At 48.2% G+C, this 70,639-nt stretch overlaps 1 protein-coding gene and 2 long non-coding RNA genes across 4 annotated transcripts; all 3 read right to left on the reverse strand.

The window, feature by feature from the left end:
- Nucleotides 1–1,260: 1,260 nt before the first annotated feature.
- LOC140898122 (maestro heat-like repeat-containing protein family member 7) lies at nt 1,261–9,132 on the reverse strand. The gene is made up of 12 exons (XM_073311570.2): nt 8,863–9,132; nt 8,335–8,432; nt 7,857–7,979; nt 7,432–7,511; nt 6,888–6,993; nt 6,258–6,353; nt 5,406–5,510; nt 4,891–5,026; nt 4,564–4,658; nt 3,698–3,850; nt 2,231–2,377; nt 1,261–1,506 (listed from the first exon to the last, which is right to left on the reverse strand). The coding sequence occupies exons 3-11, from the start codon at nt 7,899–7,901 to the stop codon at nt 2,282–2,284; spliced, it is 912 nt and encodes a 303-aa protein (XP_073167671.2). The 5' UTR covers nt 7,902–7,979; nt 8,335–8,432; nt 8,863–9,132; the 3' UTR covers nt 1,261–1,506; nt 2,231–2,281.
- A 190-nt stretch (nt 9,133–9,322) lies between these two features.
- On the reverse strand, nt 9,323–39,951 carry LOC140898299 (uncharacterized). Of its 2 annotated transcripts, XR_012154949.2 has the most exons (4): nt 39,339–39,951; nt 25,461–25,673; nt 10,073–10,238; nt 9,323–9,371 (listed from the first exon to the last, which is right to left on the reverse strand). It is a non-coding gene; the product is annotated as an uncharacterized LOC140898299 (long non-coding RNA). The 2 variants fall into 2 exon arrangements; XR_013634560.1 differs by lacking the exons at nt 9,323–9,371; nt 10,073–10,238 and adding an exon at nt 23,116–23,605 and having other exon boundaries at nt 39,339–39,669.
- A 9,722-nt stretch (nt 39,952–49,673) lies between these two features.
- On the reverse strand, nt 49,674–52,701 carry LOC140897838 (uncharacterized). Its single transcript, XR_013634538.1, has 2 exons — nt 50,732–52,701; nt 49,674–50,216 (listed from the first exon to the last, which is right to left on the reverse strand). It is a non-coding gene; the product is annotated as an uncharacterized LOC140897838 (long non-coding RNA).
- Between the last annotated feature and the right edge of the window lie 17,938 nt (nt 52,702–70,639).

Below are 70,639 nucleotides of genomic sequence, written 5' to 3' on the forward strand. Positions count from 1 at the left end.
CAGGAGCCCCCTCTTTCTTGCAACAGCCCCAAGTGCCCAGAAGGGTGGACGGTTCTTACCTCCAGGAGATGCCTGGGATCTTCCATCTAAGCCTCAATGGGACCCTGTTGCTTGGTCCGACAGAAGGAGATCATCTGTCCCCACTGCTCCCTGCGCTGGGCTGGCTGCAGCACACATCTGTGTAAGAGGCTGGGCCAGAGAAATGTTACAATCAGGGTCCAGGCAGCCCAGAAGGAGAACAGAGGTTCTGAAACCAGAAGACGAAGCAATCAAATCAGCGGATTCGACAGAGAAGTTTTCTACCCTACAGGGACATCAAAGAAGGTCTGTTAGGAAAGCTGAGATGTTAGTCTGGAAACTGCTAAGGCAAAGATTGTGACTTGTTAAGATTCAGTTTTAGTCACTACAAAGTGTGTTGTGTTTTGTTTCTCTCTTTGAAATTTGTCTCTTTCTCTTGCTTAGTATCACTTAAATCTCTTCTTTGTTACTATACTTCCCAAACCACCTCAGTGTTGTGTGTTCGAGTGAAGTGTGATTCTCCAGCCTACCCAACAGGCTGAGCTGTGCCCTGTCTCTCTGAAGGTAGCGAATAATTTCTGAGCGGTGCTGGGCCCAGAGTCCAAGGGCAGTTTACCAGACATCTTGAGGGAAGCCCAAAGAGACCAAAGGAGCAGGAGAGATTCTGGCCCCACTGACCCATGGGAAATTCCCACAGAAGAGCTTACCCAGGGCTCTAGACACGGCCACTTTGGGTGTGTACCAGAGTTCACTCACCGCTAGATGCTGGCCAGGCCTCGTGTCATTGCTCTCTCGCTGGGCTAGCAACCCCGCTCATACTCACTCTTGCAGTTTGTTGGCTGGGAACTCAGCCCTCCAACCAGGTGACTGTCCTTTACTCCACTCCTTCCTGGGTCGTGCTCCTTGCAAACAAAGTCCCAAAATGTCTTGAACAGAAACAAGGCCTTCCACCCTCGTGGGGAGTTCTTCCTCAGCCTGATTTCGGTTCGGCCTGCCCTTCTTGGGTTTCTATGGTCTTCTATGTCCCCTTCCTTAGGGACGGTGAGAGAAGCCAGTCCTACCCTGGACTCCAGGGTTTGGCCCAAGGCTATCTCCTGAACAGCTCGCTCTGCTTCTGGACTTTTGCTGCTGTTTTCCCTTGTTTCCTCTCAGGTGGGGCTCACTTGATCATCAATTTGGCCTAGCCCCAGGCTAGGCAGCCATAGGCCAAGCCACCCTGTTAGATACCCTCCTCCTTCAAATCCGGTCCAGCCCGGCTGACAGGTTTGCTGAGGGGATGGTGAAACCCCATTGCTGATCAGAAGGAGGTCACAGTCTGTTCCCTACGAGCTGAAGGTCCGTTTGTCCTGCTGCGGCAAGTGGAGCTGGAGAGCGGAGATGTTAGGTGAAAGAGACTTCATGATGGAGTTGGAGACTGAGGGACAGGAGCCTCCTCCCAGAAACGCTCCCAGGAGAAGAGGTTTGAGGAGGAGTTCTCTGGGGAGCCTCCTGCTTGGAAAAAAACAAGGGTGGCACACTGATGAAGATGTCTCTGTCCCAGGGATGGGGGAAGCTCCCAGCCAGGCTATGCAGCAGGGATCCCATTTCTCCCCCAAGAAACCCATTTTGCCCAAAGAAGTCAATGACTCTTACCTCCAAGAGGGAGTGGGCTCTTCCCTCTAGGCCTCTTTGAGAACTACTACTGCTTGGCTTCCTAGGACAAGGGACCTGTCCCCACTGCTCCCTGAGGTGCTTCAGCTTCTGACTGCACCCATCTGGGAGGCTGTCACACACCCCAGGGCCTAGAAGACATGCGGGGAGGAGGCTCCTCTTCATGTCAGACTCTGAGAGCCCAGAGAAGGGCCAAAGGAAGAATAAAGGGCAGGAGATGAAGCTAGCCCTGAGCCTCTGTCCCATCCTCACCTCCTCAAAGGTGGAGCTTCCTGAGCTTCAGTTGGGCAGACAGTCTGTAGCCCTGACCCAAAGGTCCTTCTGCGCCATATGGGGCAGGAAGATCTCTGCCTGGGAGCACGGGAAATGGAATGGGGGTGAGATCAAGGAAAGAGGGGAGGGATATGGGTGTGAGGGAAAGAGCTCCTGCCCCAGATGAAGGTATCTGGGGGGCCGCGGGAAGGACACAGCTCCACAGAGAGGGGAGAGAGTTCCTGTGAGTGCCAGGGGCCTCCATTTCTGCTTCCACTAGTCCCCCATTTATAGTGAGACACAGCAGTACCTGCAGCAGGGAGCGGGACTTGCTGAAAAGGGAGGGGAACCTTGAAGAGCATCAGATGAGCCACAGCCCTTGCAGCGCCTCGGGCATCTGGCGCAAGTGCCGAATCATGTGAAGCTGGCCCATGACCTTGGCTGTGACATCCTCATGCTGCAGGGGAACGAGAACATGTCAGAGACTGAGACACTCCCCAGGAATCAGGGAGGATGAAGGGCACCTGGAACCAGCACCATCATTTCCACGCAGCAGCTGCTCATGTCTGAGTGGTAGATTCACCCTCCTGACCCCCAGGATGGAGGCTTGCTGTCCTCTCTAGTGACCTTCAGTGCCAACCCCCCTCCTTGTAGGGTGAGCTCCTGCCACTTCCCCATCAGTGCCCCTGACAGCTGTTCCACCTCCAACCCACCTGGGGACACCGCTCAAGTTCGGAGAACCCTCTCTTCCACCCCTACCTCCATCCCCACCCAGGTAGGGCAGGGAGGGGGCTCTAGAAGGGTGGCGGTGGGTGGGAGGGATTCTGGCAGCAGTGAAGTGGAATGGGGAGAGCTTGAGACCTTTCCCCAAGACACCCCAGTGACAAAACCTGAAACCACAGGATGGCAGCCCTGGTGAATGGAGCAGGTCAGCAGCCGCTGACGACTGAATCCTCCCAATCTCTCGAGAGCGGGTCCAGCCCTACCAGCAGCAAGACCAGCTTCCCACGCCCATGTGCCTCAGTCAGTCACCATCACCAGTCAGTCCTTGGCCTCCCAGGATGCCAGGGATGGGAGCAACTCTCGATGGTGGCTGGGGTGACATGGACACTAGGCCATGGGGAAATGGGTGCAGCTCTGTGGGGCAGGAAAGGTTCCCAGAGGGCACTTAGGGGACTCTCCTGTCCTTCCCAGGAGTGATAGCAGAGCACCACATCCTAAGAACAGAAGTCCATGAAGGCCAGAAGTCCCCATGAGGCTCCTTGCTACCAGGCCAGCAAATGGCGAGAGGATGGGAATCATAGAATCATAGAATCATAGAATATCAGGGTTGGAAGGGACCCCAGAAGGTCATCTAGTCCAACCCCCTGCTCAAAGCAGGACCAATTCCCAGTTAAATCATCCCAGCCAGGGCTTTGTCAAGCCTGACCTTAAAAACCTCTAAGGAAGGAGATTCTACCACCTCCCTAGGTAACGCATTCCAGTGTTTCACCACCCTCTTAGTGAAAAAGTTTTTCCTAATATCCAATCTAAACCTCCCCCACTGCAACTTGAGACCATTACTCCTCGTTCTGTCATCTGCTACCATTGAGAACAGTCTAGAGCCATCCTCTTTGGAACCCCCTTTCAGGTAGTTGAAAGCAGCTATCAAATCCCCCCTCATTCTTCTCTTCTGCAGGCTAAACAATCCCAGCTCCCTAAGCCTCTCCTCATAACTCAATGAGGAATGAGGCCCTGGGTCCCACCCCAAGCTTCTGAGTCGATTGCAGCTGCTTACCGTGTCCCCCATCAGTTGCTGGGCTTCCCCCAGGAGGGAGTAGACCAGCACCAGCCCAGCCTGGCTGACACGCAGCAGGGGGTCGTGGATGGCCAGCAATGCTGTCTGTACGAAGGATCTTCTCTGCCCGACGGAGAAGAATTTTTCAAAGACCTAAAACCAAGAGGACATGAGGCTCGAGTAGATTGCCCAGAGCCAGCCTCCAAGTCCTGGCGGTACAATGGCGTCTAGTGCCCCAAAGGGCGGGGAAGAGAGCTGCTGTGGCCAAGGCAGTTCATTCCCCAGGAGGCTTTCAGGGTCCCAGGGCTCACGGAAGCCCCTTTATTAAAAGGTCGCAGATGCTGAGGGACCAAAGCCTCCAGTGGCTCTTTCGGGAAGGCAATTTATGGCAGGGGCCAGGATGGGCTGGAAATGGATCTCTAATGTGGGTGAGCAGGCCCACTCTGCTGTGCAGGGCACAGAGACGACAGGGGACTCTGTCTTGCTTCCAGCAGAGAGATCTCCTGCACCTCAGCGGCTAGAGGAGTGTGCGTGTGTTGTTGAGGGGAGGAGGGGGTTGGAGCTGACAGACCAAAGGTCTCTTCCCCGCAGCTTAATGATTTCTCTCCTCGCTGGGAATGGCCTCTGCAGCTCCTTGGTTTCTTCAAGGGGAATCCAACCTGCAGCCTGACAAGAACAAGGAGACTCCTGGCCCAGTCCCAGTGTGGGACCTTTGGCACCAGCGTGTCCCACTGGTTGCTGGATGAGGAACTGTGAGCTGGAAATAAGGAGCAGGCTCTTTTCCTGTCTTCAGGAGGCCTCCACTGCAGGGAACCCAGCCAGCTACACTCCCTGAGCTGTGTCATGCCCTGGCACAGTGCCCTTACCTCCCCCACTCTGGCTGTATTCTTGTAGCCTAAGAGCCTTCTGTCCTGGTGCCAGTCATAGCACCAGAGATCCTCCACGTCATGTATGGTCAGACCTGGAAGAGAGAGAGAGAGAAAGAGAGCGACTTTTCTCCTCATTCTGGTTGCAGTTTCTGTGTCCTTCCAATCCCTTTGGTGGCTCCACAGTAGAGTGGAGAAGAACAGAGGCAGAGAGAGACTTGTCCTCCGGCTGGGGTCAGTCTGAGAGAAATGGTCTAGGGTCCCATTATCAACATATGGTCACTCTCAGTCCCCTATTGGGTTCCGTGTCCCAGCTGGGTTCCTTACCCTTCTGTTGGAGCAGCAGTTGGTAGAGCCGGTAAGTCCCCTCCCTGGCCTGCCGGCTGATGTCCTTGTCTGGATCGCTGACAAATAGAGCCAGCTGGGCCACATGGCGACCCATCTGAAGGAACTCGGCTGAGATCTAATGGAAGGGAGAGCAGAGGGGACTCCATCAGCATTTTCCTCTCAGCTCCCTGTCTGCCCTGGGCCAGAGGGCTCCTTCCCCTTAGCCCCTCTACGGGAGATGCTGGGGGAGAGGAGCTTGAGATCGAGCCTTCATTTGCTCTGCTGCCAAGGGAGCCCGGGATGCCAAGCAGGGGCTGGAGCATGGTCCCCTTAAAGGAACACTGAACCAGGACAAGAAGAACTTGACTCAAGCTAGCTCAGTCCTGCTCTGACTCTGCCTCCCCATGAAGAACCCTCCTAAGCCACAGCCCCGGCAGCAGCAGCAGATCCTGCAGCCCGCTGGAGCCAGCCCAACTCCGCCTGGAGCCAGCAAGCTGGGCTCGGAGCTCACTTACGTCAAACTCAGGGAGAGTGACTGTGTATCTCAGCAGGGCTGTGCTGCTCCTGATGGCCCTGGCTCGCTCCTGCGACACCCTGGACACGACCCAGAGGTTGACATGCTGTGGGGAAAGGAGGCAGGTCAGACTCAGTGGCCAGCTGCTCCTGCTTTACAAATGAGCTCCCCACGCCTCCAGCCCCAGGGGCCTGAGACATTCTGCGCAGGGGGGAATAGCTGAGTCCTTGATGGCAGAGCTTTAGAAGGGGATTCTTTCCCCCAGGATGCAGCTTGTACCCTTCAGGTCACAACTTCTCCGCATCTCTCTAGATTGGGACAATCTAGGGGCTGGTCCCATCCTCCCAGAATCCCTGATTCCTGAACAGTTCACCAGAAAGAAGACTGAACCCTCGGCCCTTCCTTGCTATGCAAATCCTTGGGGGGAAGTAGGGAGTGACTGAGAGCACAATCCCCCCAGGAATTTCAGAGCAGATCAGAGGGAAGGGCTGATTCCCTGGGGCCCTCCTGTTTCTCTAGGAAGGAGCATGTGCCTCTTCTCTGAGAAGTAGCTCCCTAATCTCATGGGCTCTGTGTGTTGGAGGGGAGGGGGAAGGGTGGATTTTCAGACTCTCTCTCCCCAAGACAGCCAGGAGCCCTGTGCTTAGTGCTCAGCAGAACCAGGCAGAGCTCTGGCTTGGAGTCCCAGCTCCTTCCTCTGTTCCTCAAGAAGGAAGGACCTGACACTACATTGCACTGACCCACCAACCAAGGACGGCCCACTGGGGACCCAGCTAGGAGGACAGAGTAGAAAATGGATCTTCCAGTTTCTCCTTACCAGTCCCCCAAAGAGTTACGGTGAAATGGGGCTCACCTCCAAGATGAAGTGGAGCCTGTCTGTGTCTGGGGACTCTGCCAGCAGGTTCCCCAGCATGGCATCCAGGACCTCTGGGATGACTTTCTGCAGAGTCTGCAAAGCATGGGTCAGAGTTAGGGAACCTGGGCCTACACCTGCCACAGGATGGGAAGAGGGGTCTCTGGGAAGCACTGGGGAGACTCCCAAACACATCTCCTGGCCTCTCTCCTTCACATCCCACTGCAGGCAATTTGCAAGAATTGATGACCCCTGGAGCTTTAATCCATGAGCTTAGCAGGTCTCTGCAGAAGGCCTTGTAGGCAGAAGAGTATGAAACAGCCAAGTTGCTATGGATGGAACCTGGGCTTCTGGGCCAAACACGGCTTAGGAAAGAAAGAAAGAAAGAAAGAAAGAAAGAAAGAAAGAAAGAAAGAAAGAAAGAAAGAAAGAAAGAAAGAAAGAAAGAAAGAAAGAAAGAAAGAAAAATCCCCCAGGGAGGGGTAATCTCTTCCCTGCTGGAGGGAAGGATCCAAGCCTGCAGCTTGTTCCATCTCCACTACCCCACCCCTAAAGATGGAGCTCCAGCGAATATAGGGAGTAGGGACCAAGGACTACTCTGGAAGAGGAGGAGGATGGAGGAGAAAGTACCTGGATGCCGGTGGTGTCCTTCTCTGTGCCTAGGGTGAAGACGGAGTGAAGGGCAGCTCGCAAGAGGTGGGTCTCTAGGGCTGGCTCCAGGGCAGGTTTCATGGTGCTGGCAAGAGAGAGGAGCTGCTATTAGACTGTGCAGTACTGGGTGGGACTGTCGCCAAGACAGACACCAAGCCACAGGGATAGAGGCACAGTCTGGCGAGAATGGAAACTGAGGCACTTCGCTAGGGAATGACAAGGCCAAGGTGTCCCAGACAGACAGTGGCAGGACAGGAATAGCTGCTGTTCCCTGGAGCCTGCTGCCCCTCCTGTATCGGAGCCCGGGAGTGAGCCCCTCCCCAAGGCCCCTGTCATGTTATGGGAGTGAAAAGAAGAGCCCTGCCAGGAGAGAGTGACCCTCCCCACCCCACCATCTCTGCCAGAGGCGCCACTCTTGGGAGGTGACTTGGGAGGGACAGTGACGGTGACTCCCAGCCTTGGGCCTGAGCAGCACTGGGGTGAGGGGAGCCGGCAGGGTGGGGGGGTGGGGCTGTCTCAGTACCAGAGGTAGCCCACTGCAGCCAGGGAGTGGGCGAGGACGGCGCTGGGTGACGAGTCATCGGGAAGCTCCTCGATGAGCTCCTGTGAGACGTGAAAGAGACAAAGGAGCGTGTGAGATTCAGGCCCGACTGATGCCTCCCAGTGAGGAGATGACACAGCCAGTGCCCCACATGGCCAGCAGGATCCCCCACCACCTCCCGCTCCTCCAATTCCTTCCTGCCCATCCGACTTGTCCCCCTTCTCGGATTCCTGCCCAGCTCACTCCAAATCCCCTTCTCTCCTCCTCCCTGTCAAAACTGCCCCCATTCAGCCCCATCCCGACGACTGAGCTGGGACCATGAGATTCCTTGTCCCCCACTCTCAGCTGCCCCCCAGCCCCACAATTCTCCCCCTCCCTCCAGCTGCCGTATGGCGTGTCTCACTCACCACGATCCTCTTCACCACAGCCGCCTTGCAGCAGCGCGGCTCCATCGTGTCCTCCCCTCTCTCCCGTGCAGCCAGACATGCGGGGTAGGTGGCCTGAAGGAACAGGAGCTGCTGCCCCTCATCCTGTACCCACCGGGAGTGGGGTATAGCGAGAGACAACCTGTTAATGAGGGACCTTCCTGCCCCACCCACACCAGCTCCAGGGCTCAGGCCTCAATGGGGGATTGTGGGGACCCACCTATTGTCCAAATCCCCCACCACTCCTACACAAGCAGGATCAGGAACTGGGACAGTGCCTGTGGGGGGAGATGACTTTGGCTGTTGTGGGACACCCCCATCTTGGGGGTCCCACATCATGGATGTAAAAGGGTCCCATTGGGGGTGGTGGATCAGGAGGCACAAGACCCTCGGCAGGGGGTGGGGATCCTGGGAAGGGACAGGACAATCTTGGTTCCAGCCCAGTGGGGAACATTTGTACCTTATCTCTGCACTGGAGCTGCTCTCGGATGACCTTGAGAGCAGCTTCATCTTTGGCCACGTCCACCCCTTCCTCGTGCTCCGAATCCAGGGGGGTCCCTGCACCAGGGAGGGAAGGACAGGGGCGTGGTGGGCAGAGCAGGATTCAAGACCCCCCTTCCCACCTCAGGCACTCAGAGCAGATGGGGCCCCAAACCTCCCTCTCAGGGATGCCTTCAGCCCCCAACAGCTGCAGAAGCCCAGAGAAGAACCCCCCCTCCACTGGCCAGGACTCCAGGGGAGGTGCCGATTCCCCCGGCCCTGGAGCAGCAAGGACCAAAGTGGCAGCAGCTCTTCATGCCCCCACCCCCAGGTCCCCGTGCGGAAGGGGCAGCTGTGTGATGGCTGCTGCTGTCCGTGGGGTTCGCGGGGCTCAGGCCAGACACCTGGGCTGGGACCCCCCCCCCCCCCGTATCCCTGGGAGAGCATCTGGGCCCAGGGTGTTCACATCCCGTCCTCAGCCCTCCCGGAGCCCAGCCCGGCTCCTCACCTGGAACAAAGCAGTGGCCTCCATTGGCCTGGCTGCTGCCAGATGCCCAGGTGCTGCCGCTGTCCCAGGCTGAGCTGCCCGTGCTGGGACAGGGACCTTCCCCCTCCTGGCCTGCAGGGGCTGGAAGGTCCTCAGAGACCGGGCAGGGCGATGCCTCCTGATGGGAAGGAGGTCTGGGCTCCTGGGGCCGCTGCTGCCCACACAACAAGCCCCAGAGCCACCCTGCCCGGCGCCCCTCCTGGGCTGGGTCCTGTCTGCCAAACCGCAGCCTGGGCCAGCTCCATTGGGGCCTAGTCGGGGCCTCTCCCAGCTCGGCGCCTGCGCCGGGAGCCGGGGTCCTTTTCCAGAAGGCCGGGCACTTCCGCCGTCTGGCCTGGACGGGAGCTGCTTCCCCGCCAGCAGGGATGCAGGGGTTGCTCTGCCCCTTGGGAAGACGGCAGCTGCTTCCCTCAGGCTCTGGGGCCACCTGCAGAGCCTTCCTCCGCAACATCCGCAGGAGCCTGGCCATCCTGGAACCGAGCGGGGAGCAGGGGTGAGACTGGGCTCAAGGCAGCCTTTCACTCCTGGGCCTTTTCCGTCCCTCCTCCTCCCTCCTCCAACCACAGCCGCCCCCTCTGCCCACACAGGAGTTCAGGGAATGCCATCTACACACACGGGCAGGAGTTCATTGCATGATCCGCTCCCAACGTTCCCCCTCCTAATCCCTGCTGCTGCAATAGCCAGGAAGTCTCATCCTTTTCCAGCAATGAGGTCAGTCCCAAAGACCATCGGTTACTCTGGAGAAGCAGTCCCCTCCTGTCGTCCCAGGCCACTCTCCCACCCAGGCTAGAGAAGGAACAGAAGCCAGGAGTCCGGACTTCTCCTGGGAAATCATTCCTCACATCAAAGTCACAAAGGCCCTCGGCACAGGAAGCACAGAGCCCTCCTCATTCCCCATTGATTTCCAGGCTCAGCAGCTCACAGGGTCTGGCTCACCTCAGAGACTCTCAGCCTGGGGAAGGGTTGGGAGGGAAGGGCTGGGAGGGGAAGGGCTGGGAAGCCCCATTGCTGGAACCTTTCCAAACACACTGGAGACGGCTCTGGAGAAGCCCCTGCCTGGCCTAAGAGTGAGGGGCTCTTGGGGGCTGTTTGCAAATGAAATCCCCCTTTGGAGATAGTCTCTCCCCCAGACAGAGAGGGGAAGACACCGAGGAACCCGAATGCCACTCACGTGCTCTCAGTGATGGTACAATGGATGGCGGATGTTCAGGGTCAGCAGACGTCCCTCACCCTCCTCCTCACTCTCCAAGCCCAAGGCAGGCTGGAGAGGGTGGTGACCTCAGGAGTTACCCTGCCCAGCCAGCAGGCAGGGTGATGACACGAGGGCGATCGACTGGCTGTGAAAACAAGAGTCTGTCTGATTGCCAAGGGACGGAGAAACTCAGCCAGCAGCAGGGGGTGCAGAACACGGCCCTAGGGCGGAGGTGACAGCGCCTCCGGGATCCTGACATCCCAGCACTTTACTCACCTTCCTGGAGCCTCCCAAACCCACTGGGCTGTAGCCATGGGACCCCAACCCTACTGACGGCAAACGGGCCTCAGCTGCGACCACAGGGTCACACCGAGTGTCAGAGCCATGGATGGACCCCTTCACTGACCACTGCCGCACACTCCCTCCCACAGCTGGCAATTGCAACCAGGCCCTAATGTCTGGTCCCCCTGCCTTTGAGAGAGAGTGTCACTCCTGCTTCCATTGCTGCCTCTTGATCTGTGGGACTTTGGGCAAGTTGCTCCCCCTCTCTATGGCTCTCTGGGACTCACATTCCTGAATGGGCTTTATAAAAGACAATGGTTAAAGTTTGGCCCCAACTAGTTCTTGTTTCTCGAGACTATCCATTTTAGCAAAGTTTAGAGTTCTTGACATTCAACACCTGGAAACATCCCTTTCTCCTTCGCAGATGGCCTTAACATCCCTTATCTCACCCAGGCTTCCTGCTGCCTGGAGTTAGAGAATTGACCCTGTTCCCATTGGACCTACCCAAGGTGTCACACAGCGAAGCGGTGACGGAGCCAGAAAGAGAAGACAACTGTCCTGATTCCTGTTCTAACTAACAGACAACAACCCCCCAGAGGCAGGGATAAGGCCCAGGAAATAAGGTGTGAACATTTTCATGGAAACCTTTTTCTGTCAGAAAATCCATTCAAACGAAACCACTTTGTTTCTTGAAATCATAACAAGTAGGATGAAAATTCTTTGCAAAAATATCTGTTTGCAAAACAAGAGCATCTCCTGTCCGTCACAGTGCATTCAACTGTCTCGTCATACACAAAGGGGAGACACTATGCTCTAGAAAATTGGATGAGATGCTTCACTCTGAGCTAAGTAGTTGCTGCTTTTCACAATTTCAAAACAATAAAATACAAATCAAATTGAATATCAGGTTATAATCTGATATGGCTCAGTGTGATAGGACACCCCCTAGTCTGCACTGCTCCGAGTGACACTGTTCAGTGGATCCCCAGCATCCACCCATGGTGAGGTAGGTGGGAGTGGATTGTTATTCATTCTTGACAGAAGGAGAAACGAAGGCTGAGAAAGGAGCAGGGACTTGTCTTAGCTGATGCAGCCAGTCAGTAGCAGAATTGCTCTCAAATGAGCTACAGACCAACAATTGTTCATAGTAATTATTCAGCAATTATTTCAGAAGAACTGGAATGTTCGAGAGGATCATGAACTGCTCCGAGACAATGAATGGAGAGCAGCATCCACATTGGTCAAACGTATAACTGATTGTGACTTATTTGCTTGGTCATAAAAGAGAACAACAAAGACCAGAGTTTCCTCCCTGTCAATAGCCCCCTCCTCAGCCAATCAAGGTTGAGACTTTGAGGGGTGGGAGGCTAAGGGTTCTCATTAAATAGCCCAAAGAATGGCCCCGGTCACCACCGAGGGGATCACTCTCGGAGCACTAGTCCAGTCTCCACTCTCTGTGAGGGCCTCCCACAACCCCCCCGGACCCCGCTCCACACACAGAGCTCCTGGTGGTGGGAGGAGAGCAGAGGAAAAGGACAAAGAAAGCAAGAAGAGAAAGGTAGGAGGGACAGAGGAAAAGGGAAAACAAAAAGGAGAAACCCCAATGTCCCCAGTAATTCTAAGGGACAAAATCCTAGGTCGGAAATAAAATACTGCCCCCACAATCTAATGTTTTCCTTTCCTAAAAATCAGCCAGCACCTGATGGATCAGACTGAACAGGTTCCAAACCTCTCCGAGGCTCTTACCTTCTATACAGGAACGTCTGTTTTCGAGCAAATCCACTAAAAGAAAAGGAGAAAACTCCAAAGAGGGTCCTCCTTGCGCTCACGTACGTGCAAGTGAATGCTCTCTCAGTCCTCCAGGAGAGACCTCGAGAAGGAGACGTGCTGAAGCAAAGCCACAGGGATCTCCGAGCTTGCCCCTGTCCTGCACCCCTGTCCTGCCTGGCTGATGTCAAGTTCTCTCTGTGAGGTCATCGCCTCCCTACCACCTTTGTCCAATAGGCTGAGGTCCTGCCAAAGGCTCTTGTGATGTCACTGCCACACCCACCACTCCCCTGCAGTGCTGATGTCCTGCCCCTGTCCAGCTACATTGGATGTTTCAGCCGCTTCCCCTGGATCACCCCACTCAATGTCACTTCCTTGTGAGGTGACACCGACTACATAGTAGAACACAGAAGTTCTTACCCAGGCCGCAATTAGGTTTTCACAAGTTAGTTGACTTTATGGCCAGAAGGAACCATTCGAGCATTTAATCTGATCCCCTGCGTATCCTAAGGCCTCCTGTATGTCAGAAGAGCTGGGCTTTTCTTTTACTCAAACATTTTCCAGAAAGGCATCTAGTCTTTATTCGAAGAGATCAAGAGATGGAGAAGCCATCATTTCTCTTGGTACTTTGTGCCAATGACAAACCACCTGTTAGGATATAGATATTCAGGCCTGTCTGTAAAGGCCTATACTCTAAGAATTTAGGTGTATTCTTATCACTTGGCTAGTGATAGAGGTATAAAAGAAAGAATCAAAATCACTGTCTGCTGGTGTAAGGGCCTTCTCTTACTGTCACAGTCTGAGGCCCTGTTCTTAGGCTAAGGCCTTTGGCTAAGCAGCAGAGGCAGCCATAAACTGGGAAGCGAACGGTCACATCCTCACATTCCAAACTAGTCACATTGAAATAAGGTGCTTTTGGGCTGTTAGGCAGTATCAGGACAGGATTGTATTCCTATCACCTCCAGAGAAAGGGAAGTGCCTAGAAAATGTGAAAGGAAACTTAGTTTGATAGCATCCTGTCTGGCAAGAACTCACTTATCAATAGCTGGGATGTGAAATCCTCACTTCTGTATTGTTTTGTCATTATAGTTCCCACTTTGCTGTTGTTTGTCTGTATAATCTCTGTCTGGTTCTGTGATTGTTCCTGTCTGCTGTATAATTAATTTTGCTAGGTGTAAACTAATTGAGGTGGTGGGATATAATTGGTTACATAATCATGTTACAATATGTTAGGATTGGTTAGTTAAATTTCAGGAAAATGATTGGTTAAGGTATAGCTAAGCAGAACTCAAGTTTTACTATATAATCTGTAGTCAATGGGGGGTGGAGGTGTGGGTGGGGGTGGGCATGTGGGTGTGTGAGATGGGAACAGGGAATGAGGGTAAGAAAATTGGAATCATGTTTTGCTAAAGGGGGAGATGGGAACAGGGAATGGGGGTAAGAAAATTGGAATCATGTTTTGCTAAAGGGGGAAATGGGAACAGGGAATGGGAGTAAGGAAGTTGGAATCATGCTTGGCTAAGGGCAGGAATCGGAACAGGGACATAGGTGTAAGACTCTGTGGTGTCAGAGCTGGGAAGGAGGATACTAAGGAAGGAAACTGGAATCATGCTTGCTGGAAGTTCACCCCAATAAACATCGAATTGTTTGCACCTTTGGACTTCGGGTATTGTTGCTCTCTGTTCATGTGAGAAGGACCAGGGAAGTAAGTGGGTGAAGGAATAAGCCCCCTAACACCACCCTCTTACAAATCTGGGTCTTATTGTCATTATCCTTTTTCTGATTTCTGCTTCCATCCATGGGGTTTTGTCATGCCTTTCTCTGAGACATAAAAGAGCCCTTTTATACTCAACATTTTCTCTCCATGAAGTCAAGCAACTCACTTCTCATTCTTCTCTTGTATATACTAAGCAGATTGAGCTTTTTCAATGTCTCATAATAGGGCATCATCCCCATCACTCAGTTATGAATCTTTTCTGCACCCTCTCCAATTGTTTTAACATAATATTCAAAATGTGGAAACAAGAACTGGATTCAACATTCCAACATCAGTCTCACCAATGCTCTTTCACTTCCCTTTCCATCCTCACTACTCTATCCAGCCAAGAATGGCTTTAACCTTTTTTAACACAGTTTCACATTGACAGCTCATGTTGAACAGCTTGTCCACTATGACCCCAAAATCCTTTTCAGGGTCACTGCTTTCCAGCGGATTGTCCCCAATTCTGTAGGGTGCCGCCTGACTCCTTTGTTACTGGAGGTATGGGGTTGCATTTGGCTTTATTAAAACCTAATTCTTTAGTAAGTATTTTAGAAGAACTAGCCCATTAGAGAGAGAATCGTGAATTACTCCAAGACAATGAATGGAGAAAAGCGGCAAGAGCAATCAAATACATGTTTGGTTATGCCCTATTTCCTTGGTCTTAAAAGAGGGTCACAAGGACCTGAGCCTCCTCCCTCACAATAGCCCCAAACTCCCCCAATCAGCATTGAGACTCTGAGAAGCAGAAAGCTGAGAGTTCTCACCAGATGTCCCGGGTCACCACCGGAGGGAGTCACTCTTCGAGAACTATTCCAGCCACATGTCTTTGGGAGGGCCTCCCGCAATGAGAGTTGGAGTGCAACCCCCCCTCCCTCCCTCCGTCCCCAACTCCACACGCACAGACAGGTCCTGGTGGTGAAAGGAAAGCAGGGGAAAAGGACAAAGATGCAAGAGAAGACGAGAAAGGAGGGAGAGACAGGAAAAGGGAAAACAAAAAGGAGAAACCCCAATGTCCCCAGTAATTCTAAGGGACAAAGTCTTAGGTCGGAAATAAAATGCTTCCCCCGCAATCTAGTGTTTTCCATTCCTAAAAATCAGCCGACACCTGATGGATCAGACTGAACAGGTTCCAAACCTCTCCGAGGCTCTTACCTTCTATACAGGGACGTCTGTTTTCGAGCAAAACCACTAAAAGAAAAGGAGAAAACTCCGAAGAGGGTCCTCCTTGCGCTCACGAATGTGAAAGTGAATGCTCTCTCAGTCCTCTAGGAGAGACCTCGAGAAGGAGACGTGCTGAAGCAAAGCCACAGGGATCTCCGAGGTGGCCCCTGTCCTGCACCCCTGTCCTGCCTGGCTGATGTCAAGATCTCTCTGTGAGGTCATCGCCTCCCTACCACCTTTGTCCAATAGGCTGAGGTCCTGCCAAAGGCCCTTGTGATGTCACTGCCACACCCACCCCTCCCCTGCAGTGCTGATGTCCTGCCCCTGTCCAGCCACATTGGATGTTTGAGCTGCTTCCCCTGGATCACCCCTCTCAATGAGCGTTCATTGTGGGCTCAAGCCGAACACAGTAAAACATCAGAGGCTTCTCCCCATGCTACGCTCATTTTTCATCAATTAGCAGACTTTATGGACAGAAGAGACCATTAGAGCGTGTCATCTGACCCCCTGCATATCACATGCTTTCTGTAGAGCATAGGAGCTAATTTTTGACTACACACGTTCCAGAAAGGCATCTAGTCTTCATTAGGAATTCCCACCTCTTCCCTTTCTAGTTTCTTCCTTTGGTGATTCGTCCTCACTGTTGAATATGTGTGCCCTCTTTCTAATACGAATTGGTCTCTTTTGAGTTTCCAGCCACTGGGTCTTGTTATGCTTTTCTCTGATAGATTAATGAGCCCTTTAATACCCAATATTTTCTCTCCATGAAGTCACTTCAACACTTCAATGATGTCACCACCCAATCTTTTTTATAATCTAAACAGGCTGAGCTCTTTCAATAGCTCACTAGCATCTGCCAGGAAGGGAGTCCCCACAGAGGGACACCATAATCTCCCAGGGAGGGAAAAGGCTCTCACTGCCATTTCTTAACCTCATGGGGTGTTCTCCTGCTCTGCCAACCCCACCCCTTTTTCAGTATCTCCAGGTGCCTGAGGGAGCAGGAACCAGAGGCCATCCTGCAGCTGGGACAGAGATGGAGGTTGATGACCTACCTGCCCGTGGTGACCATGGTGCAGGACAGCCCTCAGGACATGCGAATGCAGCTCCAGATCTGGGAGCAGCTTCCCTTTGCTGGCATGAGACCTTGCAGGTTGCGGTGGGTGAGACAGGCATTAACTTTTGGAAACCCTCAGTGGGATCAGAGGGTAATGGTTTGTAGAAAGTGGTGTTGGAGAGCTTTACAAAAACTAGACAAGAACGGTGCATGTTGCAGGGCAGCTCCAGCCCCGGTGCTGTCAGTGAGACGTGTCCTCCCAGCCCTGCCTGACGGGTCTTTCTGTTTCAGACCCTCCTTGGAACTGCAAGAAAAGTCCAACCTGTAGAGTTGTGGTTGCAGTGATAGTTGTATGGTCTGCGTTGATTGCTGCCATCATTGCTCTGGCAGGTGAGTTCCCAGCTTCCGCCCCGCTCCCTTCCCCTCCATCTATGATCTCCGCGCATCCCATTCCCCCGTGACCTGCCACACTCACTCTCTCCTCCCGGCCTGTCCGGCTTCTGCCCCTGGGGCAGAGGATTCCTGGGGGATCTTCCTCCCAGACCCCTGCACCTGGGCACTCTCTGTGTCAGGACGATCTGACTGACATTAGCCCCCCCAGCCCATCTCTGAGCACTTTGGACCCAAGTCACCTTTGCCAGGCGCCATGAAGCAGTCCCTGACCAGGGTGTCCAGTGGGACAGGATGCAGTGCAACCCTGAGCCCTTTGCCTTCCCTGTGTTGCTCTGAGGTTACCAGCTTGGCCTTCCTGGATCTTCAGGTCACGCCTGTGGCCGGACGGCAGGTGCTGCCGTGTTATTGAAATGAGCCATAGAATTAAGTCAAGACCCCTCCACCAGCGCAGTGTGGAAACCCCCCAATCGCTGAGCTTGGCCATGAAGGGTCCCTTAGCAGCATTCACTCCCCCGGGCTGCCCAGACAGCGTGTGCTCATGCAGAGGGTGTCTGTTTGCGATGAACATGAACCCTGTTGTATCCCCCCGTTGTCAGGGGCAGGGCGTGCTGGGGAATGTCGGGGGTGGGATTTCTCTATTGTCCTGGTATCCGATCACTGGGCCCCAGGAGGGTTTAGCAGCTGGCAGAGGGGATTGAATCCAGGTCCGTCTGCATTAGGAATCCTCTGTGCCGATGTCATGACGTCCGTGTAGTTGAATTGGTGCAAACCGCTAAAGCAGACGCACTGCACTGGTGCACAAAGGAGCTTGCCTTGGTGCAGTTCGCTGCAGGAAGTTACCAGAGCGAGCCGCACTGCTCCAGCGCATCTCCAGGAGGTGTTTGCCCTGATGTCACTGTGTCACTGTGATTATACTGGTGCAGATTGCTCGGATACAGATGCGCCCTGAATCCCAGCTCCCTGCTGTAATGGCAGGCTGTTGCAATGGGCAGCATTGGTTCTCGCTGTGTAAGGTGGGAATCTGTGAGCTTAGGGTTGGTTACACACCTGCAGGTGCAGGGAGCTCTGCAGAACATGTGGCATCTGAGCTGGAGATGGATGGTGGAGACAGCCTGTGCCATCAACTGTTCGTCACTGACTTCTCTGCTCAGTTCAGTAGGGCAGGGGTGTGGGCTACCGTGCACTGGACAGTGAAATCTACAGGGTCAGACATGCCTTGTGAGTGAGGTGAACACATGCTCGCTTTCTGATCACCGCTGCCATGTTTCCTAACTCTTCCCAACTTAGAGTGTCTGTTCCTCGCTGAGCGCCAGCCACATGGGAAGGCTTGAAAACCAGCTACCGAGTTACTGTGGTGCAAACAAAAGTGACGTGCTCGAAAACATCTGGAGGGGTTTGAGTCCAACTCCTCTCAACTAGACAGGCCTTTCAAATCCTCTTTGGTGTCACTTATGGGTGACCCCACTGCTGCTCTTTCATGGCTCTGAAAGGGTTACACTGCCATGAGGGCTTCCAGAAAGTGCCTTTCTTGCTGCTGTGTTTGGGGAGAGAAAAGTCTGCAGGTAGGAGGTGAATTAAGTTCCATCATTCCTGGCCCACAGTGCAACAGGTCACTTCCCGTGGCTGTGGTTTCTGGCGCCCCCTTGTGGCTTTCATGTCCCTGAGTGAAAGTTCCCACATTCTTCTCAGTTGTTCACCTGCTGTTTGTTGCTAGGTTGAACGTCCAGCTGTTGATCTTGTGCCTGGGGTGAAATGCTCTGAGCTGTGTCAGTCCCTCGCAGGCTGGGAGTGTCCCTGGAATCCTTCTTGCCAGGCAAATTTACAGTGACAAACGTCTCCGTCCCCCTGCATCTGATTGCAGTGGACCAGCCCCAGCTGGGGGTCCCAATGGGCTTGGCAAGCCGGTCAATTGACTGCCTGTTTGGCCGCAGTCAAATGCTCCAGCGAGAGCCCTGGGGGTAGGAGGCAGCCTGCCTTTCGGATTGCGTCTTGGAGCCTCACTGGTGTTTTCCAGAACTTGGTTTCATTGTTTTGCCTTTTTTTTCTGAGCTAAAATAACTCAGTGAAGTACATTTTTTAAAAAATTAGGTAGATCCATATCTATCGAAAGCTAAACCTACTGGAGACAATGACGTCTTGCTCTTTTTTCTTCCTGGCGGGAGGTAACCAATTCTGATAAATTGGTATTTTAAAATATCTGACCACTCTTTGACAGATTTGACTGGTCAGTTGACCAATTTTTGTACCAGTCAAATGCCCAATTCTCGTTGCAATTCTTACCCTCCATGTGACTGTCTCATTCTCAGCGCTGACCTCTCAGCTTTCATCAGCTGATCTGTGCCCCCCTGCGAGCCCCTCGTGCCCGGACGGCTGGATGGGATACCGAGGGAAATGCTACTATTTCTCAGAGACGGAAGGGAGCTGGACCGACAGCCGAAGCCGCTGCTCTGCCCCGGGTGCCTCCCTGGCTGGGATCGACAGTGAGCAGGAAACAGTGAGAGACTCTCGAGTTGCCAGACACTAATCTGGGCACAGGGATGGCTGCTGCAGCAGGACCTGGGCTCTGCCCCGTGGGGTGAGGAGCAGCTGTGAGCCCTCCCGTGCTGGGAGGCCGGAGTGAATGAACTTCCAGCCGCTGAACGCCAGCCCTGGCTGGGCCCAGGGCCCTACTGTCTGTGTGTGATCACAGGGATTGCCCATTCTCCGCTGCCCCCCTCCCCAAATAGGGAGACAGCTTCTGTCTAGGGCAGGGCTGGCTCAAGCATCTCCTGGCCTGCTGGCTGCTGGAGTGGGACTGAGAACCCAGTCAGTGCTCCTGTTGCGGGGATGGGAAAGGAGCAGCCAGCTGAGGAGGCGGGGGAGGAGGGGATCCTTTCACATTGACCCCTCCCACTTCAGCTTGCCTCCCTCCCTCCTCCTGCCTTGCTGGGGTGAGCGGTGGCTGCTCTGTGAGAAGAGACGTCTCTGCAGAGAGCTCAGACCCAACAGCTGCCCCCAGCTCAGGGGGACTTGGGGTGTGGGTGACTGGGAGCACTGGGGTGGGCCTGCTGTGTGCGGTGGGAGGGTTAAGACTGCCCGGGGGATCTTGTGCTTTGCAAGAGGGAGGGGAAAATCCCCCCTGAAAATAAACTGAGCACCCTTCAATATGTGACTGGGATTCTCTGCAGCACAGAGCCCTGGAGGGGCGGTGGGGGGGAGCATGGGAGGTGGGGATGATACCTGCTGTCCCTCAGCTTTCTTTAAGGCGTTCCTGCTGCGCCATAAGGGTGTCTATGACCACTGGATCGGCCTCTGGAGGGAGCAGGGTCAGCCCTGGAAATGGGCCAATGGCACCAAATTCAACCACCTGTGAGTCTCTCTCACCCCTCTGGACTAATTCCCTGGGCTTGGGGATTCTGGTGTCTGAGCGGTTTGAGCTCAGGTAGATCCACCATTCAGTGCTAGTGAAACCACCAGACACGACCCTGGTCCGTTCGCGTCCTGCGTGTATCGGAGACCGATGGGAGCCGGCGTGTCCCTGAACTCTCGGCTCCTCCCCGCAGCACGGTGCTGGGCCGGAGACAGAGCCCGCCATAGCCAGAGATGCCCTCGCAGCGCGCTGGGATTTCAGCTGGGACACTCGCTGTTCTCCCCCAGCCCTCTTCAGCAAGGTCCCTGGGGTGTCTGACCCCCCCTGGGGAAAGGAGGCAGCAGGGAGCTCAGGTTAACAGTGGCTGCTAGAGAGGGCAGCATGCCGAGCACTGCATGGCAGGTGCAGGTCCCGCTGGGGATTGCAGCCGGCAGGTTTGAGTGACTTGGCTGGTGAGGCCTCTGAATCCGCAACAAGGCACCGATGTTAAAGGAGCCTGCGGTTCACAGGTGCTGGACGCCTGGGGCTCCCACGGGAACGGGGTACAGTAGTGATGGCTGCCCAACACCCCGCGATGGGTTTCAGTGGGCTCCAAGTGTGATCACAAAACCAGCGCTGCTTGAACCCTGGGACTTCAGCAGTAGAAGCATGAGCCTCTGCCATAGGAGCGAAAGAATCCACTTCTTTAACTGAAACTCCCCCCCGGTTGATAAAGCTCTTTTGCAGGCCAGCCATTAGAGGGGGATGGAGACCCCCCCACACACTTCTCTGGTCTGGGTTACTTCAGTACTTTGAAAAATCAGGCTCTTTTGGCGCTGGGTCAGGGCTCCCCAATGGACAGTCCCCATTCTGCTGTATTGGACCCAACCTTTGGATCCCACCTGCTTCCAGCCTCACTGGGTCTGAAGAGCTACCAGACACTGTCCTGAGTTCGAGCCTCTGTGGCATTCTCCTGGGGTACAGACTCCCTGTCTGGTATGCTCCTTAGGATGTGGGACCCTGCAGATCAGCTGCTGTAGGATCCAAAACCAGTGCTGAACCCTCCCAAATCTCCCGAGAGGCATGTTGTCCCTAGAGCTCCACCCTCCACACCAGATGAACTCTGGGAGACTTACGTGAGGGTTACAAACAAGGAACACATGCTTTCACAAAGGAACTTCTTCAACACTCTCTTTTTCCCCCATGCCCAATGGAAAGCTCAAGAGTTATAGATCAACGGAGAAGGAAACCCCTGAATGCAATTTCTTCTTTCAGTGTCATCTTGGTTCTGCTCCATGTGTTTCAAGGAGGCGAGATCCTTCCTGTCCCCCGCTTTTCCTGCTCAGTCGTCTGGTTCTGGTGATGGTCTGCCCCTCTTGTTAGAGGGCCGGTCCCTTTTGACAATCAGTCTAACAAATTCTCTCTGTCCTGCTGGGGACTGTCCATTCTTCAGCACCCCTGTGGGCTGCTCAGCATAGAGGGTCAGGAACAGTCAGCGGTTCTGCAAAGCCCCTGCTGTCCTGAGCTCTGCTCCTGAGGGGCTGGGAGAGTAGCTGCTCCGCACTCAGGCCTGCACTGTGGAGAACGGCTCCCCTGGCTGGGACTGGTGTGAAATGCCCAGCCTCTGCCTGACTGCAGCTCCCTGGCTTCTGTGTGGCAGGTTTCACTTAAGAGGAGGAGGTGACTGTGCGTATCTGAACGACGAGAAAGGGGTCAGCAGCTCACGGTGCTACATGGGAAGACGGTGGATCTGTAGCAAACCTGAGGTGTATGTGATGGTGTCATAAATATAAAGGGAAGGGTACACACCTTTAAAATCCCTCCTGGCCAGAGGAAAAATCCTTTCACCTGTAAAGGGTTAAGAAGCTAGGATAACCTCGCTGGCACCTGACCAAAATGACCAATGAGGAGACAAGATACTTTCAAAAGCTGGAAAGAGGGAGAACATCAAAGGGGTCTGTGTCTGTCTGGGTGAGGCTTTTGCCAGGGACAGAACAGGAATGGAGTCTTAGAACTTAGTAAGTAATCTAGCTAGATATGCGTTAGCTTATGATTTCTTTAAATGGCTGATAAAATATGTTGAGCTGAATAGAATGAATATTCCTGTCCGTGTGTCTTTTTGTAACCTAAGGTTTTGCCTAGAGGGATTCTCTATGTTTTGAATCTAATTACCCTGTAAGGTATTTACCGTCCTGATCTTACAGAGGTGATCCTTTTCTTTTTACTGTTTCTTCTATTAAAATGTTTCTTTTCAAGAACTGAATCCTTTTGTCATTGTTCTAAGATCCAAGGGCTTGGGTCTGTGGTCACCTATGCAAATTGGTGAGGATTTTTACCAAACGTTCCCCAGGAAGTGGGGTGCAAGGTTTTGGGGAGGATTTTGGGGGGAAAGACGTTTCCAAACAACACTTTCCCAGAAAGCCGGTTAAACGTTTGGTGGTGGCAGTGGAAGTCCAAGGGTCAAATAGTTTGTACCTTGGGGAAGTTTTAACCTAAGCTGGTAAAGTAAGCTTAGGAGGTTTTCATGCAGGTCCCCACATTTGTACCTTAGAGTTCAAAGTGGGGAAGAAACCTTGACAGATGGGAAAAGAGACCGCACTCGAAAGGGGCTCAAAATGAGACTCCTAGAAGTGACACTTATACAACTCACACCTACTTGAACAAGCCAAGATCTCAAAATCAGGCAGTGGGGCCCTCAAGCAATAAGTGTGTCTCGTTTAAACTCCGTATGTGCCATCTGCTTTTGAACCTTTTAAACTCAGGGTTATGTTGTCAAGCTTTTCTCTGCAGCTGAGAGGGAGTGATCTCATGAGAAGGAGTCTTACCTCATTTCCCCTGCATGTGGCTAAGGGAAGGCCTTGTTCATTTAGACTCCAGAACAGCATTTCTCAAATGCAGCCAGCAGCTGATTGTTTTGCAGCCACAAGAGCCTCCAAAGTGCCCCAACAATCGCTCAGATGTTAAGTATTAAAGGTGTCTTCTAAATGCCATAAATCCTCATGCGTGCTCCCTTTTAAATAGTACCATGCCGGCAGAGCTGAGCTACATAGGTGTGGTTTTCTTTCAAGTCACAAAGTGTATTCTTTGGCTAAGAACATAAGAACGGCCATACTGGGTCAGAGCAAAGGTCCATCCAGCCCAGTATCCTGTCTGCCAACAGCGGCCAACGCCAGGTGCCCCAGAGGGAGTGAACCTAACAGGCAATGATCAAGTGATCTGTCTCCCGCCATCCATCTCCACCCTCTGACAAACAGAGGCTAGGGACACCATTCCTTACCCATCCTAGCTAATAGCCATTCATGGACTTAACTTCCATGAATTTATCCAGTTCTCTTTTAAACCCTGTTATAGTCCTAGCCTTCACAACCTCCTCAGGCAAGGAGTTCCACAGGTTGACTGTGCGCTGTGTGAGGAAGAACTTCCTTTTATTTGTTTTAAACCTGGTGCCCATTAATTTCATTTGGTGGCCCCTAATTCTTGTGTTATGGGAACAAGTAAATAGCTTTTCCTTAGTCACTTTCTCTGCACTACTCATGATTTTATAGACCTCTAACCACTGTGTTTACATCTCATGTTATTGTAGCTCTGTAAGTGGCTATGGGCCATCTCACTGCGTGGTGTTTGGGTAGGTTGCGATTGTTCATGGGGGTGGGGAGGGAGAGGTGAAAGTGTTATAAATGTGACTGGGTATCAGAAAGTATTTCAGGTAATCTAGTGCCAGAAAATGACCTTGAATGTGACAGCAGGTGGCTCCTCTGGGACCTTCTGCTAAGAAAAGCAAAACATAGAAAGAAAAAGAAACACTTCAGCACCAGGGGGAAAGGCAGTTTCCTGTGTTTCCGAAGCCATCTGACTCCATTTCTGAACAAGTTGAAGTGTGAGAGAGAAATTCATCAAATTGAAATGTATGTCGTGCAACGTCCCTTCAGCACTTGTGCAAGGGAAGTTGAACCAAATTACTACGGTGAGCTTCAGAGGCGCAAGCTGTTAAATGATGCAAAAACCAAGCTGAAAAGACAACAGCAACGGCTCAGATTTTGTTGTTACTGTTATCATTATTATTACTGGGCTATGTTGACTATGTTTTTTTTTGTGTGAAAGAAACTTTGGACATATTGGCAGATACATTCTTTCGTTATTAGTCATTATCCTTTCTATTATGTAAAGCATTTTTAAATTTAGTTCAGAATTGTTGTACAGCCGTCCACCTTTGACCAAAAAAGCAAAAGAACAACAAAAAAGACAAGACTGTGCAAAGCACTGGTTTGTTCTGTGTTTAGGTCCAGTAAAGATAAGACACAACTGTACCTTATATTTATTATTGAGTCTGCAAAAAGTCCCTATGTAAATATGCACATGTAATTTATTTGTTTGTTTTTCCTACAGTTAGTTAAGTATTGTCAGAGCCTCATTCTGAGGCTGCCAAAAATTTGTGAGAACCCCGGCTCTAGAAAGTGTTAGAAAACAAAATCCTATGTTACCCATTACTTTCCAGTATTTGCAAAAAGAAAAGGAGGACTTGTGGCACCTTAGAGACTAACCAATTTATTTGAGCATAAGCTTTCGTGAGCTCCAGCTCACTTCATCGGATGCATTCAGTGGAAAATACAATGGGGAGATTTATATACACACAGAACATGAAACAATGGGTGTTACCAGTATTTATTCACCCTCGCTTGCATCTCTGTTCTTTGATAATAAACTCATTCCTGTTTTCTGTATATCTAATTGCTGTGTTCTCAATAGAGTGGTTGGCCTGAATTGAATCTTACAAGCTGCTGTGGACCGCGCCTGTGGGATTAGAGTCACAGTTCTGCATGTGCTCCGGGGAATGGGCTGAGCACTCCCGAGGGACGCTCAGAGGTTTTGGGAGTGTCGATCGCTAACCTGTACACAGAGAGCGAGGCCTGCAGGGGGCTGGAAGGTCAGGCTTGCGCTGCCAGGGGTGGTGGTTTGAGAGAGCTGACCCATGGCAGGCCTGGACAAGGCTCCCCCAAAAGTGCCTCGTATGCCTGCTATGGATCACTCAAACGGGCAGACGTCCCCGGCTCATTCCACCCCTGCACCCCCCAGGTACAACCCACACAAGGCATTCGACCAGGGTGAGGAGAACACCTGCAATGCCCTGTCACCTGACGTGCTGAATTTGCCTCTGAGCCCATTTTCCCTTCCAGCTTGGGACTCCAGAACCCTGCCTTGTTGAGCCAGACATGCTTGCCAGCTGCAAACACAGACCCAGGTCTGGGCCACACCCCCAACGCTGCAGACTTTAACCCAAAACTGCTCAATAGGTCACCTGTCTCCAGCAACTAGCTCCCAATGGGATCCAAACCCCAAATAAATCCGTTTTACTCTGTATAAAGTTTATATAGGGTAAACTCAAATTGTCCACCCTCTATAACACTGATAGGGAGAGATGCCCAGCTGTTTGCTCCCCCAGGTATTAATCACTTACTCTGGGTTAATTAATAAACAAAAGTGATTTCATTAAATATAAAAAGTAGGATTTAAATGGTTTCAAGTAATAACAGACAGAACAAATAAGTTACCAGGAAAAATAAAACAAAACACGTAAGTCGAAGCCTAATACATTAAGAAACGGAATACTGATAAATCTCACCCTGAGAGATGTTCCAATAAGCTTCTTTCCCAGACTGGACTCCCTCCAGTCTGGGCCCAATCCTTTCCCCTGGTACAGCCTTGTTCCAGCTCAGGTGGTAACTCGGGGATTTCTTATGACTGGCAGCCTCCTTTGTTCTGTTCCACTCCCTTTGATATCTTTGGCACAAGGCGGGAATCCTCTCACGGTCTCTCTGGGTTTCCACTCCTCCTTCTAAATGGAAAAGCACCAGGTTAAAGACGGATTCAAGTATCATGTGACATGTTCACATGTCCTGTGAGCCCCCCTCCATTCTTTCAGGACTGGCCCGCACGTATGCGGTGAAGGCTTGCAGGTGAACAGAGCCATCTACAGTCAGTTGTCCTAGCTAATGGGAGCCATCAAGATTCTAAGCCACCATTAATGGCCCACACTTTGCATAACTACAGTAGGACCTCAGAGTGATATCTCATATTCCTAATTTCAGATACAAGAATGACACATTCATCCAGATAGGATGAACACACTCAGTAGATTTGTAAGGTCTCATTACAAAACTTATAGAGACCTTTTGCATAAAGCATATTCCAGTTACATCGTATTCACACTTAAACATTTTTATAAAGCTTATGAAGTGCAATGTCACAGGGTCAATACCCTCAGAGGATACCTGCAGATAGAGGCTTCCCTGGCTGGTGGAAAGGCCTCAACTGCCCTGCTTCCCATGGCCAGAAGGCATTGTAGTACAGCTATTCTCAGCTTACCCGGGCCTATGTGGAGCAGAATGTACATTAGAGCAGCCCCAAGGCTGCTCTGACTTAGACCTGGTCAGCACAAAGCCTGACGATCATTTGTCTACTCTGCGATCAGCACTGGCTGCCAGTGAGTTGGCCACCCAGGAAGCGTAGCCCTTGGCCCTTCCCCTTGTGCCTGAGGTCCCGCCACTCCCCTTCTGCCCCCCTCCCTCCCCTTCTACCTACCTCTCCCCCGCAGGAGCCCAAAGCACCCTCACCACAGCCCACAGCCCCAGCACTGGATGGCAGAGGTCGGGGGGCGAGACCCCAGCCCCGGGGCACTGCAACCTCAGTGCCCACAGCCCCATGACACCTGCTGCCCATGCTGATCACGCTGTCTGGATTGAAGAGATTTGATGCACGTTACCCTACTGTTCCCGTATCGTGTCCGAATCCCAGAGCTGTTGGCACCACTGGAAACGGAACATTTATTCATTCCTAAATCTGCTCAAAGTGTGTAAGTGCAAAGAAGAAAGGAATAATAAAATATATATAAGAGAACCCCTGAGATGCCTAGCTCTGTAAACAGTGAGAGGTGAGGAAGCCCCTCTCGTGTGGGTGCATCGTATGGTGCCATATGCACACCCAGCACTTCTCAAATCCGAGATGTTCTAATCCACATCCATCTCCTCGCCCTCCCATTCTCCCATCTCCTCCACCTCCATCTCCTCCATGTCGCTGCTGTCAGGGTCGTGTTGGGGCTCCATCGGAGCCCTGGCTTTTGTGAGGATTTTGTTTTCTATGTAACCATTACTTTCCAGTATTTATTCACTCTCGCTTGCATCTCTGTTCTTTGATAATAAACTCATTCCTGTTTTCTGTATATCTAAGTGCTGTGTTCTCAATAGAGTGGTTGGCCTGAATTGAATCTTACAAGCTGCTGTGGACCGCGCCTCGGGGGTTAGAGTCACAGTTCTGCATGTGCTCCGTGGAACGGGCTGAGCACTCCAGAGGGACGCTCAGAGGCTTTGGGGGTGTCTATCGCTAACCTGTACACAGAGAGCGAGGCCTGCAGGGGGCTGGAAGGTCGGGCTTGCGCTGCCAGGAGTGGCCATTAGCCTCTTAAGTCCCCTTGTGAATCCAGCCCTACCGTTCATTGGGACAAGTCCTCAGCTCCCTGAAGCTGTCCCGTTACCCAGGTTGCACGGTGCAGGTTTCCTCTCACCCATCAGACTTCGTTTTTAAAGGAAAGCTGAGATGCAGGAGATCAAGGTGGCGCTTCCAATGAACAAGTACCAGGTCACCCACCCCATGGGATTCAGCCTCGTATGGTCCTTGCTCCAGACCCCCAACTCTGTGGGTCTCAAGCAGGGGTACACGTATCCCTGGGGTACACAGAGCTCTTCCGAGGAGTAGGTCAACTCATCTAGATATTGGCCTAGTTTTACAACGGGCTACATAAAAAGCACTAGCGAAGTCAGTGCAAACTAAAATTTCAGACAGACACTGACTTGTTTACACTGTTCTATATGCAATACACTGACATGTAAGTACAATACTTATTTCCAATGGATTTATTTTATAATTGAATGGTAAAAATGAGAGTCAGCCATTTTTCAGCAATAGTGGCTGTGGCAACATTTGTATTTTCATGTCGGATTTTCAAAGCAAGTCATTTTTAAGCCACGTAAAACTTGGGGTACGCAAGAGAAATCAGACTCCTGAAAGGGGTGCAGTGGTCTGGAAAGGTTGAGAGCCACTGCCCTAACTCATCTCACAGCCTGGGACGTCTTCTCGACTGACGCTCCGCAGGAAAGCTAGAGATGAAAGACAACACCAGAGCCCAGCTTCCCAGTACAGGGAGGGGGAGGAAAGACTCACCCCTGGGCCTTTCCTTGTTACAGGGACCCACAGTGACACGGACTCTCTCTCACTCTGCAGCTTCTCAGGCTCTGCAGATGGGAACAGCTACGGGTGGATAAAAGGCAGCCAGGTTCTGTCTGAGACGTGTGCCGCGGAGCTCAAATGGATCTACCAGAAAGAAGCGGCCATGATATAAACAGCGCAACTGAGGATCCACATTTGTGTATCTGTAATGTGAATTACCCCCCTGTGAAGACTCCTGGGTAGGGCCCTACCAAATTCACCCATCCAGTTTGGTAAATTTCACGATCATGAGATTTTTAAAAGTCTTTTAAATTTCACAGTTTTAGCTCTTTCAATCTGAAATGTCACCCTGTTGTAACTGTGTGGATCCCATCCCAGAAGAGAGTCATGGGGGGTCTCAAGGCTATTGGGGGAGGGGTGTCACGGTATTGCGACCCTGACTTCGGCACTGCTCCTGGCAGTGGTGCTACCTTCAGAGCTGGGCTCCCGGTCGGCGGCCACAGAGCTTTCTGCTGCTGGGGGAGGTTCCTGGAGGTGGCTCTGATCTGGCCCTGGGAGCAGCCCATGCAGGGGACGAGGTCCTGTTCCTCCCCAGCCCAGCCCGAACTTGCAGCTAGTTCCTGGCACACGATAGGAGCCCCTGCCCGGGACGCTCCCAGCCCTGCCCCTCCCCCGTTCCAGGGTCCAGCCCTGCCACTAGGATAGTTCACTAGGATGCTGGCAGGGGGGTAAGCCTTGGGCAACAGGGTCAAAAGTGGCAGAGAAATAAGCCACTGGGCGTTTCTTTTCTCCGTGCATCTGAGTGAGAACTCCAAGTGCACACCTAGATTGTACGTGGCAGAAAAGGGTAAAAGGCTTAGAATAGTCAGGCAGCCCTAAGGCAGGGGCAGAAGCCAAACCCTGTTTGAGGGAAACAAAGACTATCCTAGCTCTGTATCTAGTTAATGTTCACCTGAATTTCCCCCAAATCGAGCATTTGATTCTTGACAATGTTTCATACAGAGAAACTCCAGGCAGGGAGTGAGAGTCCTATGATGAGCACATTTCCAATGCCCACCCTGGTAGCTTACTAGCTCTCTCCATTGCTTTCTATGCCATTGTGTAATGTCCTACAAGGCTTCCTCAGGGCTTCAAGGTTTCCTTCTTGAAACTTGAAACTTGATCAGGTAACAGGCCCCTGATCTGATTACCCAAAACCCCCAACCAGAACCTACCTACCTGTCTACTTACTTATTTTTTAATGAATTAACCCTGAAATTCTTACCATGCTGTATCTTTGGTCTGGGTTTGTTGCTAGAAGGAGCTTCTCAGTAATATGAAGATGGAATAAAAACATACCAGATTGATGACAAAGTTCAAACATGTTGGCCTTGTCTTGACACAGAATGTAATATGGGGTGATTATTTCTTCCCTGCATGGGGGGCAATGTTTAAATGTCCATGGCAATGCCATAAAATTATGAAAAAAGGTACCAAGTGGTAATATTGCACAAAATTACCCCCTCCACACAAAAAATTAATAGTAAATTATAAAAATACTGTAAAGGCACATCTGTCTCCAACATGTGTCTTAACCACAAAATACAGGTTGTGTGTCAATGCTCATAAAAATTAAAAAAACTTACACATATAAAAAAATTGGGATCCCTTTAGTTTCCAGGAAACGCAAACCCATAAAAAAAGGTTAACACTTTCATAAACATGCACAAAATGTAGGTATCAACAAAATCACATTATTTAAAAAAAATGCCCAACATGTAAAAATTGAGCTCCCTATGGAAGACTCCAGCAGAAACCATCCCTCTACTAATAATCAAGCCATAAAAGACCCATTCAATCCCTAACACTCTTAAGAAAGTATAACTATATTTGTAACTTGTGCAGAGGTCTGTATAAAGTTTCTGTATGCTTGGGTAATTATAACTTTAATAAAACTTATAAAATAAAATAAACCTTGCATTGGTAAATGTATGTGTGGTCACTACCTTTGGTCTTTGTGTTCCTAAAAACTCTAAATCTAAAGCAAGTAGCAAAGGTAACTTTCACTGTGTTAAGCTTAAAACTGTAGCTGCCAGAGCCGAACCCACGGTGGTGTAATACCACATTGCAAAATTCACTTTAAATAAAATTAAAGGCTACCCCCTGATAGCTGCAGCCCTCAATACCAGCTCCAGCACCACCTTCAGCACCATCCCCACTGCCTGCAGACCGACTTCCATGCTACCACGTCCAGCAGCCACTGGAAAACTCTGGGGTTGGGTGGGCTCTGAGCAATGCATGGAGTGAAATGGGCAGATGTACCATGTGCATTCCACCCCCATAAAACAGCATTCAATAAGATCAACATTTTGACTAGGGGGAAGGAGAACTGGAGGTGCCCTTCTGACTTCCAGTTCCACTATTAGTGAGCCCATGGAGCTTGGACTTTAGCTATTGGTCCCCTTTTGCACAGGAAGAAAAGGAGGACTTGTGCATGGGGATAGTGAAAATGGGGATAGTAAAATGGGGATAGTGAAATTTATGTCCATTGTAAAATACTTGAGGTCCAATGATGAAAAGACAGAAGCTGACAGGCATGAGATTGTTTTTCAACATGAGTGACTGGATCAGTTTCAGAGGAAGAAGAAGGATTGCAAGTGCTTTGGAGAATAGGATTAAAATTCAAAATGATTTGGACAAACTGGAGAAAGGTCTGAAGTAAATCAGATGAAATTCAATAAGGACAAATGCAAAATACTACACTTAGGAAGGAACAATCATTGCACGCATACAAAATGGGAAATGACTGCCTAGGAAGGAGTATTGTGGAAAGGGATTGGGGGTCATAGTGGATTGCAAGCTAAATATGAGTCAACACTGTAACGCTGTTGCAAAAAAACCAAACATCATTCTGGGATGTATTAGCAGGAATGTTGTAAGCAAGACATGCAAAAAAAAAAAAGGAGGACTTGTGGCACCTCAGAAACTAACAAATTTATTTGAGCATAAGCTTTCGTGAGCTATAGCTTACTTCATTGGATGCATTCAGTGGAAAATATAGTGAGGAGATATATACAGAGAACATGAAACAATGGGTGTTACCATACGCTCTGTAACGAGAGTGATCAGGTAAGGTGAGCTATTACCAACAGGAGAGTGTGTGGGGGGGGGACTTTTGTAGTGATAATCAAGGTGAGCCATTTTCAGCAGTTTACAAGAACATCTGAGGAACGGGGGGGAGGGGGGAACATGGGGAAATAGTTTTACTTTGTGTAATGACCCATCCACTCCCAGTCTTTATTCAAGCCTAAGTTAATTGTATCCAGTTTGCAAATTAATTCCAATTCAGCAGTCTCTTCTTGGAGTCTGTTTTTGAAGTTTTTTTGTTGAAGAATTGCCACTTTTAGGTTTGTAATCAAGTGACCAAAGAGATTGAAGTGTTCTCCGACTGGTTTTTGAATGTTGTAATTCTTGACGTCTGATTTGTGTCCATTTATTCTTTTACATAGAGACTGTCCAGTTTGGCCAATGTACATGGCAGAGGGGAATTGCTATCACATTGGTAGATGTGCAGACATGAGAAGTAATTCTTCCGCTCTACTCTGTGCTGATTAGGCCTCAGCTGGAGTATTGTGTCCAGTTTTGAGCGCCACATTTCCGGAAAGATGTGGACAAATTGGAGAAAGTCCGGAGAAGAGCAACAAAAATGATTAAAGGGCTAGAAAATGTGACCTATGAGGGAGGATTGAAAAAAATTGGGTTTGTTTAGTCTGGAGAAGAGAAGACTGAGGGGGGGCATGATAACAGCCTTCAAGATATAAGGTTGTTATGAGGAGGAGGGAGAAAAATTGTTCTCCTTAACCTCTGAGGATAAGACAAGAAGCAATGGGCTTAAATTGCAGCAAGGGCGGTTTAGGTTGGACATTAGGAAAAACTTCCTAACTGTCAGAGTGGTTGTCAAGGTTCCTCCCCCACTCTGAACTCTAGGGTACAGATGTGGAGACCTGCATGAAAGACCCCTAAGCTTATTCTTACCAGCTTAGGTTAAAAACTTCCCCAAGGTACAAGGTTTGCCTTGTCCTTGAACAATATGCTGCCACCACCAAGCGTTTTAAACAAAGAACAGGGAAAGAGACCTCTTGGAGTCATCTTCCCCCAGAATATCCCCCTCCCCCCCAAGCTCTACACCCTGTTTCCTGGGAAAGGCTTGATAAGAATCCTCACCAACTGGTACAGGTGAACACAGACCCAAACCCTTGGATCTTAAGAACAATGAAAAATCAATCAGGTTCTTAAAAGAAGAATTTTGATTAAAGAAAAGGTAAAAGAATCACCTGTGTAAAATCAGGATGGTAAATACCTTACAGGGCAATCAGATTCAAAACATAGAGAATCCCTCTAGGCAAAACCTTAAGTTACAAAAAGATACAAAAACAGGAATACACATTCCCGCCATCACAGCTTATTTTACAGGCCATTAAACAAAAGAAAATCTAACGCATTTTCTAGCTAGATTACTTACTAACTTTACAGGAATTGTAAGGCTTGCATTCCTGGTCTGTTCCCAGCAAAAGCATCACACAGACAGACCAATCCCTTTATCCCCCCCTCCAGATTTGAAAGTATCTTGTCCCCTCATTGGTCATTTTGGGTCAGGTGCCAGCGAGGGTACCTTAGCTTCTCAACCCTTTACAGGTGAAAGGGTTTTGCCTCTGGCCAGGAGGGATTTTATAGCACTGTACACAGACAGGTGGTTACCCTTCCCTTTATATTTATGACAGTGGTTAAGCACTGGAATAAATTGCCTAGGGAGGTGGTGGAATCTCCATCATTGGGGATTTTTAAGAACAGGTTGGACAAACATCTGTCAGGGATGGTCTAGATAATACTTAGTCTTGCCTTGAGTGCAGGGGACTGGACTAGATGACCTCTCAAGGTCCCTTCCAGTTCTAGGATTTCTATGATTCTATGATTCTAATTTCTGCTAGCTGGACTGGGGAAACTGGAAAGGGAGACTGTGAAGAAATGAGGTGAAAATGCCACCAAATTTTCCAAAGAAATTTCCCATCTTAACAAGATGATCAGTGAGATGGAAGGGAAGTGCCAGCAGCCAACAGCCAGCAAGTGAATTCCTGCAGGGGAAGAAGCTTATCTAAGAAATGCAGGTGGAGAAGCTTATCTAAGAAATGCAAACAGACCTGGAGAAAGGAGGGGCTGTGGGCAGCTGGGTTAAAAAGCTGAGCACAGAAAGCGTGCATTCAGAGGCAGCCTGAACCTTTTCGAGCAGGCCTGAAAAATGACACATTTTCACCCCTATGACATATACTCAATTCCTGTCCACCATTATCTCCTGACTCTGCACAGGACTGGCCTAGTGAGCAGGGCTAGGGTCAGTGAGATGATCTTAGAAAGACTTTACTGACTTAGTGTGTGCGTGTGCGTGTGCATCTGTGCATGCATCCTCTTTTACGCGGCTCCTGCTGCAGAGAAAATGATAGTCCAGTAGTTCAGGTGTTGGTTAACCTGAGAGACCCAGGCTTAATTCCTGCTCTGTGTGAACTCAGACAAGTCATTTCTTCTGCCTGTGCCTGACTTTTCCTCTTCTAAAGTAGGAATAAAAACCCTTCCCCACCTTCCAGAGGTGTTGTGAGACTGAACGTATCAAAGCTTGGGAGGTGCTCAGATAGTGCAGGGATGAGAGCCGGAGAAGCACCTGCAGTAGCTAGAAGTGGAGGCATTCCTTCCCACATCAAAGCACTAACAAATCACATTGGGTTGTCTCCAACTTTCCTGATTTCACCCTGACTCTTTCAATAGCTGGCATTTCTCTTAATGCCCCAGCTCTTGCAATCCTATGGTGAGAGGAGAATCTCAGCTCTCATTCTAACAACAGTCAGTTTCTTGCTCTTGTGGTGAAGTAGAAAAACTTGAGAACACAACTAGAAGAAAATCTCAGTGCTCAGAAAACCAAAAAGTCCAAAATGTATTTTTTTAGAAAATAAATCTCATGTTTCCTTTAGTTAATCTCATGATTTTTGAACACTTGGTGCTTGCAAAATTGCATTGGCATTGATCAGTTTATGTTTTCCGGTCTTTCTTTCTTTCTTTCTTTCTTTCTTTCTTTCTTTCTTTCTTTCTTTCTTTCTTTCTTTCTTTCTTTCTTTCTTTCTTTCTTTCTTTCTTTCTTTCTTTCTTTCTTTCTTTCCAAATAGTGCAAATATATCAAAATACCAGATTTATCATAACACACAAAGTAAATAAAGAGGGTTAGACTAAAGGGAGGGGAGGAGAAGCAACTTACCTACGTTAAGGGTCTACATTAATATAGACCTCTAAAAAGTGAGCCCAAATGTCTTTGAATTTTTCAGGCCTTCCCCCTGTACAGAATGCTGGTCATTCATTAGGTGTGAGCTCAGCCATATCACTGAGCTGGGCATAAATGTTTGGTGTGGACTGAGTTGTCCATTTTTGCAGGACTAATTTTCCAGTAACCAAAGCTGCACACTGGAACCACACCCCCTTCTTACCAAATATTCCTGATACATGGAGGTTATGTCCAAGAATAAAACATAAGAGGGAGGGCTCCAACTTAGCATCCAATATCAATTTGGTCCTTTTACCCACCTCATCCCAGAATTTCCCAAAGCATATGAGCTATTGTAGCACCAAGACAGTTAAATTTCTAATAGTGATCAACATTTAGGAAGCCCTCTACCATTAGCCTATGTGGGGACCAGTTTATTTGAAAGGTGGTCTGCAGTTGCTTTCTTTAACAGTAGATACAATTGTATTCCATTGCGTCGGAGATATCTGTGTATCCAAATCTCTATTCCAAGCAGCTCTTGAGTTATCAGTCTTTGACTGAGCTTTTTAGGCCAGAAAACCGTAAAAGGATAAAACCGCTGGCTGAATAAATCCAGGAAGTTTCCTACAAAATAATAAACGTTCTGGAGGTTCTGGAGCTCCCAATACATCCAGTCCAAATACATTGGTAAACCAATGTTTTAACTGTTATTTAAATGTTCCAGAACAGGGCAAGGCAAATTGTTACTGTAGGTCTACAAATGGTTTAAACTGATTACTGTCAATTAGCCAAGACACAGTCATAATTCCTCTCTCCATCCAATCCCTCCACATCAAAGTTTTGCCATTGATTTAAAATACAGGATTACACCATAGAACCGCTTCTACATGGAAGGAAGAATGGAAGCAGAACTTTCTAACTACATTTGACCAGGCTTGTTCTGCAGCAACTCTTGTAGGAGCTCATGAGCCAATAAATCTATAATAATTTGAACCTACAATCATAGGCGCAGACTTTCACTGTTCCCGGTGGGTGGTTGACCCCACCCCCGCCCCTGGCCCTGCCTCTGCACAGCCCTCACCCCACCCCCATCCCATCCCTTTCCCAAAATCCCCGTTCCATTCCACCCCCTTCCCAGAAGACCCAGCCCCTGCCCCCCCTCTTCTCTGCCTCCTCCCCTGAGCCCACCGTGTCCCCGCTCCTCCCTGCTCCCTCCTGGAAAGTCCTAAGTGCCGCCAAACAGCACTGGGAGGTAGGCAGAGGAGTGGAGACATGGCTTGTTTGTGGGGGGGAAGGAGTTGAGGTGGGATGGGGTGAGGGGAGCTTGGCTGCCAGTGGGTGCAGAGTGCTCACTAATTTTTCCCTGTGGGTGCTCCAGCCCCGGAGCACCGGTGGAGTCGGTGCCTATGCCTACAATGCATGAAAAGGGGAGAGAGAGTACTAATTCTCGTTCAATGTAAATTCACGGTGGGGTTAGTACAGTTATATGTAACAGCCCCAAAGATGACTTAACAAAAAGGAGGTAGAATAATTAAGGCTAAGATGTGTAATAAACTTGTTGGATCATATTAAAGAAGTTTTGTATTAAAATCACAAATGAGTTTGATTCCCCATAGTTCAAATTCCAGGGTATTACTAATTAAGAGGTCTCTTGGTTTTTGGTACTGTTTCTCTCCCTCTATGTGTGAAACTTGCAAGCTGCTAACTGTGTTAGTACATTCTAAGACAGAGTCTGTTCTCAAAGCAATTCACAGAGAGAGAGACTCAAAACAATACTCTAACAACAGAAACAGCACCCAGAGACTCCCCGCCCTTTTGTTGTATTAACAATTGTCATTAAAATAGAGATAGAGGATGTATGTGGATGGATGCTTGGTGTGGATAATAACTGAATGATCAGGGAGGTGCCAGCCTAAGAATCCAGTGTCCATCGGCTGAAGAAGGTGTCAAGTGGAAATAACCAGAGGACCCCCCGGAGGGCAGACTGGAATCCACCCAACAGCCTCAAGAATGGGAGAACCAAAGAACAAGATAACATCTTGGAGCCGTCAGGAATGTGCTATCTGCTGATTGATTCAGCAACAGCATGATGAAGCAATTCCCATAGACTGGCATAGGAAGAAATTCCTATAAAAATAGACTCTAAAAAGTGAGAACTTTGGGGTCTGATTCTGCAAACTAACTTCCAGGAGCATCAGATGAGCATCTGACAAGGCCCTGCTCCCTCCTCATGTCCAGGCCACCTGGCCAGTGGCTTGGCATGAGCAACTCTAAGGCTGGTAACTATGATAACAACCTTGCAGAACCTGTGTGTGTGTGTTTGTATGAATGAATGTGTGAATAAATATGAGACTGAATGGAATGTTATAGCTATAACTAACTGCTTACTATGATTCTTTCTGTATTCACAATAAATGTGGTATTTTGCCTTTTTCCCTTTAATAAGATCCTGCTGGTTTTTATTTTATGGGTATAACAAACTAAAATTCATGGAAGCCGTGACCTGTCTGTGACTTTTGCTGCCGCAGCTTCATGGTTTCTCCTGCCACCATGGTGGCTGGGAGCTGCGGGGGTTCCCCCTGCCCCTCCCCGTGTGCAAGGCTGTCATGCATGTGCATCGCTGGAATCTTGCCAGGGCCCTGCTGGTTGCCTTGGCCCCAGGGCCTGAAGCAGAAAAGGTCACAGAGGATTCCTTGACTTCTGTGACCTCCATGACATAAACATAGCATTAAGGACAATTAGTCAAGTAGGGGAAATGAAATCCCCACAGAGATAGGGGGACGGGGGAGCTGTAATTTGTTCAGAGCCAAGCTAGGTTTCCTGAAAGAAATATTCTAAAAATATTATTGAATTTCTTAAAATAAATGAGGAATGGAAACAGGGAGACAGCTCAGGACTTATGACATTCTGGGAACAACGGTCATTTCCAAAGCAGCCTTAGTGTCAATGAGCATCAGACTTTTAAAACACTGATTCCAGTTTAAGTAAGTTTTTAGCATGTAAAAAGAAAAGGAGGACTTGTGGGACCTTAGAGACTAACAAATTTATTAGAGCATAAGCTTTCGTGAGCTATAGCTCATTTCATCGGATGTAGCTCACGAAAGCTTATGCTCTAATAAATTTGTTAGTCTCTAAGGTGCCACAAGTCCTCCTTTTCTTTTTACGGATACAAACACGGCTGCTACTCCAAAACCTGTTTTTAGCATGTGAATTTCACTTCACTCCTTAGACATATAGCCCCAGCTCCTGCAAGCTCATCATCACAGGCAGATGCTAATGCCCATATGAAGCCCCCGTGACTCTCCACACCAGCACAGGGGGCTGACTGCAGGATCAGAATCCTAATGGTATTGTTTTCACAAAAGCCTCCAGGGCTGTAATGTTACCAGCTTTCCTGCTTTTTCAATTCTCAATCAGTTTCTCAACTTTCAATGAACTAGTCATTGAACTAAACTAGTTGAATAAACTCTAAAGAAGAAAATATTCTCTCTTCACCTGCATAAGAGAACACTGCTCTCTAAAGCCGGTTTAGCATTTCAACAAACTCTGGTTCCAGGTTCCTAGCCTGTGACTTCCACCAGTTCAGTGGTTTGCCTTTCTTTAAAACTTCTCCGGGACATGTGTACTGCTTGAATATTATTTTATGTATATCTAATTTAAATGCTTTTAGTAGATTAGAGATCGAGTTTAGGCCATAACATATGTTGTCATAATTTTCAATTTAAGTTTCATTTGATACATTTTGATCCCTCAGGGAGCACTCAGGCCATAGTCTTAAACTTTTCTCTGGAACCACGAGGGCTAGAAATGTAATTCTACTTTAAATGAAATCTGAAATTTGCACAATCTCAAAACTAGAGATGCCAGGCTTCAGAAAAATCACCAAATATTGTGAGACAAAATAAAATCCCCAAACTCACACGAATATTATGTGAGCTGACAATACTGTAGCTGGACAAAAAAAGTTCAACAAAAATGATTTTTCACATGATTTTTAGGAAAATATTCAAAATGATTTTTCTGATCATTTCAATGAAATTATGCTAAATGAAAAAATATTTCACATTGATTCAAAATGAGACATTGTAATTAAATGGAATAAAAGATTTTATTAACCAGTTCTCCTATCCTTTCTAAAAAGAAACACAGAGGGGGAAATGATAGTTGAAGAAAAAGAAAAACTAAAAACAAAATTTTGTTTTAATAATATTTGATTAAAAATTGAAAAATCCATAAAATATTTCAAATAAAATAGAAATAATTTTAAAATACATTTTCACAATAATAATTCCATTTTTCCCAACTAGCTTTACTTCTATGGATTTCTTTATGAAATCTCACCTCCAATGGATTTTCACACAAAAGGAGCTTATCTGTCACACAATATATAAATTTGCCTCTTTTTTATTATGTTATGAAATCCCCTATTCAGCAACACTCTCAAACACAGGATCAAACTTAGACACATGCTTAATTCCCATGATTTAATCAGGAGAAAAGGATGCAATTTTCTATTTTGATTGATTCTGGAAATAATTTTCCTTTTTTCCCTTGAAAGTATCAGAAGCAAAAGGATTCAGCCCCACAGTCAGCTCTAGAAAACTGAAATGACAACAGGCAGAAAAATAGACTGATAACCACTGGATTTGGCGCAGTAACTTTCTTCCTGTATTCTAAATACTGGAAGTTATTTTTTTACAAATCTTTTCCCTGACATCACTGAGAACAGAATGAGGCCCAGGGTTCTTCAATAAAACAAAATAGCAAAATAAACAAATTATTAATTCAACCTGCTGTACAAATCTCATGGTACACTGCTACGAAAATGAGCAATGCATTTGAATGTTAATCAATTTGAATGTACATGTATTGTAGTGTTAATAAAGAGTGAAACAAATTATCAGAGGATTATTTAATCTTCAAATTGTCCAAGCAACAAGCAGTGTATATTAGGAGTTGGTTACAAAGAGTCATTCTGAAGCAAAATTAACCTACCTGATTGTAAAACTTCTCAGAAGGAGCAATCTTCAGGACGTGGTCAGACGTCACTGGTTTTGTTGAGATAATTGCGTTTTGAGTCAGTAGTCCAGTTTATCAAATTTTACAGCTAATTCTGGTAATAAAATAGCTACAGAGTTTTCTCATTGCTTTTCCTTACACTTGTTTAAATAAATGTGTTTGTGTTCCAGACCAATAAATGTGCTTTCCTCCTCTCGCAGCATTTGCAGAGTTTGAAAGAGAAAGTAAAACGGTAACTGGAAAGTTGCAGTAATTTCACATCCTGTCACAAGGGGCGATTAGATAGATTAAAGAAACAACTCCACAGTCCTGCTGAGCTGGAAGCAAATGCACAGGCAGAGTCAAGCATCCAGGTGGCCCAAGTTACCTGAATCCATTAATGATTTCAAAGAGACTCTTCCTGCTTTTTTGTGAACTACAATAAATGGAATGGGGGGAAAAAACCCACCTTTGTTATCATAGAGTTAAGGTTTCCCAAAGAAGCTCATACCCTTCCAGAACATCAAGTGCATCAAAAGTCGTTTGCAATGTTGTTGTAGCCATGTTGGTCACAGGATATTAGACAGACAAAGTGGATGAGGTAATCTCTCTATTGGACCAAGTTCTATTGGTAATAAAGACAAGTTTTTGAGCCATAAAGACCTGAAGAAGAGCTCTGTGTAGCTTGAAAATGTGTCTCTTTCACCAACAGAAGTTGGTCCAATAAAAGATATTACCTTACCCACCAGGTGTCTCTAAGTTCATCAAAACTCAGACTTCTGAAAACCAGGACATACAGAGTTAATGCAGAGTTGACTCTGCTCCACTGGAGCTGGCAATACTTACGATGAATTTTCTGCATACACTCCAACGGCCTTCACTGTGTTAGGTACACCTGTGTTGAGTGGTGGATGAATTAGGTGGAGCACCTTGGGAGATCTCTGAGTCTGATATGAGGAGAGTGGGGGGGTTAGTTTGAGAAGTGTCTCAGAGCTCTGATTGTGATATGAAATCTGAGTCTGCACACACCCACCCACACTCCATATACGCTATCAAAGGAAAGAGGGGCATCTTTAAAAATCTAGCCATTAGAGCCCAGTTCTGCTTCCTCGTATCTCACATATTCTCATTGGCTTTGTTGGGAGTTCTGGTGGTGCAAAAAGTGGAATTGCTGGACCTCAAATTATCAGCATTACAGTAACTCGTCACCTAACACTGTAATTATGTTCCTGAAAAATGTGAATTTATGCAAAATGATATTAAGCAAATCCAATTTCCCCATAAGAATTAATGTAAATAGGGGGAGTTAGGTTTCAGGGAAATTTTTTTCACCAGACAAAAGACATTATATACATATACAGTATAAATTTTAAACAATTTTAAATGAACAGTTTAATATTGTACACAGCAATAAATGATTGTGAAGCTTGGTTGAGGTGGTGGAATAGGAGGGTGGAATATTTCCCAGGGAATGCCTTGCTGCTAAATGATGAACTAGCACTCAGCTGAGCCCTCAAGGGTTAATAGGCTGTTGTTAATGTAGCCTTACACTCTACAAGGCAGCATGGACTGAGGCAGAAGGGAGGAAACACAATAGATGCAGGGCAGTAGCTGCAAACACTTCCCTGCAAAAACTGAACATGATGATGAGCCCACGCTATCCAGCTGGAGTGCACCACTCCCTCCTCCTGACAGCACATGCACAGCTGCACAGGTGCTGACTTTCCAAAGTGCTGGGGGGTGCATGCATGAGTGAGAGAGACGTGCATTGCCCCTTTAAGTATGCTGAGCCCAGTTCAGGTATGTTGCCCTTTTAAGCAGGTCCCCCAGTTCAGACAGGAAGCAACAGCTTCCAGGAAGCTCCCTCCTTTCTGTCCCTGAGCCCAGTCTCCCTCCTCTGCTTTGTGGAGAGGGGGTATGGAGCGAGGGGGGGCAGGAGCAGGGGGACATCCTGATATCAGCACCCCTCTCCCCCACTTCCCCATCAAGCAGGAAACTCCTGAGAGCAGCTCCAAGGCAGAAGGCAGGGCAGGAGCAGCAGGGCAGTGTGGGGAGGGCCACCTGAAATGCTGCTGGGCAGCTGCTGAGCCACATACCTTACAGAGAATTTAGGGGAGCTGATGGGGGGGGGGCTGTGAGCCCCCCTTGGTTCTAATCCCCACAAGGAGGGGCTGCTCTTCTGGAGAATCCTGCAAGCAGTGGACAAAGCAGGCAGCTGCCAAACGACTTATAAGGGAGCATTTTGCAACTTTAAACGAGCTTGTTCCCTAATAGATCAGCAACGAAACAATGTTAACAGAACAACATTAAGTGAAGAGTTACCGTATTGTTTTAGTGATATGACTTGTGCATTCAGTGCTTGATCCTAGACTCACTGAAGTCAATAGCTAACTGATGTTAGTGCAGTATCAGGGCTTTAATCTTCTTCTGGTTAAAAAACTTCACTCAAAAAAGTACATAAATAAATAATCAAACACCCTTATCAGGAGACAAATTTGTACACAACTTTTATTTGTTGGAGGAAAAAGCATAACACTTACCAATTTCTGTATCATGTTTCCCTAAAAAAGAAACAAAAATAAATATAAATTATTATTAGAAACATAAGGTTTCGTTTTGTGAAAGGTGAACACTGATTATATAATTCATGAGTCTTTGATGGATTTCACTTTCACAACACCAAGAGAAAAAGGTTTTCCTTCCTCCATCTCTTACCTGTTGTTTCTCACTATTGTCAGAACTGAGGTTAAGGCTGAGAGCCCATGTTTATTCAGACCCCTATTTTCTACTGTGTATATTTTTTTCATACTAATTGTTGGGGTGAAATTTATCAAGCTTAGTGTCATCCCAATTTCTTTTTAGCAATAAATGAAATTCCTAAAGTCCATCAGGACTGAGGGGAGAATAACTGCACAGGTTGGGGGGAAGTGGACTGAAAGAGTGAGGAGTGGACAGTGGTTTGATCTCACACACACCCTTTCCCAAGTGCTCCAGTCAGCTTGAGGCAGTACTGGGGAGACGTTCTCTCTGCCTGGTAAAGGGCTTATGCAGATCACTGCCCCCTGAAGCAAAGGGGAACATTTGTAACATTTCTTTCCCTGTGCTGCTGGGGACGGGGGCTTGGCCCAGGGTAGAATTTCATTCTTCACCTTTTTCATTTATTAGAAGACAATTTCATGCTAAATACATTACATTTGCCACTGACTTTTACCTTTTATTTTAAGTAGACAAAGAAGCAAGGCCAATAGAAACAAACAAAACCACCAGGATCACACTCAAAGCCATCATCCAGGGATTCACCCCAGGGAAAAGGAACCTTCTTCAATGCTTACCCAGACAGTAGGCCATAGCGATCGTTCGCCATTTGGTCCGTTCCTGCACAACGGGAAAGGCTTGACAGCCTGAGAGTCCAACATCGGAACAGCCTTGATGAACCCATGGAATAGGGGGTCTACCTCTGGGCCGCCTTCACCCCTTGTTGGTGGAATTTTATCTTGGAAAAAGGAACCTGAGAAATAAAACTCCCAGGACTTGCATTAGTTTGGAAGCAGGGACAAAACTAATTTTTTTCTATTGTATGTGTGCAATAAGAGTGGAAGCATGGCCTCATCTACACTACATAAAAGTCCAGATACTGATTTTAAAAATGGCTCTAGGCAACACAGCTTTAGCATTGATTTATCTGTGAATGAACAGGACTAGTTTGATTCATTGGCATTCAGAGGTTCATAGAGCTCAGGGGCAAATTCTCTGCTCATAAGACCACATTGACTTCAGTGGAGTTATGTCTGCAAATATTTTGGCCTGCAGTGTTCAGCGACATTCAGGAATTGCCAAATTAATTAGAATATTTTTGCAACTCACTAGTTCCCCACAATATTTGGATGAATCATTATCACAATTAATCCAAACATTAAGTGAAGCAAATTAATCAGTCTTCACTTGCTGTTCTTGTGTTTTCAATGTTTAGGTCGCCGAGGCAGGGTGGGCATTTCAGACATGCCTACAGCATTCTCCATATGTGGCTTGTGCTCTGGTTTTGTGAAACTTGTGTAAGTCAGCTTAATAGTGACCTATATTCATTAGCATAAATCCATCAAGAACTGACTTAAACTAAATATATAGGCAACTCTGAAACTGAAATAAGAGTGTTCAGACAAGAGGTATTATCAGTAACTAAATAGATAGTCAGTGCAACTTTTGTGAGTAGACAAAAGCAAAGTGAGCGATGAGCCCAAGTTCCATGGAATGTCAACAGAAAGAGCACCACACAATTTGCATGACATTTCATACGGTGAAAAGATAGCAAACAAACCACAGCATCAGAATTACTACATTCTAGAAATCATTGAGAGGAAGATAGGTATGCAGGAATAAGCTGTTTCTATGCAGTGCTTAATCTGTAATGAAAGAGCTGCTGGGGCTCAAGCAATTGGAGAAATAGAGCTTCAGAATAGGTTTGTAGAGTTGGAAAATGAAGAAGGGGCTCAGCAGGTAGTCACTGAAGGTGACAGGGCAAGGAAGAAGAGAAGAGCGGTTAGTCCTATAGGAAAAGGGGAAGAGTTAATGGAGATTACACCAAATATGAGCCCCAGGAGGATACAGGATGGGTTAAAAAGGATTACAAGGGAGAATGGGAATGGAAAAAACTTGCAGCCAGAGGGAACAGGGGATAGACTGGAGAATAGCACCGTCACTAGGAAAAGGCAGGTCTATGTGATTGGGGACTCTTTACTGAGAAGAATAGATAGGCCTGTAACCAGAGCTGATCCAGAAAATAGGAGGGTGTGCTGTCTTCCAGGTGCTAAGATACGGGATGTAGACCTGAGGTTAAAAAGGATTCTAAAGGGAGCGGGAAAGAATCCCCTAATTATCCTTCATGTGGGAACAAATGATACGGCTAGATTCTCGCTGGAAAGTATTAAGGGAGACTATGCTAGGCTGGGGAGGACGCTTAAGGAAATTGAGGCTCAGGTGATCTTTAGTGGGATTCTGCCTGTTCCTAGAGAAGGGCAACAAAGGTGTGACAAGATTATGACTATCAATAGATGGCTTAGGCAGTGGTGCTATAAGGAGGGCTTTGGGATGTATGGCCATTGGGAGGCATTCATGGATAGAGGACAGTTCTCTCGGGATGGACTTCATCTGAGTAGGGAAGGAAATAGACTTCTAGGATGGAGGCTGGCACAACTGATTAAGAGAGCTTTAAGCTAGGAATTTGGGGGAGATGGTTGGGAGATGTCCAGGTAATCTCCACGCCAGAATTTAGCATAGAGTGGAAAGAAAATGAAGTAAGAGTGGATACAGCTGTAGGTAGGAGGAAGGGCAGTGTAGATACAAGTCTAATAGGTTATACTGGTAGTAAAATAACCGTGCCTAATAGGGTACAGAATGAGAGTGAGGCCAAACAGCAAAAATTAAGATGTTTGTACACTAATGCAAGGAGCCTAGGTAACAAAATGGAGGAACTAGAGTTACTGGTGCAGGAAGTGAAACTAGATATTATAGGTATAACAGAGACCTGGTGGAATAGTAGTCATGACTGGGCTACAGGTATTGAAGGGTATGTGCTGTTTAGGAAAGACCGAAATAAAGGTAAAGGTGGTGGAGTAGCACTGTATATCAATGATGAGATAGAATGTAAAGAAATAAGAAGCGATGAAATGGATATGACTGAGTCTGTCTGGGCAACAATTAAATTGGGGAAGAAAACTATTAGAGCCTCCCCTGGGATAGTGCTTGGGGTGTGCTATAGACCGCCGGGATCTAATTTGGATATGGATAGAGCCCTTTTTAATGTTTTTAATAAAGTAAATACTGATGGAAACTGTGTGATCATGGGAGACTTTAACTTCCCAGATATAGACTGGAGGACGAGTGCTAGTAATAATAATAGGGCTCAGATTTTCCTAGATGTGATAGCTGATGGATTCCTTCAGCAAGTAGTTGCTGAACCGACTAGAGGGAATGCCATTTTAGATTTGGTCTTGGTGAGTAATGAGGACCTCATAGAGGAAATGGTTGTAGGGGATAATCTTGGCTCAAGTGATCATGAGCTAATTCAGTTCAAATTAAATGGAAGGATTAACAAAAATAAATCTGCAACTAGGGTTTTTGATTTCAAAAGGGCTGACTTTCAAAAATTAAGGAAATTAGTTAGGGAAGTGGATTGGAGTGAAGAATTTATGGGTTTAAAGGTAGAGGAGGCCTGGGATTATTTTAAATTAAAGCTGCAGAAACTATCGGAAGCCTGCATCCCAAGAAAGGGGAAAAAATTCATAGGCAGGAGTTGTAGACCAAGCTGGATGAGCAAGCATCTTAAAGAGGTAATTAAGAAAAAGCAGAAAGCATATAGGGAGTGGAAGAAGGGAGGGATCAGTAAGGAAAGCTACCTTATTGAGGTCAGAATATGTAGGGATAAAGTGAGACAGGCTAAAAGTCAAGTAGAGTTGGACCTTGCAAAGGGAATTAAAACCAATAGTAAAAGGTTCTATAGTCATATAAATAGGAAGAAAACAAAGAAAGAAGAAGTGGGACCGCTAAAAACTGAGGATGGAGTGGAGGTCAAGGATAATCTAGGCATGGCCCAATATCTAAACAAATATTTTGCCTCAGTCTTTAATAAGACTAAAGAGGATCTTAGGGATAATGGTAGCATGATAAATGGGAATGAGGATATGGAGGTAGACATCACCATATCTGAGGTAGAAGCGAAACTCAAACAGCTTAATGGGACTAAATCGGGGGGCCCAGATAATCTTCATCCAAGAATATTAAAAGAATTGGCACAAGAAATTGCAAGCCCATTAGCAAGAATTTTTAATGAATCTGTAAACTCAGGGGTTGTACCGTATGATTGGAGAATTGCTAACATAGTTCCTATTTTTAAGAAAGGGAAAAAAAGTGATCCAAGTAATTATAGGCCTGTTAGTTTGACATCTGTAGTATGCAAGGTCTTGGAAAAAATTTTGAAGGAGAAGGTAGTTAAGGACATTGAAGTCAATGGTAAATGGGACAAAATACAACATGGTTTCACAAAAGGTAGATCGTGCCAAACCAACCTGATCTCCTTCTTTGAGAGAGTAACAGATTTTTTAGATAAAGGAAACGCAGTGGATCTAATTTACTTAGATTTTAGTAAGGCGTTTGATACTGTGCCACATGGGGAATTATTAGTTAAATTGGATAAGATGGGCATCAATAGGAAAATTGAAAGGTGGATAGGGAATTGGTTAAAGGGGAGACTACAACGGGTCCTACTGAAAGGTGAACTGTCAAGTTGGAGGGAGGTTACCAGTGGAGTTCCTCAAGGATCAGTTTTGGGACCAATCTTATTTAATCTTTTTATTACTGACCTGGGCACAAAAAGTGGGAGTGTGCTAATAAAGTTTGCAGATGATACAAAGCTGGGAGGTATTGCTAATTTAGAGAAGGACAGGGATACCCTACAGGAGGATCTGGATGACCTTGTAAACTGGAGTAATAGGAATAGGATGAAATTTAATAGTGAGAAGTGTAAGGTGATGCATTTAGGGATTAATAACAAGAATTTTAGTTATAAGCTAGGGACGCATCAACTAGAAGTAACGGAGGAGGAAAAGGACCTTGGAGTATTGGTTGATCATAGGATGACTATGAGCTGCCAATGTGATATGGCTGTGAAAAAAGCTAATGTCGTCTTGGGATGCATCAGGAGAGGTATTTCCAGTAGGGATAAGGAGGTTTTAGTACCGTTATATAAGGCACTGGTGAGACCTCACCTGGAATACTGTGTGCAGTTCTGGTCTCCCATGTTTAAGAAGGATGAATTCAAACTGGAACAGGTACAGAGAAGGGCTACTAGGATGATCCGAGGAATGGAAAATTTGTCTTATGAAAGGAGACTCAGGGAGCTTGGCTTGTTTAGCCTAACTAAAAGAAGGTTGAGGGGAGATATGATTGCTCTCTATAAATATATCAGAGGGATAAATACCAGAGAGGGAGAGGAATTATTTAAACTCAGTACCAATGTGGACACAAGAACAAATGGATATAAACTGGCCACTAGGAAATTTAGATTAGAAATTAGACGAAGGTTTCTAACCATCAGAGGAGTGAAGTTTTGGAATAGCCTTCCGAGGGAAGTAGTGGGGGCAAAAGATCTATCTTGCTTTAAGATTAAACTCGATAAGTTTATGGAGGAGATGGTATGATGGGATAACATGGTTTTGGTAATTAAATATTCATGGTAAATAGGCCCAATGGCCTGTGATGGGGTTTTTAGATGAGGTAAGATCCAAGTTACCCGGGAAAGAATTTTCTGTAGTATCTGGCTGATGAATCTTGCCCATATGCTCAGGGTTTAGCTGATCGCCATATTTGGGGTCGGGAAGGAATTTTCCTCCAGGGCAGATTGGAAGGCCCTGGAGGTTTTTCGCCTTCCTCTGTAGCATGGGGCACGGGTCACTTGCTGGAGGATTCTCTGCTCCTTGAGGTCTTCAAACTACAATTTGAGGACTTCAATAGCACAGAGATAGGTGTGAGGTCTTTTTTAGGAGTGGTGGGTGAAATTCTGTGGCCTGCATTGTGCAGGAGGTCAGACTAGATGATCATAATGGTCCCTTCTGACCTAAATATCTATGAATCTATGAATTTTTTTACTTTCATAACTGATGCAGCGAGGCCAGAGGACTATGAACCGTCAAGCCTAGAGGTGCCGGGGCTCAGCCCTGCCAAGCCCTGGCACACATTAAGCACTGGTTTTATGGTTCTGTGATTTGGGTGAATATTTATTCTCAAAATTATGGGAGAGGATTTTTGTTTGTTTGCTTTTTGGGTGGGGGAGTAAGAGTTTCAGGACATTCAGAGTTAGATTAAATTTACATGAAACTCAAAACTCTGGTACACTGAATATTCAAAATTCAGGTAATCAGACTGCCTGAACTGTGACCCTGTTAAGATACCACTCTGCCATTTTCTTTGCTTGTATGCAGATTGTAAAATGTGCACCACGGATTCTTCAGTTCTTTGTTTCCTGTATTTTGTTTTGTTTCTGGTGGTGGTAATTTCAGTGTGGGGTTTGACTGGTAATTGACCTGCTACGTAAATTGTTGATTCCTTTTCTTGATTGAGAAAGGTATTACTGATCCAACAGTTTGAATGTTCTCTCATAATAACAGAATTTTCTGTTTCAAACAGGCCGTTATGCCCCAGGGATTTTGCTTCATAGATTGATGGTAAATGTTGCCCACTGAGATCACTCCCTAGCACCTTGGGCTCTGGGTACCACCCAGATGACTGACAAACCACCCGGATCCCTCCACCCTGGTGATGCTCAATAGAGATGAGAGGGTTGAAGCCCAAACCTGTGTATATATACATACTATACATGTGGATATCCATGGGCATTTCATCAACATCAAACTGGGATGGTCAAGGAAGGTGCATGATGCATGCATCTTTAGGAACACTGGCCTGTACAGAAATCTGCAAGCAGGGACTTTCTTTCCAGAGCAGAAGATTCCAGTGGGGGATGGTGAAATGCCAATAGCAATCCTGGGAGACCCAGTGTACCCTTTATTCCAAAGGCTCATGAAACCTTAGATGGGAAATCTGCACAGCAGCAAAGAGTGCTTCAACAATAGGTTGAGCAGGTGCAGAATGACTGTACAATGTGCCTTTGGCAGATTAAAAGCATGCTGGTGCTGCCTTTATGGAATGCTAGACCTAAATGAGGAAACTATTCCCATGGTGATAGCAGCTGGGGGCATGCTCTATAATAGCTGTGAGGCTAAGGGTGAAATGGGGGAGTGGGAGAGGTTTAGGTTGGATATTAGGAAAAACTTTTTCACTAGGAGGGTGGTGAAACACTGGAATGCGTTACCTAGGGAGGTGGTAGGATCTCCTTCCTTAGAGGTTTTTAAGGCCAGGCTTGACAAAGCCCTGGCTGGGATGATTTAACTGGGAATTGGTCCTGCTTCGAGCAGGGGGTTGGACTAGATGACCTTCTGGGGTCCCTTCCAACCCTAATATTCTAGGATTCTAGGATTCGATGATAAATGTTTCCCACCGTGTGGAGCACGGAAGCGGATCACCTGGTGGCTTATTTTAAGCAGCCAGATACCAGGACTACTAGAGGAACATAACGGGAGGCTGTTGGAGTCAGGGAGGCTTTGAGACAACATTTTGACAATGAACCCCAGTCATGTGTATTTCTACACAGCACTCTGCCACGCTTTGTTAACTTGCTGCTTTGCATTAAAATTTTGATGATTCCTGACCAGGATTTGCAGTCAGCAAGTGTATAACTGTCAGCAGCGACCACCATGTGTCGGCGACAAATAAAGATTGGTATCTTTCAGAGTTTGTTTTTATTAAATAACAATTAACAACACACACAAAAGGATTGGTGGGAAGGGAGAAAAAAGCGTATGGCAGTACGCTCTCATAACTGTGTGTAAATCCAGCTATCGTTTGGGAAAGTGTCCAAAGGGATGGATGGAACGGCACACAGAGATGTTCTGGGATGTTGCAAGGAATGCGGGGGAGGAGTTTGGGGAAGGCATGGAAAGCAGTTCTGTAATGGCTGGTGAGGGAGCACTCATGTGTTCTGCCTGGAGCATGATTAGGGACCTCAACATTGCTGTTTGCTCCTCCATCATTTTTATCATCCACTCCTGGCCCTTTACAATGTGTTCCTTGCTCTCCTTTCTGGCCTCCCTGTGAGTTTGAATTATTTTTCCTTTAAAGTCTTTGTCCACTCCCTGTATCCTCTTTTTTCAGCCTCAGAGGATTGGAGCACTTCTCAGAACATGTCCTCCTTGCTGCACCTTGGTCACTTCCTTATTTGGTGGAGGTGCTCCCCCAGTGTGTAGGAAGATCCCCTGAAGGCCAAATCTATAGAAACACAAGAAACAATTCACAGAAGCATGATTTTTAGTTCACGCACAGCACTGAACTAGGTGTTTTTTTAAAGGGATCACTGCAGGTGTCTAGGGACAATATTGCTAATTCAGCCACCATTTTCCACAGGTGGGGGTCATAGAAGCCAATATCTCACTCCTGAGGGTAAGCAAGGATGCAAGGGTGCATCTCCTACAGGCATGGGATTCCAGACCCACTCGGCTGGGCCTGATGCTCACGGGGAGGGAGCTTGAGAGGGAGGTGAGGACCTTGTATTCCCCATCCTTCAGACACATTGTCCAGTATCCATTCCCAGGTGTGAGTCTGACTGGCCCCTTCCTGCTCACAGATTCTCTACAAACCCCCAGAGTCCAGCCTGTCTTGTCTCCCACCTCCACCTCCCAGTAACACCTCCCGTCCATAAATCCCTCAGCACCCAGGACAATGGGGAAAGTATCAAATCTCTTAGGATTATCGGGAAGATCCTGTGGGGTATGTCCATCTCTCACATGTTTAAGATCCTCAGACCAGGATGAGCCAGGGATTTGATGTGTCTGGATCCAGGGTCATGTTCACTGGGGAGAGAGTCACAGAATCAGTGCCAGGGTCAGGGGCTGGTCACTAGGATGAAAGGGAAATTAACCTTCATTCCCATTAATCACTGTGTCATGGGGCCCCCATGCAATGCCAGGAGGAAGGATATGCCCCAGGGGTGGGAGGGGAACCAGAGAGTTGTGGGGAGGAGCAAGTGTGAGGGGGTTGGGATCAAAGGCTGGGAGATGGTTGGGCAAGGGAAAGGGTTTCCACCCACAGGAAGGAGGGACAAGCACCAAAGGGACAGAGAGGATTGAGGGATGGTGCGGGTGTCAGGGGGGCTATAGGGGACAAGGGGAGATGTAGTCACTGCGGGGCAAAGAGCAGGAGAGGGAAGGTGCCTGAGGAAGAGGAGGTGAGGTAACGGGGAGGCACCAGAGGGACAGAGAATGTTGAGGGGAGGGGCCTTCATGGGGAAGAAAGTGGTTGAAGGAAGAGCCAGGTATCAAGACGGCAGAGGGAAGGGGCTTGCATCAGTGAGGCAGAGGGGGTGAGCAGAGAGCCAGATGTTGGGGGTGAGGGAAGATGTAGGTATCAGAGGGTGTGGTGGGGCAAGCGGAAGAACAGGCATCAAAAGGTGGAAAAGGCAGGTATCAGTAGTAAGAGGGGGGAAGAGGGAAGGGACAGGCCACATGGGAATAGAGGCAGAGAAGAGAGGAGTGGGACAGTCACCTGGGGAGAAAATGGGGGCAAGGGGAGCCCTGGGCACCAGAGGATAAAGGAGTGGTGAGGAAAGAGGTGGGCACCCAGGGTTAGAGGGGGGCAAAGGAGAAGGGTGGGCACCAAGTGGGCAGATAGGGAGAAAGAGAGGGGCAGGCCCAGTGGGGCCTGAGGGGGGACAAGGGAAGGGGTGGGAACCACTGAGGCAGAGGGCAGCGAGAGGATGTAGCTGATCTGCAACTGCTAGCAGCCAATATCTCTGATGATGGGACACTAGATGGGGAGGACTTTGAGTTACTACAGAGAATTCTTTCCCAGGTATCTGGCTGGTGGGTCTTGCCCACATACTCAAGGTCTAACTGATCCCCATACTTGGGGTCAGGAAGGAATTTTCCCCTGGGTCAGACTGGCGGAGATCTGAGGGATTTTCACCTTCCTCTGCAACATGGGGCATAGGTCACTTGCAGGTTTAAACTAGTGTAAATGGTGGATTCTCTGTAAACTTGAAATCTTTAAATCATGATTTGAGGACTTTAGTAACTCTTCCAGAGGTTAGAGGTCTATTTCTGGAGTGGGTGGGTGAGGCTCTGTGGTCTGCAATGTGCAGGAAGTCTGACTAGATGATCATGATGGTCCCTTCTGACCTTTGAGTTTATGAGTAAAGTAGATCCCAGCAAGGGACTTTTGTTTCAGATTTTTCAGATTACATGGAGTTATTTAAGTAGTGCCGAAGAGGGTAAACTGAGGCAAGGTACTTGCAGGGCCACCCTGAGGCAGCTGAGTGGAGTACTTAAATGTGCTTCCCCTGACTATATGGTATCAGAAGTGGAATCTGAGATCCCATTCCACCAAGAACGGATGACCAAGCAGCATGGCACAAGCACTTCCATGACGGTGGGACATTCACTCTCTCAAGGTAGTGTCAGGAGGGCAGCAACAACTATGGGAGTTCCAGCTCCCATATTTCGAAGGAACTAAGCAACCACAGTGGTGCCTCAAAGAAGGTCAGTGATTTGAAAGAGTCAGCCACCACAGACAACCACAAGAGAAGAAAGCACAGGACTGGTCCAATATTAGGTACCGACCGTGGGCAAGATGGGCAAATAAGATGGGGTTGGCCCCCAGAAACCAGGATGCTGAGACTGGCCTGGTTTCCCAGAAGAGTCAGAGAAGAGGGGAGTTCCAGGTTATTAAATACGTCCTGCCATGGGGAAGTCATGCCATCCTGCCATGGGGAAGTCAGGCCTAGCTACTGTCATGTCAAAACTGACGACTGTAGGAATCCCTTTTTGCTCCAGGAAGAGTGACCCCTTCATGGGTTTGTTTCAAATGTAGGGAAAGGGACATGTAAAATACTGCTTTCCTACAAGAACTCTGGATTTTGGAAAGAAGGGGTGTTGCTATGGGGCAGTAAGAATTTCTAATACTGGGCAAAATGAATAGCTAAGAAAGTAGGTCCTGGGGTATAAGCTTCAGGGGAAGAGGCCAGCCAAGGGTTTCAGACTTCGCTCCGCTTACCAGGGGTATCTTAAGTTCACTCCCAGATTCAAAGTTTGGGAGTTTGGGGAGACTGAGTAGCTCCCTCCAGAAGTCTGAAAGGACTCCAGTAGAAAAAGGTGCAACAAGAAGCTCTAGAGAACAGCAGGCTCTCTGGCCCAGGGCAGCTGGGGAGAAGGCTAAATGTGATTCAAAAGTTTTGGTGGTCTCGAGAGATGGGTGTTATAAGAACTCTGAGAGGGATATTTAACAGGTATGTAATTAGCAGGCCCACGTGTGGACTTTCTCATAGAAACTGGCCAAGCAATGGGAGCAAACCCAGTAACCAGTGGACAGGCAGAAGGAGCTACTCACAGGGCAGGAGAGAAGCCATCTGGTTGTGAGTAAGAAGAGTAAATGAGTCAAGGCTCTGAAGAAGGAACATGGCATTCAGCAGAAGAAATTCTGCTCTAGCTTCCAGAAGCCCAGCAGTTGAAGATAAAGCTCCAACACCCGTGTGAGCCAAGTACCGGGGAGATTATTCAAATGTAGGAGAAACTCACAGCTGCTGAATGTACCAAGTGCCAGGCACCACACCACAGGGATGAAGTGGCAAATGCAATTGTCAATACCCCTTGTCAAGGATCCCTGGTCCTAAACAAGAAGAAACACCTGGAGCCCTGAATAGTTCAGCCAAGAGAGGAGCAAAGCAACAGGGAGACGGCAAACAAGAGTCTCAAGACAGCCAAACTGCAGGCTGCCAAGGTAGAAAATGAGCCATGCAAGGGGAAAGCTACTCAGGAGCCAAAACTGAAAGAGCTTGAACAAGCCCTAGGCCTTGTGAATGAGATGCTCCAGAAAGGGCTACAGAACAGGAGTAGTGTGGCTGGAAAACTAGAAGAGTGTTTGCTGGGATATATGAGCCTGCTACGCTGGTTAGATGGTAGTAACCAGGAGACCTTGAAACTGAGGATATGTCTGCATTTGAGATAGGAGGTGTGATTCCCAGCTTATGTAGACATACCCTCCCTAGCTCTGCTCAATTTAGTGTGCTAGCTGGGGAAGTACAGGCACATTGGGCCACCCATTTGAATACATACCAAAGAGGTCCAGGTGAGTTTGTACTTAGGTGGCTAGGTCAATCTGCCACCTGTACTACCCTGGCCACATGGCTATCTTTAGGTGCTAGCCTGGGTACATCTACGTGAGCTGGGAATCACCTCCCAGCTCAAATGTAGATGTATCCTGAGACAAAAGAAGGAACAGCTCCTAGAACAAGTTAAAGAACTAGAAAGGCTAAAGCCAATGGCTCAGGAGATGGCAAAGATGCATGAAGAGGGCTCTGGTATGTGCGATAACACAGAAAGTCCAACAATAAATTACCAGGAGGCTGCATGTACACAGGGGAGAGGAGTGATGCTGTGGGTGTCCTAGAGGACTTTTTGGGGGAACAAGTTGATCACCCACAGAAGGACTGGATGTCGATGGGCACAAAGACAGAGGTGGGGGCTACAAGGGAAGCTACACTAGTGGCCATGTCCTCTATAGCTACCCAGCAAAGCCATCCACTAATGAACTGAAGACAGCTAGAAGAAAAGGTTGCTGCAGCTGAAGGGAGTAGGGCAGAAGGCCTTGCACAACTAAACACCCTCCAGGCCCAAAGGCTGAGGTCTGGCAGGCGCGAGAGGAGATGCAAAGCTCAAGGGACTGGATCTCAGCCCAAGCCATCCAGCAGGAGCAGGAGCTGGCCTGTCTTAGCACTGAGAAAGTGACCAGGGAACAGCAATCTTTGTTGTTGCAAAAAGAGATGACAAAGCTCCAGAACCAGTTTAAGATTGAGGGTGGAATGAAGCCCAACTCTGAGACACATCCGATGTTGGAGATCCCAGAGGCTGAGGTGATGGCCTTGTGGCAAGAGCTGAAATTATGCCAGAGAGAGAAAGCATGGCTTCTCCAGAAAACTGATCAGTTGGGCAGTGAGGTATACCAGCCGGCTGGAGAAAAGAACAGCGCTGAGGTGGGTTTAGAGGTACAGGACCATTGAGTGGAAGATGGGCTGTCTGAGGAGGGGATTCCACATGCTGAAAGGAAAAGCCACCATGTTAATTACTTTAAAACACACGTTCAAGAGGAATCTGAAATAATAAGGGACAAGACAGGGGACCTCTCCCCCAGAGGCCTGAAATAGCAACACAAAGCCTGAACCAGAGCAGGTCTAAAAAGAAGTCCATCCTAAAGGAAAGGCTGTCCACCCCAGGGGAGGAGCAGAAAGGTACTTTTCCAGCTGATAACATTGCACATGGTCATGTGGGCTGACGAGGATCTGAAATGGACTCCCCTAGCTCCTTTATTGAAGGCTTCAGGAAAAAAAGATTCAGTGTTTAATAATTAGAAACATTAACAAGAAGATAGTCTGAGTAAAAGATTACCTTGACTCCAAAGGGTGCATGTGAGTCTACTGGGGGATGCTGCTGTCCCAGAGACCATGAGGCAGCCTTATGCTGATTGGGCCAGTAGGCTTGACTGACAAAGAGTACAGTAATTAATTGTAGTGTAGACATGCCCTTACAAGGAGTACAAGTTGTTGTGAGCTACTCCATGCTGAAGACTATGGGGGATTTTACCCATCACATGAGCTACATAGAATGTTGGGGACACAACTCCTGGTCTCTTCATACTTTGGAATAAGGGCCTTGCAGATTTCCTTGTGGCAGCAGGGCAGGAAGTATCCCCTGTAGAATATAACCGACATTACCCATGGTCAAGTCTACCTTTGGGTACAGGGGGGATATGTCACGGGGACTAGCCCTTTAAGGGGAATCAGTGCCCAGGCTACCTGTGACATGCTCACAAAAAGGAAAACCAGCCATCCCAGACCCAAATGGAAGTAACTAAATCCTTAGATGGGTTACCAGAGCTCAGCTGAAGGGACCCCAGAAAGAGGAAGTTGCTGAGGAGAGGGGCTCCCAGGAGAGCTCACTAGAGCAGAGAGCCTAGAGAGAGGAGCTCCCAGAGATGACTATTACAGCAGCAGCAGCTGTAGCAGGACAGAACCCTGCAGGTGAGGGTTGTAGGGAAATATGTGCAGTCTGAACGGAAGCCAGCTCCAGGAAGAAGGGCTGCAGGTTCCTGACTCAAGGAGTGTGAGGAGTTTGAGGGAGAGCCAGGGGCTGGAGCAGAGTGAATGAGATTTTATTTTTGATGGTTTACTTGGACTCAAAATAGGGGACTTTTACTGAGATCTTTCAGACAGTGCGCAGTGCCATTGACCAATCAGGGGATGGTGGGGTGGAAGGAAAGGGTTAATCCCAGTGTGGTGGCACATTGCTGCCCAGCCCTGGCTGGTCTCTGCCCTCCGAGTGCAGCACAGGGCGTGTGTCTCTGAGCAGATCCCTGCCCACTCGGCCAGGCCATTTGTCCCAGGCAAGTTAGATGTCTTCAAGTCACCAGAGCCTGATGAAATGCATCCTAGAATACTCAAGGAGCTGACTGAGGAGATATCTGAGCCATAAGTGATTATCTTTGAAAAGTCATGAGAGATGGGAGAGATTCCAGAAGACTGGAAAAGGGCAAATAGAGTGCCAACCTATAAAAAGGAAATAAGGACAAACCATGGAATTAAAAATTAGACAGCTTAACTTCTGTACCCGGAAAGATAATGGAGCAAATAATTAAGCAATCAATTTGCAAACATCTAGAAGATAATAAGGTGATAAGTAACAGTCAGCATGGATTTGTCAAGAACAAATCATGTCAAACTAACCTGATAGCTTTCTTTGACAGGATAACAAGCCTTGTGGATGGGGGGAAGCGGTAGAACGTGGTATATCTTGACTTTAGTAATAAAGCTCTTGATACTGTCTCACCTGAGCTGCTCATAAATAAAGTGGGGAAATGCAACCTAGATGGAGCTATTTTAAGGTGGGTGCAAAACTGGTTGGAAAACCGTTCCCAGAGAGTAGTTATCAGTGGTTCACAGTCAAGCTGGAGGGGCATATCAAGTGGAGTCCTGCAGGAATCAGTTCTCGGTCCAGTTCTGTTCAATATCTTTATCAATGATTTATACAATGACATTGAGAGTACACTTATAAGGTTTGCAGATGATAGCAAGCAAGTGCTTTGGAGGATAGGATAAAAATTCAAAATGATCTGGACAAACTGGAGCAATGCTCTGAACTAAATAGGATGAAATTCAATAAGGGCAAATGCAGAGTACTCCATTTAGGAAGAAACAATCAGTTGCACACATACAAAATGGGAAATGACTGCCCAGGAAGGAGTACTGTGGAAAGGGATCTGGAGGTCATAGTAGACCATAAGCTAAATATGAGTCAACAGTGTAAAACTGTTGCCAAAAAAAAACAATCATTCTGGGATGTATAGCAGGAGTATTGTAAGCAAGACATGAGAAGTAATTCTTCCTCTCTACTCAGTACTGATTAGGCCTCAACTGGGTTATTGTGTCCAGTTCTGGGTGCGACATTTCAGGAAAGTTTTGGACAAATTGGAGAGAGTCCAGAGAAGAGCAGCAAAAATGATTAAACATCTAGAAAACATGACCTATGAGGGAAGACTGAAAAAACTGGGTTTGTTTAGTCTGGAAAAGAGAAGACTGAGAGGGGACATGATAACAGTTTTCATGTACGTAAAAGGTTGTTACAAGGAAGAGGGAGAAAATTGTTTTTCTCAACCTCTGACGATAGGATAAGAAGCAATGGGCTTAAATTGCAGCAAGGGAGGTTTAGATTGGACATTAGGAAAAACTTTCTAACTGTCAGAGTGGTTAAGCACTGGAATAGATTGCCTAGGGATGTTGTGGAATCTCCATCACTGGAGATTTTTAAGAACAGGTTAGACAAACACCTGTCAGGGATGGTCTAGATAATACTTGGTCCTGTCATGAGTGCAGGGGACTGGACTAGATGACCTCTCGAGGTCCCTTCCAGTCCTATGATTCTATGATTCTCTAATGGAGCTGCGCCATGCCCCATCCCTGATATTCCCCTTTTCAGCAATTAACCATGTTCAGCCACCAGATTATTGCTTGGACTTTCAATGGCTTAATAATAAAGCACAGAGGAGCCACATCTCACCATGTATTTCCTGTGAGATTCTTTTAATCCTGTGGGAGGATGTGTGTTGGACCAGAGCAGAGCACATCATCAATTCTCAGGGACCACAGCCAACTGGAGTACATTAGAGCAGCCCCTAGGACAGCTTGATAATCAGGGAGCCAACACCAGTTCCCTCACTGTCCTCATCCCCCTCCCTGAGCAGATCTTGGCACCGCAGAGAATCTGGGCCTCCAGTTCAAAGAACTCTTCCTGTATAAGTGTCTCCATAATCTGGATGATGCTGGCCTGACTCCAAGGGGTGCTGAGTGCCTGCAACTCCTGCCGGCTTCAGTGGGTCAGACCCATGTGCCTGATTCTACAGCTGTGGTATGTGGAAGCCACACAGGACTCAGCAGGCCCAATCCTCCTCCAAGGAAACCAACATCTGCGGAGAGCTCACAGGGCTGGGCCCTATTTGTATAAAACAATTCTTGTTCTTGTTACACTGTCTCTCTGGTCAGTAAGTGAAGTTTGTTTTTACAAGTATTTTCAAGGGTTAATATGAAAAATAAAACTGATAATATGCATATTTCAATGCCACAGATTTTCTATTTATTATTTCTGGGTAATATCTGTATATTTGTTTCTTATCACTCCTTCCTCTGGATTTTCCCTTGTCTTGTAAATTAACTGTTACAGTAACATGCTTCAGTTTTTTACACTAACATTTCTTTTGCACACACAGCTCTGAGTGTTCACTTTCCAAGTTTGAGCTTAATCAAAACTAGTAAAAATGCACGTACCTTTCACTGCCTCATATTCCGCTGGAAGGTAAAAGACACCTTCAGTTAATGTTGAGTCACCAAAATTAATGGGCAATAGTCGAACTAAGAGTGATGTCTCCGGCACTGATGATACGAATGTTCTGAAAGATCTGTCAATAGGACGCTAAGCAGAGAAGAGCGCAGAGCAGAGCTTCTTATGGGGACAGGGACCCAAGCTGTCCTGTCCCAGCTGTTACATGTACTATCTTATACACCTCAGATACTGCACACATAAACCTGGACCAGAGAGCAGGGCTTGCTGGCTCCAAGTCACCGTTCCACGTCCCTCCCACACTGATCCCTGCAACCTCCTCCCCACCTGCCACTCTTCATCCCCCATCCTCTGCACAGACACACATGCCTTTAAGCCCCACCCCAGGCCATATCTCCACATCCCATGCTGGTCTGCTGCTCCCACTGCACATTATTATTTACATTCCAGTAGCATCTAGAGGTCGCACTCAGGGCTGGGCCCCACTGCGCTAGGTCCTGTACACACACGCTCAGGGCTGGGGCCCACCATACTAGGTCCTGTACACATACACTCAGGGCTGGGCCCCCACTGCACTTGGTTCTGTACACACACACACACTCCAGACTATAAAAAGACACAGTCCCTGCTCCAAAGAGTTTACAATCTAGGGTCCTGACCATGCAAAAGCCCAGGTATAATTTTACTCACAAACCTGCTTCTCTTCCCCACACCTCTCCAACTACTGCCCCATCTTCCCTTCCGGGTTGTTTCTGCTACCACATCCCCCACCGTCTTATTGTCCCTTCACTAAGACCCTCTGCCCCACCCAGCACCACACCAGCACAAGCTAATAGTCTTTGCCATTAGTCCCTTCACCATTCAGCCCTTCCCTGTCTGTCAAATCCACCAGCTTTACTGAGCTGTCAACACTGTCTTCCCATTGCATAGAAAACATTTTTTGCCCTCTTGGGCAAAATGGTAAGGGCTGCTCCTGGCAGGCTGGGTCACCCACCTGTCTGCTTCTCCCTCAAGCACCTCAGTGTTTTCTCCCCTTCCGTGCATGGAGAAAATGCCCCATCAATATTTGTAAAGCTGCTCCCTTATTCTCTCTTAAATCCCTCCTCCAAACACATATATGCTGTGGCCCCAGTAATCTCTCTTGTCTGGAACTGGCTGGGCAAGTGATGAGCTGAACTTTGGTTTCTTTTTATCATTACCTCGCTGCTTGCCCTCCCAACCCCTCACGTCCCTTGTGTTTTTCATCCCTCTGTTATAGCCTGTCTGTCATGCAAAGGGTGAGCTCCCTGGGGCAGGTATCTCTTTGTTATATGGAGTTTGTATGGACTGAAGGGAGACAGTGGGTGTGTCTGGGAGGCCATAGAAGAGGCTGAGCTGGGAACATCACAGAGGTCATTAGAGATTTTGGTGAGAGTGGTTTCAGGGGAGTGAATGGGGAAGAAGTCCTAGGTCTAGGACAGGAGCGGCAGAAGAATCCTAAAAGTGCGGGGCCCACCATCACCCCAACCATGGACCCTCCCCCTCACAGCTCTCATTCCCCCAAGGCCCCTCCCTCACAGCACCCATTCTCCCATGGCCCCGCCTTCGCACCGCCCCTTCTTCCTGAGCCCCTGCGCTGCCTCTTCCTCCCAAGACCCCGCTCCCCGCTTGCTCCTTTGTGCCCCCTCACCCCATTACTTGTTCTTATGGCAGGTAAAAAGTGGAGCTCCATGGCCCCTTGGTGCCCCCTATTCCAGCACCCCTGTCTAGGATGGAACAGGAGGAGAGAAACTCCAGACTGTGATTGTAGACAGAGCGTTCATTGAGCTTAGCGGGAGAAGGGAGAAGGGACAGTAGGTAGAGAGGCAATTAGGATCAGGGATGGAAAGTTTTAGGATGGGAGAGACTAAGTGTCACAAGGTGGCTGGTCTTTTAAGGAGAGTTGGGGCCCAGTTCCACCCTGAGATTAATCAGCTGATGCTGAGGCCAGGGATCAAGTGATGGCTTGAAGATCTTCTGGTCCTAATAAAAGCCTGGCCAGCAAGTTCTTCAGCTAAGGGAGAGCTTCAGGGAGCAGGAAGACTCCAGGAGGAGACCCTGAGGCAGGGAAAAGAGCCAGTTCCTGTATGATTCTCAGGCAGACAGCTGGTGGGGTGCAATCTTGCAGGGAGGGGCTAGGCCCATGCAGAAGATCCCGGCTCAGGGGAAATGATGTCTGTTGTGCTGGGGAGCGGGGTGAGGTGGTTATAGAGTGATTCTCAATTAATATTTGATTAAAGTTGAACACCTTAAACAAAACAGACAGAGTGAGCCTCATACCAGAATATCCCATAGCCCAGTAGTTAGAGCACTGTCCTGAGAGTTGGGAGACCCCTGTTCAAATCCTTTCTCCTCATCAGCAGAGAGAGGGGACATCAACCAGAGTCTCCCACATTTTGGGTGGGTACCCTAACCCCTAGGCTAAAGGTTATAAGAGAGTTTTGCCTCCTCCCAGTCTCCCACCTCTGTTCTTTGTGTCATTGGGTGACCTCTGAGCATGTCTACAGGATCAGTCTTCATAGGTGAGACAGGTGCTCCTTCCTCCAGTTTGTGGCTCACTTTGGGGCTCAGGTGGGAGATAGGTGCCTAAACGTCTAGAGCAAGGCAGCCATGTATATGCCCAGAGGCAGAAACTTAGACACTGAGAGAATTTTTACAGCAGAGATTTCTGTCCCGAGTGAGTTTAGGCACCCACACAGTTATGCATCAGCCAAGAGGGGTCTTGTGGATCACGGTGCCTAAAACTAGGATTGAGATGCCTGTCTCTGGGTTTAGGTGCCTAAGTCTCTTTGCAGTTCTGTGCCATAATGCACAATGCAATTCCCCTTAATATGGAGTTAAAACTGAGAGGACATGTACTTGTAACTTAAGGGTAAAAGTCATTACAAGAATCTTGTAATTATCCCCAAACCAAATGTTATATACCCAGACAATACAGAATTATGGTTATATTTAAAAGAAATCCAAACATTCCATGGTCTCGAAATGCAGCTAAGGCACCTAAACAACCTTAACTCTGCCCTGTAGTAACATCATGAGGGGGGAAATTGGAAAAAAACCCTTAAAACATTGTGTTCCTATAAAATCAGTTTCATTTAATGTAGAACCACAGACACTGTTCTGCACTGATCAGACCTGTATGGTTAATGCATAGAGTCGCTGCAGAGTGGAGCTGAGGTTGTGGGTGTACATGCTCACTGCAGGTGAAATCCTGCCCTCTCCCTCATTACATGTGTATGGAAGAGCCACAACACAGGGGGATCCTGAGTGAGGGATCCTGTTAAATATTGGACAAGTCTCTCAGGGTTCATCTACATTGCAAAAAAACCCCCAAAACAAAACACAACAGTGGGGCCCAGAGACTAGGCCAACTGACTCAGGCTTGGGGAGCCCATGCTACAGGGCTAAAAATAGCAGTACAGACATTCCTGCTTGGGCTAGCACCTGTGTTCCGAAACCCAGTGAGGGGGAGGGCCTCAGAGCCTGGGTTCCAGCCCAAGCCGGAATGTCTACAATATTAATATTTAGCCATGCAGTTCAAGCCCCAGGCTCTGAGATTTGCTGCCGTGGGTGGGTTTTTTGCAGTATAGACGTACCCAGTCTCCAGCAATGACACCGGCCCAGGATGGCAAGTGTTATTCAGGGCCCTGGATTCAGAGAACCATTTCTATAATTCCCATGGGCTTTATTATTCGCCTTCAGAGCCCATTTGTGTGAGCATGAGCAGCCCCTGAGCTCACAGCTTGGGCCCTGGTGCCAATATGGAGACGTTCCCCATCACTCATTAAAACAGGCTGTAACTCCATCAGCTAAAACTGAGCTAAAGGTGGTAAACTGTGACTACTCTGCATCAAATGTGTCTTTCAATCGAGTTAAGTTGGCTTCACTGAGCTAACTCGACTATCATGACATGAAATCTTCAACCCATCCCATTGGTCCCAGACACTGACATTTCTGCCTCTCCATCGCAGATTGCAGAGTCTCTAGAGCGGCGGAGAACCAGCTGAGCAGCGGGGACAGCAGAGCAGCACACAGCAGGAGTTTGCCTGGGAGTTCGCCTGGAGGGAGCCCAGTGAGGCTTACTTCGTGCAAACTGCTCTGAGGAAGCTCATAGTAGGAAGGTGATATGGAAGGGGGGGGTTCAGCTGTTGTGACCTGCACTGGATGTGCCATGTTTGTCTTTCTTCCACAGGACAGAAGCGACTTTGTCTGTACAAAGTGCAAGCTGGTCTCCATATTGGAAGAGAAGATTGAAGGTCTGGAGCAACAGATAACAACCCTGCGTTGCATACGGGAAACTGAGGATTTCCTGGACGAAACTCAGGATAGGCTTCTAGGGGCACAAAGCTCTACAGATATAGAGCAGGTTGCACAGAGGAGCCAAGAGACCAGTGAAGAAGCTTGGCAACATGTGACCTCCAGAAGAGGTAAGCGGAATGTCCGGGTTCCAGTAACACAGACACAGGTAACTAACCGCTTTCATGTTCTCTCCACAGGTATCGTTGCGGAGAGTGGACCAGATGATATGTCTGGGGCGAGAAAGCAGAAGGAGACTCCGCTGGTTGGAAGGCATGAGATGCGCTGTCCTGAGGTTGGGGGTTCCACGACCACCACCCCCAAGAGGAGAAGGCGGGTGGTGGTGGTCGGGGACTCTCTCCTCCGGGGGACTGAGTCATCTATCTGCCGCCCTGACCGGGAAAACCGAGAAGTCTGCTGCTTGCCAGGGGCTAAGATTCGTGATGTGACGGAGAGACTGCCGAGACTCATCAAGCCCTTGGATCGCTACCCCTTCCTGCTTCTCCACGTGGGCACCAATGATACTGCCAAGAATGACCTTGAGCGGATCACTGCGGACTATGTGGCTCTAGGAAGAAGAATAAAGGAGTTGGAGGCACAAGTGGTGTTCTCGTCCATCCTCCCCGTGGAAGGAAAAGGCCTAGGTAGGGAGCGTCGAATCGTGGAAGTCAACGAATGGCTACGCAGATGGTGTCGGAGAGAAGGCTTTGGTTTCTTTGACCATGGGATGGTGTTCCATGAAGGAGGAGTGCTGGGTAGAGACGGGCTCCATCTTACGAAGAGAGGGAAGAGCATCTTTGCCAGCAGGCTGGCTAACCTAGTGAGGAGGGCTTTAAACTAGGTTCACCGGGGGAAGGAGACCAAAGCCCTGAGGTAAGTGGGAAAGCGGGATACCGGGAGGAAGCACAGGCAGGAATGTCTGTGAGGGGAGGGCTCCTGCCTCATACTGGCAATGAGGGGCGATCAACAGGTTATCTCAAGTGCTTATATACAAATGCACAAAGCCTTGGAAACAAGCAGGGAGAACTGGAGGTCCTGGTGATGTCAAGGAACTATGACGTGATCGGAATAACAGAGACTTGGTGGGATAACTCATATGACTGGAGTACTGTCATGGATGGTTATAAACTGTTCAGGAAGGACAGGCAGGGCAGAAAAGGTGGGGGAGTAGCACTGTATGTAAGGGAGCAGTATGACTGCTCAGAGCTCCGGTACGAAACTGCAGAAAAACCTGAGTGTCTCTGGATTAAGTTTAGAAGTGTGTGCAACAAGAGTGATGTAGTGGTGGGAGTCTGCTATAGACCACCGGACCAGGGGGATGAGGTGGATGAGGCTTTCTTCCGGCAGCTCACGGAAGCTACTAGATCGCATGCCCTGATTCTCATGGGTGACTTTAATTTTCCTGATATCTGCTGGGAGAGCAATACAGCGGTGCATAGACAATCCAGGAAGTTTTTGGAAAGCGTAGGGGACAATTTCCTGGCGCAAGTGCTAGAGGAGCCAACTAGGGGGGGTGCTTTTCTTGACCTGCTGCTCACAAACCGGGTAGAATTAGTGGGGGAAGCAAAAGTGGATGGGAATCTGGGAGGCAGTGACCATGAGTTGGTTGAGTTCAGGATCCTGACGCAGGGAACAAAGGTAAGCAGCAGGATACGGACCCTGGACTTCAGGAAAGCAGACTTCGACTCCCTCAGGGAACGGATGGCCAGGATCCCCTGGGGGACTAACTTGAAGGGGAAAGGAGTCCAGGAGAGCTGGCTGTATTTCAAGGAATCCCTGTTGAGGTTACAGGGACAAACCATCCCGATGAGTCGAAAGAATAGTAAATATGGCAGGCGACCAACTTGGCTTAATGGTGAAATCCTAGCGGATCTTAAACATAAAAAAGAAGCTTACAAGAAGTGGAAGGTTGGACATATGGCCAGGGAAGAGTATAAAAATATTGCTCGGGCATGTAGGAATGTTATCAGGAGGGCCAAATCGCACCTGGAGCTGCAGCTAGCCAGAGATGTCAAGAGTAACAAGAAGGGTTTCTTCAGGTATGTTGGCAACAAGAAGAAAGCCAAGGAATGTGTGGGCCCCTTACTGAATGAGGGAGGCAACCTAGTGACAGAGGATGTGGAAAAAGCTAATGTACTCAATGCTTTTTTTGCCTCTGTTTTCACTAACAAGGTCAGCTCCCAGACTGCTGCGCTGGGCATCACAAAATGCGGAAGAGATGGCCAGCCCTCTGTGGAGATAGAGGCGGTTAGGGACTATTTAGAAAAGCTGGACGTGCACAAGTCCCTGGGGCCGGACGAGTTGCATCCGAGAGTGCTGAAGGAATTGGCGGCTGTGATTGCAGAGCCACTGGCCATTATCTTTGAAAACTCGTGGCGAACCGGGGAAGTCCCGGATGACTGGAAAAAGGCTAATGTAGTGCCAATCTTTAAAAAAGGGAAGAAGGAAGATCCTGGGAACTACAGGCCAGTCAGCCTCACCTCAGTCCCTGGAAAAATCATGGAGCAGGTCCTCAAAGAATCAATCCTGAAGCACTTGCATGAGAGGAAAGTGATCAGGAACAGCCAGCATGGATTCACCAAGGGGAGGTCATGCCTGACTAATCTAATCGCCTTTTATGATGAGATTACTGGTTCTGTGGATGAAGGGAAAGCAGTGGATGTATTGTTTCTTGACTTTAGCAAAGCTTTTGACACGGTCTCCCATAGTATTCTTGTCAGCAAGTTAAGGAAGTATGGGCTGGATGAATGCACTATAAGGTGGGTAGAAAGCTGGCTAAATTGTCGGGCTCAACGGGTAGTGATCAATGGCTCCATGTCTAGTTGGCAGCCGGTATCAAGTGGAGTGCCCCAAGGGTCGGTCCTGGGGCCGGTTTTATTCAATATCTTCATAAATGATCTGGAAGATGGTGTGGATTGCACTCTCAGCAAATTTGCGGATGATACTAAACTGGGAGGAGTGGTAGATACGCTGGAGGGGAGGGATAGGATACAGAAGGACCTAGACCAATTGGAAGATTGGGCCAAAAGGAATCTGATGAGGTTCAATAAGGATAAGTGCAGGGTCCTGCACTTAGGACAGAAGAACCCAATGCACAGCTACAGACTAGGGACAGAATGGCTAGGCAGCAGTTCTGCAGAAAAGGACCTAGGGGTGACAGTGGACGAGAAGCTGGATATGAGTCAGCAGTGTGCCCTTGTTGCCAAGAAGGCCAATGGCATTTTGGGATGTATAAGTAGGGGCATAGCGAGCAGATTGAGGGACGTGATCGTTCCCCTCTATTCGACATTGGTGAGGCCTCATCTGGAGTACTGTGTCCAGTTTTGGGCCCCACACTTCAAGAAGGATGTGGATAAATTGGAGAGAGTCCAGCGAAGGGCAACAAAAATGATTAGGGGACTGGAACACATGAGTTATGAGGAGAGGCTGAGGGAGCTGGGATTGTTTAGCCTGCAGAAGAGAAGAATGAGGGGGGATTTGATAGCTGCTTTCAACTACCTGAAAGGGGGTTCCAAAGAGGATGGCTCTAGACTGTTCTCAATGGTAGCAGATGACAGAACGAGGAGTAATGGTCTCAAGTTGCAGTGGGGGAGGTTTAGATTGGATATTAGGAAAAACTTTTTCACTAAGAGGGTGGTGAAACACTGGAATGCGTTACCTAGGGAGGTGGTAGAATCTCCTTCCTTAGAGGTTTTTAAGGTCAGGCTTGACAAAGCTCTGGCTGGGATGATTTAACTGGGAATTGGTCCTGCTTTGAGCAGGGGGTTGGACTAGATGACCTTCTGGGGTCCCTTCCAACCCTGATATTCTATGATTCTATGATTCTATGAGGAGGGGCCGTTTGTGGAGGGTCACTTTCCTGGGGGCTCCGGCTCAGGAAGTCATTCAGGGATCCAGGGATCTGCCTGTGCCTGAAACACCAGGAGCAGGGACAGCAAACCCTACACCACCCATGACAAATAGAGAGTGACAAACACACGTCAGGGGCAGGGACAGGAAAACACAGAGGCCTCATGCAAATCAGGAGTTACTCACTGGAGTCACTGGGCCTGATTCCCCGCATTGCAGAGGTGGCAGTGCAGATTCTCTCTCTCCTTCCCAGGAGCCAGTGATGGGGGATGCAGCCCCATGCACTCTAAGAGTAGGGCCGGGGTTAATGCCAGCCCAAGGAGAGACAGATGCTCTCACGCGGCACTGGGTTCAGTGGAACCCTGTTTGGGGTCAGGCTAGGGATAAGTGATACCCATAAGAGCTATGAATTTTTGTGGAAGTTGTTTTTCCTGGGACTGGCTCATTGTGAGTAAAGCTCAGGGGATTCAGACTGATCATAGAATCATAGAATATCAGGGTTGGAAGGGACCTCAGGAGGTCATCTAGTCCAACCCCCTGCTCAAAGCAGGACCAATCCCCAATTAAATCATCCCAGCCAGGGCTTTGTCAAGCCTGACCTTAAAAACTTCTAAGGAAGGAGATTCTACCACCTCCCTAGGTAACGCATTCCAGTATTTCACCACCCTCCTAGTGAAAAAGTTTTTCCTAATATCCAACCTAAACCTCCCCCACTGCAACTTGAGACCATTACTCCTTGTCCTGTCCTCTTCTACCACTGAGAATAGTCTAGAACCATCCTCTCTGGAACCACCTCTCAGGTAGTTGAAAGCAGCTATCAAATCCCCCCCTCATTCTTCTCTTCTGCAGACTAAACAATCCCAGTTCTCTCAGCCTCTCCTCATAAGCCATGTGTTCCAGACCCCTAATCATTTTTGTTGCCCTTCGCTGGACTCTCTCCAATTTATCCATATCCTTCTTGTAGTGTGGGGCCCAAAACTGGACACAGTACTCCAGATGAGGCCTCACCAATGTCGAATAGAGGGGGATGATCACATCCCTCGATCTGCTTGCTATGCCCCTACTTATACATCCCAAAATGCCATTAGCCTTCTTGGCAACAAGGGCACACTGCCGACTCATATCCAGCTTCTCGTCCACTGTCACCCTAGGTCCTTTTCCGCAGAACTGCTGCCGAGCCATTCGGTCCCTAGTCTGTAGCTGTGCATTGGGTTCTTCTGTCCTAAGTGCAGGACCCTGCACTTATCCTTATTGAACCTCATCAGATTTCTTTTGGCCCAATCCTCCAATTTGTCTAGGTCCCTCTGTATCCTATCCCTGCCCTCCAGCGTACCTACCACTCCTCCCAGTTTAGTATCATCCGCAAATTTGCTGAGACCAGTCTGAGTCTTCAGATGTGGGGCAGGAGTTCACAACCCCCTTTTCTGTCCCAGCACCTGAGATGTGCTGAGTGGCCCCAGTTCCCACTGAAACCAATGTGAACTGCAGGTTCATGTCCCGGGGAGATGGAAGCTCCCTAAAAGTGGGGGGACCCTCAGTACCCAAATGTGGCCCCACCCCACACTGCCCATTTCCCCCAAGGCCCTGCCCCTGCCTCATCTCTTCTCCGCGAGCCCCCATCCTCATGCTGCCCATTCCCCCCAAGGCCCTGTGCTTGTATGCCCCTTCTCCTGAGGCCCTGCCCCCAAGCTGCCCCTTCCCCCAAGACCCCGCCCCTGCTTGCTCCTCTCCCCCCTGTCCGGCTCCCCTGTCTCAGCCTCTCTCAAAAATCATGCAATGAACCATCCCTGTTAGGAGGTGCTGGGGGCCTCTGCTCCAAAATCTGTGCTTGGATCCATGCCCAGTGAAAGCCAGTATGGAAGGAAGCTGCCACTGGCTCCCAGAGGAGGGCAGGGACTGGGGTCAGTGGTGTGGCTTCAGTTTAAGAATCCCTCCCTTGGTGCTGACAATCTTGCTGATTCCATCCAATATCTAATCTTCTGTTTCTGGTTTCCTCCACTGGGTAACAGCACTCTACAGATAAGGTTGAGACAAGCTTATATTTAACAGCTGGTCTTTTAAGTGCTATATAATTTAAATCAGGGGTAGGCAACCTATGGCACAAGTGCCAAAGGCCAGGTCCTGGCCACACATCCGGGGGGGCTCTGCATTTTAATTTAATTGAAGCTTCTTAAACATTTTAAAAACCTTATTTACTTTACATATAACAATAGTTTAGTTATATATTATAGACTTATAGAAAAAGACCTTCTAAAAACTGTATTACTTTAGACCTTTTAAAATGTATTACTGGTACGCGAAACCTTAAATTAGAGTGAATAAATGAAGATTTTCACACCACTTCTGAAAGGTTGCCGACCCCTGATCTAAATGCTGCTGTGGGTTGTCTTGAAAACTGCTGTGCCTTTTGCAGGTCTGGGCTAGAGTTCATTGTTCAAATTTAAAATGATCTGAGTAAGGGCTTTCCAGGAGGCAGGGCCCCACCCCCTCAAAAAAGTGACAGTAACATTTTCTGGTTTAAATATTTTTGCACAAACTTGGGGCTCAGCCTATTGCTCTGATTCTACCCAAACTGATACCAGCTGCTGAGGACTGATCTCAGCTAATGCCTGGCACCACTGCCCCTTTGGGGAAGCAATACTGTAAAAGTTAATAATTGTTAAAGTTAGCTCCAGCTAGTAACTGTCTCAAGCCTGGGTGCTGCAGAGACATGTGCTGCAGGGCTGCTGCTCTGTGTCACAGGAGAGTGTGTAGAAGCACAGCTGGTGTTGGTCACTGGGTAGCTCAAGGCAACATGCTGCAGGAATCAGAGAAGAGCAATTACCCAGAGACTTTAACTTGGAGTCCTTTCCTTAGCAAAGTACTGAGGCTGCCTGTCTGCTGTGCCTCAGGAAGTGGGCTTCTGTTGGAAACTGTCTGAAGGGCAGAGCTTTTTCTTTAAGAGCCGATATTTCAAAGTACTCTAAAATCCACATGCATCCTTTAAATACTGCTGTGTCATATTAGGGCCAGGGGTAGAGTTAGTGGTGCAAGTTGTGATCATTTGGTGAGGGCATTGCTCAGATATAGCTCTTCCCCCAGCAATAAAGAGCTTATTGTCACAAAGTCCCCAGAAAAATCATGGAGCAGGTCCTCAAGGAATCAATCCTGAAGCACTTACATGAGAGGAAAGTGATCAGGAACAGTCAGCATGGATTCACCAAGGGAAGGTCATGCCTGACTAATCTAATCACCTTCTATGATGAGATTACTGGTTCTGTGGATGAAGGGAAAGCAGTGGATGTATTGTTGCTTGACTTTAGCAAAGCTTTTGACACGGTTTCCCACAGTATTCTTGTCAGCAAGTTAAAGAAGTATGGGCTGGATGAATGCACTATAAGGTGGGTAGGAAGTTGGCTAGATTGTCGGGCTCAACGGGTAGTGATCAATGGCTCCATGTCTAGTTGGCAGCCGGTGTCAAGTGGAGTGCCTCAGGGGTCAGTCCTGGGGCCGGTTTTGTTCAATATCTTCATAAATGATCTGGAGGATGGGGTGGATTGCACTCTCAGCAAATTTGCAGATGATACTAAACTAGGAGGAGTGGTAGATACAGTGGCAGGTAGGGATAGGATACAGAGGGACCTAGACAAATTGGAGGATTGGGCCAAAAGAAAT

The sequence above is a fragment of the Lepidochelys kempii genome, chromosome 14 (genome assembly GCF_965140285.1).
Source record: "Lepidochelys kempii isolate rLepKem1 chromosome 14, rLepKem1.hap1, whole genome shotgun sequence".
In the NCBI taxonomy this organism is placed as follows: Eukaryota; Metazoa; Chordata; order Testudines; family Cheloniidae; genus Lepidochelys; species Lepidochelys kempii.

What these genes read in the sequence shown, in the direction of transcription:
- LOC140898122 (XM_073311570.2), bottom strand. Translation starts at nt 7,901, where the DNA reads ATGGAGCCGCGCTGCTGCAAGGCGGCTGTGGTGAAGAGGATCGTG. An exon ending in GCTGCAGTGGGCTACCTCTG is followed by an intron (nt 6,994 to 7,431) that starts GTACTGAGACAG and finishes CTCTCTTGCCAG; the next exon opens with CACCATGAAACCTGCCCTGG. An exon ending in AGCAACTGATGGGGGACACG is followed by an intron (nt 2,378 to 3,697) that starts GTAAGCAGCTGC and finishes GTTCCCCTGCAG; the next exon opens with CATGAGGATGTCACAGCCAA.